Source organism: Bufo gargarizans, chromosome 3 (assembly GCF_014858855.1).
Source record: "Bufo gargarizans isolate SCDJY-AF-19 chromosome 3, ASM1485885v1, whole genome shotgun sequence".
Lineage (NCBI taxonomy): Eukaryota > Metazoa > Chordata > Amphibia > Anura > Bufonidae > Bufo > Bufo gargarizans.
The window spans coordinates 40,623,275-40,690,117 of NC_058082.1; the positions used below are offsets into that span (position 1 = coordinate 40,623,275).

Here is a 66,843-nt window from a genome sequence, read left to right on the forward strand (position 1 = left end):
TATAGCTGGTTTAATGTACGACATACAACCATGCCTTGAAAAATGCAGAACCCAAAAATATCGGCGTTCAAGCCAGCCTCACTGCTCTTGCCGCATCCTCCACCAATTGTGGGGATTCACTCTGGTAGACAGGGTGTGCGGACGCAGTACAGAGGCTTAAATCAAACGTCCGTGTTTATTCACACATAAAGAAAAAAAAAACTCACTTTGCAGTCTTGGTTTTGGTTCACACACAATGGAAAGTCCACATAGAAAAAATCACCTTGTTGGCAGTTCTGCCTCCAGCAGTCCATAGCAGGCCTTTAGGGGGCTCGTTTCCCTTACAGACGGGTCTCAGCCCTCCAGGACGGCACAAGTATCAGATCCCAGCACAATACATCTGTATTGTAACGCATTGCTTGTTAGTATATTACCCTCAGGTGCACCACTAATGAGGCCGGCTCAGGCAGCACCAGATAGGGGAATGAGGGGGGGGGCAGCGGAAGAGCCATGGGGAATGAGCGCTTTCATTGTGGCAAATGGGTTAGGTGAGGAAATTCCCATTGGGGGAAGGGGGGCGCCTTTTCAGTTTTCGCCTCAGGCAGCAGAAAGGGTAGGTGCACCCACTGGGGCTGGATCTCCTCGGCTTCCATAGAAGGCAGGTCCCGATGACTCAGCATTGTGTACATACATTACATTACTTATCCTGTACTGATCCTGAGTTACATCCTGTATTATACTCCAGAGCTGCACTCACTATTCTGCTGGTGCAGTCACTGTGTACATACATTACATTACTTATCCTGTACTGATCCTGAGTTACATCCTGTATTATACTCCAGAGCTGCACCTACTATTCTGCTGGTGCAGTCACTGTATACATACATTACTTATCCTGTACTGATCCTGAGTTACATCCTGTATTATACTCCAGAGCTGCACTCACTATTCTGCTGGTGCAGTCACTGTGTACATACATTACATTACTTATCCTATACTGATCCTGAGTTACATCCTGTATTATACTCCAGAGCTGCACTCACTATTCTGCTGGTGGAGTCACTGTGTACATACATTACTTATCCTGTACTGATCCTGAGTTACATCCTGTATTATACTCCAGAGCTGCACTCGCTATTCTGCTGGTGCAGTCACTGTGTACATACATTACATTACTTATCCTGTACTGATCCTGAGTTACATCCTGTATTATACTCCAGAGCTGCACTCACTATTCTGCTGGTGGAGTCACTGTGTACATACATTACATTACTTATCCTGTACTGATCCTGAGTTACATCCTGTATTATACTCCAGAGCTGCACTCACTATTCTGCTGGTGGAGTCACTGTGTACATACATTACATTACTTATCCTGTACTGATCCTGAGTTACATCCTGTATTATACTCCAGAGCTGCACTCACTATTCTGCTGGTGCAGTCACTGTGTACATACATTACATTACTTATCCTGTACTGATCCTGAGTTACATCCTGTATTATACTCCAGAGCTGCACTCACTATTCTGCTGGTGCAGTCACTGTGTACATACATTACATTACTTATCCTGTACTGATCCTGAGTTACATCCTGTATTATACTCCAGAGCTGCACCTACTATTCTGCTGGTGCAGTCACTGTATACATACATTACTTATCCTGTACTGATCCTGAGTTACATCCTGTATTATACTCCAGAGCTGCACTCACTATTCTGCTGGTGCAGTCACTGTGTACATACATTACATTACTTATCCTATACTGATCCTGAGTTACATCCTGTATTATACTCCAGAGCTGCACTCACTATTCTGCTGGTGGAGTCACTGTGTACATACATTACTTATCCTGTACTGATCCTGAGTTACATCCTGTATTATACTCCAGAGCTGCACTCGCTATTCTGCTGGTGCAGTCACTGTGTACATACATTACATTACTTATCCTGTACTGATCCTGAGTTACATCCTGTATTATACTCCAGAGCTGCACTCACTATTCTGCTGGTGGAGTCACTGTGTACATACATTACATTACTTATCCTGTACTGATCCTGAGTTACATCCTGTATTATACTACAGAGCTGCACTCACTATTCTGCTGGTGGAGTCACTGTGTACATACATTACATTACTTATCCTGTACTGATCCTGCGTTACATCCTGTATTATACTCCAGAGCTGCACTCACTATTCTGCTGGTGGAGTCACTGTGTACATACATTACATTACTTATCCTGTACTGATCCTGAGTTACATCCTGTATTATACTCCAGAGCTGCACTCACTATTCTGCTGGTGCAGTCACTGTGTACATACATTACATTACTTATCCTGTACTGATCCTGAGTTACATCCTGTATTATACTCCAGAGCTGCACTCACTATTCTGCAGGTGCAGTCACTGTGTACATACATTATATTACTTATCCTGTACTGTACTGATCCGGAGATACATCCCATACTTCTTTTATTATAAAATTCTAAAACATAACAATAACACAATGTAACAATATCAATAATAACAAACAATCATAAAATATCAAACACAACCAAACAGTAAATAAAACTAACTCTCTGCCTGAGGAGGTGGTGATGGTGAATTCACTAAAAGAGTCCAAGAGGGGCCTGGATGTATTTCTGGAGTGTAATAATATTACAGGCTATAGTTACTAGAGAGGGGTCGTTGAACCAGGGAGTTATTCTGATGCCTGATTGGAGTCAGAAAGGATTTTTTTTCCCCTAAAGTGAGGAAAATTGGCTTCTACCTCACAGGGTTTTTGCTTTACTCTGGATCAATTTGCAGGATAACAGGCTGAACTGGATGGACTGAGGGCTTTTTTCAGCATTATAAACTATGTTACTGGTCCAGCCACTCACTCCAATATTAATATTGTATATATACATACACACACCAAGTATACATATATACACCCACCCTACATACACAATATATACCCCATCATATTATATATATACACTCACCCTACACCAAATATATACAAATAATCACAGAAAACGAACTGGTCCAATTGCCGAATAAACCACCTATCCACCTATATAACCACAACAATAATAACAAAAACATTTTTTTAATTCTACACACACAATATAAACTAAACTATATACATTATATACACCCATGCCCCCACCAACACCCTCTCCCCACTAGCCTGAGAGCTGGTCCCAAGTCTACAAAATCCACACAATCCCAAAGTCCCATTAACACACTCCTCCCCCCTTGAGTCACACCCCACTTAACACCAAACCCCATTCATACAATATAAATGTAATAAAAGAAAACTTTGGTAAAACATTACATAACAAAATACACAAAACCCACACCCAACAAAGCCCAAGTTCGGTGCCTGCAAGCCCTACATCCTATATACTGACCAAAACAAAACAAAAATGTACTGTGTCAGAATCAGACCACCACCAGGGAAGGGGATGACAAGAGCCCCCGAAAGGAAAAGCACCTCCAGAGGAGAGAGGTCCTCCCTGCCCCCCCAGTCTGTCATATTCTAGAGAGCGCACTTTCACCAGTTCACCCAGAAGGTTCCTCACCACTAGAGTTGAGCGAACACCTGGATGTTCGGGTTCGAGAAGTTCGGCCGAACATCCCGGAAATGTTCGGGTTCGGGATCCGAACCCGATCCGAACTTCGTCCCGAACCCGAACCCCATTGAAGTCAATGGGGACCCGAACTTTTCGGCACTAAAAAGGCTGTAAAACAGCCCAGGAAAGAGCTAGAGGGCTGCAAAAGGCAGCAACATGTAGGTAAATCCCCTGCAAACAAATGTGGATAGGGAAATGAATTAAAATAAAAATTAAATAAATAAAAATTAACCAAAATCAATTGGAGAGAGGTTCCATAGCAGAGAATCTGGCTTCCCGTCACCCACCACTGGAACAGTCCATTCTCAGATATTTAGGCCCCGGCACCCAGGCAGAGGAGAGAGGTCCCGTAACAGAGAATCTGTCTTCATGTCAGCAGAGAATTAGTCTGCATGTCATAGCAGAGAATGAGGCTTCACGTCAGCCACCACTGCAACAGTCCATTGGCATATATTTAGGCCCAGCACACACACAGGCAGAGGAGAGAGGTCCCGTAACAGAGAATCTGGCTTCATGTCAGCAGAGAATCAGTCTGCATGTCATAGCAGAGAATCAGGCTTCACGTCAGCCACCACTGCAACAGTCCATTGTCATAAATTTAGGCCCAGCACCCAGGCAGAGGAGAGAGGTCCCGTAACAGAGAATCTGGCTTCATGTCAGCAGAGAATCAGTCTTCATATCATAGCAGAGAATCAGGCTTCACGTCACCCACCACTGTAAGAGTCAATTTTCATAAATTTAGGCCCAGAACCCAGGCAGAGGAGAAAGGTCCCGTAACAGACAATCTGGCTTCATGTCAGCAGAGAATCAGTCTTCATATCATAGCAGAGAATCAGGCTTCACGTCACCCACCACTGTAAGAGTCAATTTTCATAAATTTAGGCCCAGAACCCAGGCAGAGGAGAAAGGTCCCGTAACAGACAATCTGGCTTCATGTCAGCAGAGAATCAGTCTTCATATCATAGCAGAGAATCAGGCTTCACGTCACCCACCACTGTAAGAGTCAATTTTCATAAATTTAGGCCCAGAACCCAGGTAGAGGAGAAAGGTCCCGTAACAGACAATCTGGCTTCATGACAGCAGAGAATCAGTCTGCATGTCATAGCAGAGAATCAGGCTTCACGTCAGCCACCACTGCAACAGTCCATTGTCATAAATTTAGGCCCAGCACCCAGGCAGAGGAGAGAGGTCCCGTAACAGACAATCTGGCTTCATGTCAGCAGAGAATTAGTCTGCATGTCATAGCAGAGAATCAGGCTTCATGTCAGCCACCACTGCAACAGTCCATTGGCATATATTTAGGCCTAGCACACAGGCAGAGGAGAGGTTCATTCAACTTTGGGTAGCATCGCAATATAATGGTAAAATGAAAATAAAAATAGGATTGAATGAGGAAGTGCCCTGGAGTCCAATAATATATGGTTATGGGGAGGTAGTTAATGTCTAATCTGGACAAGGGACGGACAGGTCCTGTGGGATCCATGCCTGGTTCATTTTTATGAACGTCAGCTTGTCCACATTGGCTGTAGACAGGCGGCTGCGTTTGTCTGTAATGACGCCCCCTGCCGTGCTGAATACACGTTCAGACAAAACGCTGGCTGCCGGGCAGGCCAGCACCTCCAAGGCATAAAAGGCTAGCTCTGGCCACGTGGACAATTTAGAGACCCAGAAGTTGAATGGGGCCGAACCATCAGTCAGTACGTGGAGGGGTGTGCACACGTACTGTTCCACCATGTTAGTGAAATGTTGCCTCCTGCTAACACGTTGCGTATCAGGTGGTGGTGCAGTTAGCTGTGGCGTGTTGACAAAAGTTTTCCACATCTCTGCCATGCTAACCCTGCCCTCAGAGGAGCTGGCCGTGACACAGCTGCCTTGGCGACCTCTTGCTCCTCCTCTGCCTTGGCCTTGGGCTTCCACTTGTTCCCCTGTGACATTTGGGAATGCTCTCAGTAGCGCGTCTACCAACGTGCGCTTGTACTCGCGCATCTTCCTATCACGCTCCAGTGCAGGAAGTAAGGTGGGCACATTGTCTTTGTAGCGTGGATCCAGCAGGGTGGCAACCCAGTAGTCCGCACAGGTTAAAATGTGGGCAGCTCTGCTGTCGTTGCGCAGGCACTGCAGCATGTAGTCGTTCATGTGTGCCAGGCTGCCCAGGGGTAAGGACAAGCTGTCCTCTGTGGGAGGCGTATCGTCATTGTCCTGCCTTTCCCCCCAGCCACGCACCAGTGATGGACCCGAGCTGCGTTGGGTGCCACCCCGCTGTGACCATGCTTCATCCTCATCCTCCTCCACCTCCTCCTCATCCTCGTCCTCCTCGTCCTCCAGTAGTGGGCCCTGGCTGGCCACATTTGTACCTGGCCTCTGCTGTTGCAAAAAACCTCCCTCTGAGTCACTTCGAAGAGACTGGCCTGAAAGTGCTAAAAATGACCCCTCTTCCTCATCCTCCTCCTCCTCCTCCTGGGCCACCTCCTGTTCCATCATCGCCCTAAGTGTTTTCTCAAGGAGACATAGAAGTGGTATTGTAACGCTGATAACGGTGTCATCGCCACTGGCCATGTTGGTGGAGTACTCGAAACAGCGCAACAGGGCACACAGGTCTCGCATGGAGGCCCAGTCATTGGTGGTGAAGTGGTGCTGTTCTGTAGTGCGACTGACCCGTGCGTGCTGCAGCTGAAACTCCACTATGGCCTGCTGCTGCTCGCACAGTCTGTCCAGCATGTGCAAGGTGGAGTTCCACCTGGTGGGCACGTCGCATATGAGGCGGTGAGCGGGAAGGCCGAAGTTACGCTGTAGCGCAGACAGGCGAGCAGCGGCAGGATGTGAACGCCGGAAGCGCGAACAGACGGCCCGCACTTTATGCAGCAGCTCTGACATGTCGGGGTAGTTGTGAATGAACTTCTGCACCACCAAATTCAGCACATGCGCCAAGCAAGGGATGTGCGTCAAATTGGCTAGTCCCAGAGCTGCAACGAGATTTCGCCCATTATCACACACCACCAGGCCGGGCTTGAGGCTCACCGGCAGCAACCACTCGTCGGTCTGTTGTTCAATACCCCGCCACAACTCCTGTGCGGTGTGGGGCCTGTCCCCCAAACATATGAGTTTCAGAATGGCCTGCTGACGTTTACCCCGGGCTGTGCTGAAGTTGGTGGTGAAGGTGTGTGGCTGACTGGATGAGCAGGTGGAAGAAGAGGAGGAGGAAGCCGAGAAGGAGGAGGTGGCAACAGGAGGCAAAGAATGTTGCCCTGCGATCCTTGGCGGCGGCAGGACGTGCGCCAAACAGCTCTCCGCCTGGGGCCCAGCTGCCACTACATTTACCCAGTGTGCAGTTAGGGAGATATAGCGTCCCTGGCCGTGCTTACTGGTCCACGTATCTGTGGTTAGGTGGACCTTGCTACAGATGGCGTTGCGCAGTGCACACTTGATTTTATCGGATACTTGGTTGTGCAGGGAAGGCACGGCTCTCTTGGAGAAGTAGTGCCGGCTGGGAACAACATACTGTGGGACAGCAAGCGACATGAGCTGTTTGAAGCTGTCTGTGTCCACCAGCCTAAATGACAGCATTTCATAGGCCAGTAGTTTAGAAATGCTGGCATTCAGGGCCAGGGATCGAGGGTGGCTAGGTGGGAATTTACGCTTTCTATCAAATGTTTGTGAGATGGAGAGCTGAACGCTGGCGTGTGACATGGTTGAGACGCTTGGTGACGGAGGTGGTGGTGGTGGTGTTGGTGGTACATCCCCTGTTTGCTGGGCGGCAGGTGCCAACGTTCCTCCAGAGGCGGAGGAAGAGGCCGAGGCGGCAGCAGCAGAATAGGCCGAGGCGGCAGCAGCAGAAGAGGTAGCAGGGGGAGCCTGAGTGACTTCCTTGGTTTTAAGGTGTTTACTCCACTGCAGTTCATGCTTTGCATGCAGGTGCCTGGTCATGCAGGTTGTGCTCAGGTTCAGAACGTTAATGCCTCGCTTCAGGCTCTGATGGCACAGCGTGCAAACCACTCGGGTCTTGTCGTCAGCACATTGTTTGAAGAAGTGCCATGCCAGGGAACTCCTTGAAGCTGCCTTTGGGGTGCTCGGTCCCAGATGGCGGCGGTCAGTAGCAGGCGGAGTCTCTTGGCGGCGGGTGTTCTGCTTTTGCCCACTGCTCCCTCTTTTGCTACGCTGTTGGCTCGGTCTCACCACTGCCTCTTCCTCCGAACTGTGAAAGTCAGTGGCACGACCTTCATTCCATGTGGGGTCTAGGACCTCATCGTCCCCTGCATCGTCTTCCACCCAGTCTTGATCCCTGACCTCCTGTTCAGTCTGCACACTGCAGAAAGACGCAGCAGTTGGCACCTGTGTTTCGTCATCATCAGAGACATGCTGAGGTGGTATTCCCATGTCCTCATCATCAGGAAACATAAGTGGTTGTGCGTCAGTGCATTCTATGTCTTTCACCGCTGGGGAAGGGCTAGGTGGATGCCCTTGGGAAACCCTGCCAGCGGAGTCTTCAAACAGCATAAGAGACTGCTGCATAACTTGAGGCTGAGACAGTTTCCCTGGTATGCATGGGGGTGATGTGACAGACTGATGGGGTTGGTTTTCAGGCGCCATCTGTGCGCTTTCTGCAGAAGACTGGGTGGGAGATAATGTGAACGTGCTGGATCCACTGTCGGCCACCCAATTGACTAATGCCTGTACCTGCTCAGGCCTTACCATCCTTAGAACGGCATTGGGCCCCACCATATATCGCTGTAAATTCTGGCGGCTACTGGGACCTGAGGTAGTTGGTACACTAGGACGTGTGGATGTGGCAGAACGGCCACGTCCTCTCCCAGCACCAGAGGGTCCACTAACACCACCACGACCATGTCCACGTCCGCGTCCCTTACTAGATGTTTTTCTCATTGTTATGGTTCACCACAACAACAAATATATTATTTGGCCCAATGTATTGTATTCAAATTCAGCGGGATATAAATTTGAGGCCTAGTATTTAGGCGCTGGGTGACCGGTATGGATTTAGTGACAGAATTAGACTTGGAAATGCACAGAAGCGTGTGTGTGAAGTTATTCTGAATGACCCAATGTGCACCTTGAATATTATATACCCTTTTTGGGATAGATTTCAAATAGCTCTGATATAGCAGAAACCACTAAATTATGAAATTGCTAAATTGGGAATTGTACTTCAACCCAGAACAAAAAATGTGCTTTGACGGGACACTAAATACTTGCCCAGCTACAACAGTACAGCGGGTAACGAGAGATTTAGAGGGATTTAAATTTGAGGCCTAGTATTTAGGCGCTGGGTCACCGGTATGGATTTAGTGACAGAATTAGACTTGGAAATGCACAGAAGCGTGTGTGTGAAGTTATTCTGAATGACCCTATGTGCACCTTCAATATTATATACCCTTTTAGGGATAGATTTCAAATAGCTCTGATATAGCAGAAACCACTAAATTATGAAATTGCTAAATTGGGAATTGTACTTCAACCCAGAACAAAAAATGTGCTTTGACGGACACTAAATATCTTGCCCAGCAACAACAGTACAGCGGTGGGTAACGAGAGATTTAGAGGGATTTAAATTTGAGGCCTAGTATTTAGGCGCTGGGTCACCGGTATGGATTTAGTGACAGAATTAGACTTGGAAATGCACAGAAGCGTGTGTGTGAAGTTATTCTGAATGACCCTATGTGCACCTTCAATATTATATACCCTTTTAGGGATAGATTTCAAATAGCTCTGATATAGCAGAACCACTAAATTATGAAATTGCTAAATTGGGAATTGTACTTCAACCCAGAACAAAAAATGTGCTTTGACGGACACTAAATATCTTGCCCAGCAACAACAGTACAGCGGTGGGTAACGAGAGATTTAGAGGGATTTAAATTTGAGGCCTAGTATTTAGGCGCTGGGTCACCGGTATGGATTTAGTGACAGAATTAGACTTGGAAATGCACAGAAGCGTGTGTGTGAAGTTATTCTGAATGACCCTATGTGCACCTTCAATATTATATACCCTTTTAGGGATAGATTTCAAATAGCTCTGATATAGCAGAAACCACTAAATTATGAAATTGCTAAATTGGGAATTGTACTTCAACCCAGAACAAAAAATGTGCTTTGACGGACACTAAATATCTTGCCCAGCAACAACAGTACAGCGGTGGGTAACGAGAGATTTAGAGGGATTTAAATTTGAGGCCTAGTATTTAGGCGCTGGGTCACCGGTATGGATTTAGTGACAGAATTAGACTTGGAAATGCACAGAAGCGTGTGTGTGAAGTTATTCTGAATGACCCTATGTGCACCTTCAATATTATATACCCTTTTAGGGATAGATTTCAAATAGCTCTGATATAGCAGAAACCACTAAATTATGAAATTGCTAAATTGGGAATTGTACTTCAACCCAGAACAAAAAATGTGCTTTGACGGACACTAAATATCTTGCCCAGCAACAACAGTACAGCGGTGGGTAACGAGAGATTTAGAGGGATTTAAATTTGAGGCCTAGTATTTAGGCGCTGGGTCACCGGTATGGATTTAGTGACAGAATTAGACTTGGAAATGCACAGAAGCGGTGTGTGTGAAGTTATTCTGAATGACCCTATGTGCACCTTCAATATTATATACCCTTTTAGGGATAGATTTCAAATAGCTCTGATATAGCAGAAACCACTAAATTATGAAATTGCTAAATTGGGAATTGTACTTCAACCCAGAACAAAAAATGTGCTTTGACGGACACTAAATATCTTGCCCAGCAACAACAGTACAGCGGTGGGTAACGAGAGATTTAGAGGGATTTAAATTTGAGGCCTAGTATTTAGGCGCTGGGTCACCGGTATGGATTTAGTGACAGAATTAGACTTGGAAATGCACAGAAGCGGTGTGTGTGAAGTTATTCTGAATGACCCTATGTGCACCTTCAATATTATATACCCTTTTAGGGATAGATTTCAAATAGCTCTGATATAGCAGAAACCACTAAATTATGAAATTGCTAAATTGGGAATTGTACTTCAACCCAGAACAAAAAATGTGCTTTGACGGACACTAAATATCTTGCCCAGCAACAACAGTACAGCGGTGGGTAACGAGAGATTTAGAGGGATTTAAATTTGAGGCCTAGTATTTAGGCGCTGGGTCACCGGTATGGATTTAGTGACAGAATTAGACTTGGAAATGCACAGAAGCGGTGTGTGTGAAGTTATTCTGAATGACCCTATGTGCACCTTCAATATTATATACCCTTTTAGGGATAGATTTCAAATAGCTCTGATATAGCAGAAACCACTAAATTATGAAATTGCTAAATTGGGAATTGTACTTCAACCCAGAACAAAAAATGTGCTTTGACGGACACTAAATATCTTGCCCAGCAACAACAGTACAGCGGTGGTAACGAGAGATTTAGAGGGATTTAAATTTGAGGCCTAGTATTTAGGCGCTGGGTCACCGGTATGGATTTAGTGACAGAATTAGACTTGGAAATGCACAGTAAGCGGTGTGTGTGAAGTTATTCTGAATGACCCTATGTGCACCTTCAATATTATATACCCTTTTAGGGATAGATTTCAAATAGCTCTGATATAGCAGAAACCACTAAATTATGAAATTGCTAAATTGGGAATTGTACTTCAACCCAGAACAAAAAATGTGCTTTGACGGACACTAAATATCTTGCCCAGCAACAACAGTACAGCGGTGGGTAACGAGAGATTTAGAGGGATTTAAATTTGAGGCCTAGTATTTAGGCGCTGGGTGACAGGTATGGATTTAGTGACAGAATTAGACTTGGAAATACACAGTAGCGGGTGTGTGTGAAGTTATTCTGAATGACCCAATGTGCACCTTCAATATTATATACCCTTTTTGGGATAGATTTCAAATAGCTCTGATATAGCAGGAACCACTAAATTATGAAATTGCTAAATTGGGAATTGTATTTCAACCCAGAACAAGAAATGTGCTTGAACGGACACTAAATAACTCGCCCAGCTACAGCACTAGGGACAGATTTAGCTGGATATAAATTTGAGGCCTAGTATTTAGGCGCTGGGTGACCGGTATGGATTTAGTGACAGAATTAGACTGGGATATGGCCAAAAAATGAACAGACTATTGCTGGTTAAATGCACTTGGTGTGACAGCTTCACCCTGATGTAGGCTTTAGCCAAAAAACAACCACACCATTGAGGGTTAAATGCACTTGGTGACAGGCGCAGCTTGCCCCTGATTTTGTATATGGCCAAAAAATGAACAGACTATTGCTGGTTAAATGCACTTGGTGTGACAGCTTCACCCTGATGTAGGCTTTAGCCAAAAAACAACCACACCATTGAGGGTTAAATGCACTTGGTGACAGGCGCAGCTTGCCCCTGATTTTGTATATGGCCAAAAAATGAACAGACTATTGCTGGTTAAATGCACTTGGTGTGACAGCTTCACCCTGATGTAGGCTTTAGCCAAAAAACAACCACACCATTGAGGGTTAAATGCACTTGGTGACAGGCGCAGCTTGCCCCTGATTTTGTATATGGCCAAAAAATGAACAGACTATTGCTGGTTAAATGCACTTGGTGTGACAGCTTCACCCTGATGTAGGCTTTAGCCAAAAAACAACCACACCATTGAGGGTTAAATGCACTTGGTCGCAGCTTGTGCTGGCGCACCACAAGACACAAAATGGCCGCCGATCACCCCAGAAAAATGAGACTGACAAACGGTCTGTGCAGCCTAAAAACAGTGAGCAATTGAGGATCAGCAGCTCAATGATCCACAGCTGCAGATCGATCAGTTAATCAAGTCCTTTGGAGGAGTTAATCTGCCTAATCTCGCCCTACTGTCGCAGCCGCAACCTCTCCCTACGCTAATCAGAGCAGAGTGACGGGCGGCGCTATGTGACTCCAGCTTAAATAGAGGCTGGGTCACATGGTGCTCTGGCCAATCACAGCCATGCCAATAGTAGGCATGGCTGTGATGGCCTCTTGGGGCAAGTAGTATGACGCTTGTTGATTGGCTGCTTTGCAGCCTTTCAAAAAGCGCCAAGAAAGCGTCACAAAAGCGCGAAGAAAGCGACGAACACCGAACCCGAACCCGGACTTTTACGAAAATGTCCGGGTTCGGGTCCGTGTCACGGACACCCCAAAATTCGGTACGAACCCGAACTATACAGTTCGAGTTCGCTCATCCCTACTCACCACCTCATCCACCAGGAGGATTTTCAGTTGCGTAGATATTAGACATTGTGCGTTGCACGTGTAGTACCTCACCACTACACTAAGAATAAAGTGCAGTAGTCCCAGCCTCCTAGGTTTCTGAATGCGCCATAGGCCCACTCCGCATAGGCGAGACAAGCCAGCCCAGGCCAGCCAATGGAAGCTCCCACCCTGTTGTAGACCTCTGTATTAAAGGGAATTTGAAGCAAGAAGTTGTCCATGCTTTCCAGTACATCACCGCACTCTTCCCGGGGGCAACCCCTTTCCTCAGAGCTCCTATACTTACATACACATACAGTTTCCCATGGAAGCAGTGCCAAGCCAAGTCCCGAAACTTCAAGGGGATCCTGATGGAATTCAAAAGTTGCAACCCAACCTCCAGATCACGTCTTGGGCAATCCCTGAGGGCCAGAGGTTTCTGGAAATGTGTCAACAGAACTCTTCAGTCAAGGAATTTATTTGACAGAGTCCTGATCTCACATCCCAAGACCCCACCGGCGAATCACCTTCAAAACCGGGGTACCATAAGGTGGAAGATTCTGATGCGGTGTACAAAGATCCTTCACTTGCCCTCCTGTCTCCCATACCTTGAAGAAAGGCCAAAACCATTCCTAACAGGAGAATACCGACGAGGGAGCCCTCTCTTTCCAGAGGTTAGCAATGTTAACCTTAATGAATGTGTTCACAAGGAACACCACAGGGTTGACCTTACACAACCTCAATAGCCTCCTTGTGCGGTAAGTAACCTCCCTCCTGACTAGGTTAAGCCTGTGCCCCCATAACAGTTGGAAGAACAGACTGTAGACCCGAGTCCAGAGAGGTTTTGGCAAAATGCACACACTGCCCAGATATATCAGCAAAGGGAGCAGGTATGTTTTAATCAAGTTAACCCTTGCCTTGAGGGTCAAAGACCAACCCTTCCACTGGTCCACCTTCTGAGTGGCCTGCTTCAGACTGCTGTCTCAATTTTGTTTGGGGTAATCCCCTTGGCCGAATTCAATGCCAAGGACTTTTGCAGACTCCTGGGACTCTGGAAGGGTGTCCGGGAGATCAAAACCAGGATCCCCCCTCCCAGCCAAAGACTCTGACACTTATCCTGGTTGATCTTAGACCCAGAGGCCTCTGAGTAGCGATCCACCTCAGACATCACCTACTCTGCCTCCACTCTGGAGGCCACAAAAATGGTGACATCATCGACATATGCCACCACTCTCAGAGTGGAGTCCGGCTCCGCCCGGTCCATCCCGAACCCGCCATTCACTTTAATGGCAGGCGAACCTGAAAAACCTTCAGGTCATATTTGCAGCCACCAAATACTTACAAGAAATGCACAAATAGTCCCACAACATGGACAGTGACATACCAGAGGGGGGTCAATGGCAAAAATGGGGATATGGGGCCATTTTATGCGTCTTAAAGGGAAACTCTAAAAAATGTGCCATGCTGGAGCCTAGAAAATTTATATTTTAGGCCACAGGAATACAGGCCCCAAACATTAGGCATTCACCGGACAGAAAATATCAAATGATTATGTGGCTGGAGGTATATTAGACAGTCATTAGATATAAATTTTACTGCAGGCCAGTGGAGTACAGGCCCCAAAAATGATTCATTTAATGTACAGAAAAGAACAAGTGATTATGTGGCTGGAGGTATATTAGACGGTCATTCGATATCAATTTTACTGCAGGCCAGTACAAGTACATATCAAATACATATGTTTAAAAGAACTAAAAATAATCTTTTTTATTAAAACCATGGCAAAATCCCACCTCTTGAATAAACCCTAAATGATAATAGGTTGCATTCGATAACACGTGGTCGTCACAGGTGTTGAATTCCTCTGAGGCCCTAACAATTAGGCATTCACCGTACAGAAAACATCAAGTGATTATGTGGCCGGAGGTATATTAGGCGTTCACCGTATAACAATTTTACTGTTGGCCAGTTAGATTACAGGCCCCAAAAATTATGCAGGTAAGTATTTAGCTTTAGGGTTTTTTCTTTTGCCAACTTTGGGGGACATGAGGGGGCCGGGGTGCACAGAGGACGTGTGGGGGCAAACTTTTATTTTATATTATGATGTGGCAACTTTGGGGGACATGAGGGGGCCGGGGTGCACAGAGGACGTGTGGGGGCAAACTTTTATTTTATATTATGATGTGGCAACTTTGGGGGACATGAGGAGGGTGCACACAGGAGGACGTGGGGGGAATATGGTTGGATACTGTGTGGCACAGTGGGTGGGGGGCAATTTATTATGGGAGGGATGGCAATGTGGGGGACACTACTGTGTGGGGGCGAGCGTGGGGGATACTACTGTATGGGGGCAGTGTGGGGGACACTACTGTGTGGGGGCAGCGTGGGGGAAATTACTGTGTGGGGGGCAGCGTGGGGGACATTACTGTGTGGGGGGCAACGTGGGGGACACTACTGTGTGGGGGGCAACGTGGGGGAAATGACTGTGTGGGGGACACTACTGTGTGGGGGGCAGCATGGGGGACAGCATTGGGGACACTACTGTGTGGGGGGCAGTGTGGGTAACATTCCTAACAGAGGAGAAGAGGAAAGAGAAGGTCTACATGACAGGAGATGTCCCTGGATGTAAGAGGTATGTGGACAATTATTGAGGGGGGGGAAGGGGGTGCCAGAGAAATGACCCGCCCCGGGTGCCAAACAACCTGGGCACGCCACTGTAAAAGATCAAGTGATTATGTGGCCGGAGGTATATTAGACGGTCAATGGATATCAATTTTAATGCAGGCCAGTGGACTACAGGCCCCAAAAATTATTAATTCACCGTACAGAAAAGAACAATTGATAATGTGGCTGGAGGTACATTAGGCTGTCACCGTATAACAATTTTACTGTTGGCCAGTTAGATTACAGACCCCAAAAATTATGCATTCACTGTACATAAAAGATCAAGTGATTAGGTGGTCGGAGGTATATTAGACAGTAAATGGATATCAATTTTACTGGAGGCCAGTGGACTACAGGCCCAAAAAATTAATAATTCACCTGACATAAAACATCAAGTGATTATGTGGCTGGAGGTATATTAGACGGTCATTGGATATCAATTTTACTGCAGGCTAGTACAAATACATGTCAAATACATACTGTATGTTTAAAATAACAAAAAATATTTAATTGGATTAAAAACATGGCTAACGAAATCCCCCCTCTTGAAAAAAATATAATATGATAATAGTTGAAATTCGATAACATGTGGTTGTCACAGCTGTTGAATTCCTCCGAGGCCCCAAACATTAGGCATTCATCAGACAGAAAAGGCCTTTTATGCCGCTGTATTTACATAAGACAGGGACCATTATTTGTTCTGGGTGGTGTCGGATAAGTGTGGGCTGGCATGAGGAAATTCAATTAAACATGGTTGTCACAGGTGTTGAATTCCTCCAACATCCATGCCACATTCATTTTTAGAAATGTGAGGTAGTCGACACTGTCGTGAGCTAGGCGAGTGCGCTTATCGGTCACGATCCCCCTCTGCTGCGCTGAATGTCTTTTCGGACAGGACACTCGAGGGGCAAGCCAAGAGTTCCATGGCAAATTGTGTCAGCTCTGGCATTTTGTGTTTGTACTGGGGGTCTAAGTACGTTGCCACCGAGTACAGGTCCTTGCCCTTTATGCTTTTTATACGGGGATCCCTCTTCAAACACTGGAGCATGAAGGCCCCCATTTGCACTAAATTGTAAGCGGTGGAGCGGCCTGGCTCCTGCTCATCGCCCAGGAGAATGTCGTCCTCGGTCTCCTCCCCCCATCCACGGACAACACCAGGGATCACAGAAAAGTTTAAAGCCTGCTCTTCTTGCTCCTCCTCCCCTCAGCCACCATTCTCCTCTGACTCCTCTTCAGACTCCTGCTGATTTGTCTCAGATGGAAATTCATTTATCTTTGCGACTTCCTCATCTTCCTGCTCCTCCTCGATGGCTTGATCAATGACACGACACAATGCACAGTCCAGAAAGGCGTAAGGTACGATGTCACTGATGGCGCCCTGGCTGCGACTGACCAGTTTGGTGATCTCATCAAATGGCCGCAGAAGTCTGCATGCATCACGCATGAGCAGCAACTGACGCGGTAAAAAAAAAAAACAAGCTCCCAGAACCTGTCCTTCCGCAGAGTTTGTACAGGTAGTCGTTAACGGCACGTTTCTGCTGGAGCAGCCTATCAAGCATATACAAGGTGGAGTTCCATCGCGTCAGGCAGTCAAAAATTAGACGTCTAACGGGCAAGTGGTGTTGAAGCTGAACGTCAGCAAGGCGAGCCGTGGCCGTGTAAGATCTTCTAAAATGGCCAGATATTTTCCTGGCCTGCCGCGAGACATCATGGACCCCGGGGTATTTGGCAACAAATCGCTGCACGAGTAAGTTAAGGATGTATGCCATGCACGAAACGTGTGTCATTTTGCCCTGTTTCAGCGCGTTCAGCAGATTGGCACCGTTGTCCCACATCACTTTACCAACTGTCAAATTGAGCGGGGTATGCCACTGATCGGCCTGTGACCGCAGAGCTGAAAGGAGTGCAGGACCAGTGTCGCTCTTGGCTTCCAGGCACAACAGCCGCAGCACAGCATGGCAACGTGTCACCTGGCACGTCGAACAGGTTCTGGGGAGCTTGGGTTCAGCGGAAGAGACGGTAGCAGTGGAAAAGGAGGAGTCAGCGGAGGAGGAGACGGAGGATGGAGTAGGAGGAGGAGAAGAAGATGCCGGCCTGCATGCAATCCGTGGCGTTAACACCAAATCCACGCGGGTGCCACAGGTTACATGCTTGATGGCCATCAGAAGGTTAACCTAGTGGGCAATAAAAGTTATGTACCTTTCCTGCCCATGTTTGCTAGACCACGTGTCTGTGGTCAGATGTATATTGGCACCAACACTGTGTGCCAGAGATACATTCACTTGCCGCTGAACATGGCCATATAGCTCTGGGATGCCCTTCTGGGAGAAATATTTCCTTCCGGGGACCTTCCATTGCGGTGTGCAAATGGCCACAAATTTTCTAAAGGCCTCCAAGTCCACTAGTTTATATGGCAGTAGTTGGCGGGCTAGCAGTTCCGACAAGCCGGCGGTCAGCCGTTGGGCAAGAGGGTTATCCGGCGTCATCAACTTTTTACGCTCGAACATTTGGGCCACGGAAACCTGTCTTCTGCCAGATGAATGTGACAACAGCACGGTGGAAGTGGAAGCCGTGTACCGGGGTGGGCTCCCCAGAATACAGCGAAGTCATAGACAAGGAAAACGACACTGACACCAGTTTAATATGCAAGAACAGAAAACTTTACTTAAACAACAAGTAATAACATAAGCATCACCAAAGCAATACAAACATGGATAGAAACGCTATATCCCGGACCCACAGTCAATGTCCCTACCCACTGGACAGGCCTGCAAGTCGTGCTGTGCCGCTACAGAGGATACCCCTAGCCGGTGGCAAACGCAGCAGAGCCTGTAAGTCAATAACTGTGCTGCAGTCCAGTACAGTACAGCCTAGCAAAAACTATATAAATCCTAACTCACTAACTAATGCGAGGCCTAGTCTAGTCTCTGTACCTTCAGGCGCCACACAATATATTGCAATCAGTAATTGGGTGTCCTGACCTGTGTTCGTCCTGGGCCCGAGGATGCAGCCTACCAGAGATGGCCACCAACTTCTCAGAAACCGTGCGGCCTTGCTTGATAGTGAGGCCTTCTGTCCACACACTGAACTGGTCTTCCTGGGACAACCTCTCTTTCAAAAGAGCTGGATACAGAAAGGATATAACAGCTACTCTCCTTCTTGTGAGTGTCCATTAACTGCCGGATATCTGCAAGCCAGGATGGAATTGGATTCAGTCCCTCACAGCACAATCCTTCCACCATGCCAGATCAACACTTCCTGGTTCACTAACAGGCAGTAGCATGAGTCATCATCTGTTTTACATATTCAAATCTCAGAGTGTGCTGGCTGTAGCTGCAAAACAGTGGCCTCTAGTGCCCGGAATGCCAAATGACAGTTTAAGTACAGACATTATGCAGAAATAGCTGTTTCACAATCTCACATGCCACCCCACTAGAAGTTGTCGGCCTCGGCAACTCTCCCCATACAAACTCATCCTGAGCATAGCGCTGTGGAGGCACACCAGAATTGGGCCTCGCTGACTTTCTCAGAATGGGGGTTTCAAAAATACTGGGGACATCAGGCATATTTGACAAGAGAGGAGCAGTTGATTACTCAGCATTGCATCTGGGTGGCAAACCTGCCACGGCCAGAACCTCTGTGGACACTTGAGCATGGACGGCCCACCATTCCTGCTCTTCCTCATCTGAGGGACTTTCCTCCATACCCTGAGCATGAGGAGGCACCCCCTCTACGCACACCGGCTCATCAAAATTGCAACATCTCAACATATTACGGTGTAAGTTCCGTGAGGGTGCTCCTGTCCCTACTGGCTCTACCTCATAGACCGGAATAGCGGGGTCTACCCTTCTCTTCACCGCATATGGAACTGCCTCCCACCGTCCATCCAACTTCCCTGATGGCCATTTGGCTTTGACCATCACCCGATCACCAGAGACATACCCATCTTTCTGCACTGGTCTTGGGTTAGGGTGTACCACCTGTCCCAGGTGCTCCCCCACAACCTTGTGTACTGCTCCTGCACCCATGCAGTGGTACTTCTCGGTGGGGGCTCCATCGGATTAGGCATGTGGAGATCTTCAATCTCCCGTCCGGCTCATCCAAACATGAGCATATGCGGAGAGTATCCGGTGGTACTGTGTACTCTGTTATTATACGCCCACATCAACTCAGGTAGGTATGCGGGCCACTGGGCTTTTTGACTTTTTGACTGTCTTCCAGAGTCCGCAGCATCTGAAGCAAGGTGCGATTGAAGCGTTCGCACGCCCCGTTTCCTTGTGGGTGATATGGAGTGGTTCGGGAGCGTTCAATCCCATACAGTTGGTACAGTTCATTCATTAGAGCACCCTGAAAGCATGCTCCCTGGTCAGAATGTCGGTGGCCGACTCTGCGGTTTGGTCTTCTGGTGGGCACAGCCACCGCATACTTGGTAAAGTGATCTGTCATAACTAGACAGTACAAGTGTTCCGAGGTAGAATATCCGATCTGTACATAATCGATCATCTGAAGTAGTAGGGGCGCTGAGGTGCAGATGGTCTGCACAGGATCCCGCTGTTCAGTACTCTTACTCAACCCACAGGATCGACACTTAAGACATGCTGCGGCCACCATGTCGGCCAGATCTGGACAGTACACCAGCCGTTGGAGCCACTTGAACGTTTTGTCACTCCCGAAATGAGCTCCCTTTTCATTAGCTTTTCTGGCGGCCTCCGATCCCAACGACATGGGAATGACAATCTGTTGCTGGTACTGCAGCTCTGACTGTAAGTATATGATCTGGCACAAGAGGCCCTGAGTAATTGTCAGCTTGTCCCACTGCCTTACCAACTTCTGACCCTATGGGGTCAGGAGGGCTCGTTCTTCTGGCACAGGCCAGATCTTGCTCCGAACCCATTCTTTCACCTTCCACAAATCCCGGCAGCTATCCTGGACTCTTTCTTAATCAGAAACTTATTGGTACTTAGAGAGGCAGGCCAACCATCTTTGCTCGAGTGCGTCGAGCTTGGCATTCTCCAGGTGTGCCAACGGGTTGTTGTCCGTCATCACGGTCACTTCTGCACCAGTCATGTATTCTGCAAACCTTTCGGTCATGGCCCACACCATTGTCAGTAGTTCCAGTTTAAAGGAGCTATAGTTATTAGGGTTGCGTTCTGACTCTCTTAGGGACCGGCTCTTGCGTACTTGGCCAGGGCCATTTCTGAACGGCCTCCACCTTGCTGAGGGACGGTTTTACCCCCTCCTGGGTGACCACATGTCCTAAGTACTGTATCTGCTGTCGGAACAGCTGGCGTTTTTTTTGGGCTTGATCTTGAGCCCATGGTCTCGTAGCCATCCCAAGACTTGCCACAGCTTCTGGAGGTGATCTTCAAAGGAAGCCCCGAAGACTACTATGTCATCCAGGTATATCAACACTGATTCGAAGTTGAAGTCCCCCGAACAGTGTAGAGTCCCACAGGTAGAATGAAGGCCGTCTTGGCTTTGTCCTTCTTGGCTGCCGGCACCTGCCAGTACCCACTAGCCAAGTCAAGAGTTGAGAAGAACTTAGCTTGGCTTAGGGCTGATAATGACTCTTCAATCCCCGGAAGGGGGTAGGCATCCCGGACGGTCTGAGCATTCAGCTTCCGATAATCCACGCAGAACCGGAGACTCCCGTCTTTCTTCCGCACCAAGACTACCGGAGCAGCCCACGGACTTTGACTCTCTAGGATCACCCGGTTCTCCAACATGCTGGCCACCATATCTTTCACCTTCTGATGCATCTTAGGTGGGATATGCCAGTAGCGTTCCCTGATCGGCGCAGCATCGCCGGTTGGGATTTCTTGTTCGATGGCAGAAGCACACTCAAACTCCTCATCATGTCTTGAGAAGGCCTCCTGAAATTCCCAGAGGGTGTCTTCCAGCAGCTTTTGTTCCCCCGGGGTCACGGTTCTGCAGTCCACCCCCATATGGGCCATGATCACTCGACCGTTCCACTCCGCTGTCGGGGTTTCCCTTGAATGGACCTCCACAGCATAGGTCCAGGCTGATCTCCTATCCGGCTGCAGCGTAAAGCTCCTTCGTCGAGCGATACCCCCTTCGGACACATAAACTTTGGCCAGCAGGGTGTTTGCGGGGACGGTTAACTCGCAGTCCTCAACATTACAGCAGCGTATAGGCACACATCCGTCTTTCACAACGGCAAGGGCCCGGGCTACCAGTGGGCGAATCTGCGTTTCTTCTTGATAAGCGGCTCGATCAGGACCTCCAGTCTATTCAGTCGTCGTCCAGCCTCCACTGGCAGCATCAATATTCGCTCCTGTCGAGGTGGGATCTTAAACGGAGACCTCTGTAGCACCCTCACGTCTCCAATGGCCCATCCGGATAGGTTACTATTTTGTAGGCTACAGCTCCTCACCATTTGTTGTTAGACCTTCTGGGTAGGCCGGTGTGCGGTGGCCCGTTGCCAGTACTTCGGCCCCTCCTTGGCATAGAGTTTATGATCTAGGTCTCTCAGTATATTCATGCCCAGGGTCATGTCCATTGCTTTCCGGGACGAATGGTCCACCAGCACGACCCCTTTCTTGCTGATGTCTTGCCCAAACAGTCAGACCCGCATCCAGACTATCCCTCGAACATCCATCTCTCTATTATTGGCAGCCTGATGACGCTCCCATCTTCGGGCTCCATCATATGCCCGAAGTGCCTCTCGAAGAACTCCAAAGGCATTAGAGTGCACTCTGACCCTGTATCAACTAGGCAGCAAACCTTTCAGTTTTCCAGCTTGGCTTCTAATACGGGGCTGCTGGCATACAGATCACATTCTTCACGCAAAGGGCTTAACTTCTGGTGCACCGCCACAGGACGCCCAGCTACTGCAGCGGTCGGAAGTTTAACGTCGGCTCTGACGCTACCTGTTCTAGGCACTCTCTGGCCATATGGCCGTACTTTCGGCAAACCCAACAGAGGGGCCCTCTTCTGCCCGGCCCCCTCACCAGGGTTGTTCAGGGTGGAGTGACACGAGGTGCTGGGACAGTTTCCGGAGGCCGGGACGGTTCTACCTTCATCTGGGAAACTTCCAGCCGAAGCTCTTTCAATTCCGCCCGCAGGGCCTGGACCACATCCTTAAAGGACTCCGATTCTTCAGATCCCAGCCGGTCCATTGTAACATGCACGCTATTCACCACACTCGCTGCCGTAGGTATGGGCTCTTCCTCCCTCTCTACGGCGGCTAAATAAACGCTGTAGAATGTTATATTGGCCATTGTTCGGGTCATGTCTTGTAATTTATCTTGTAGGAATTTATTGGAGATCCCCACTATGAACTGATCTCGTAGGAGCCGGTCCACCTCCCGTAAGGCGCCCATAGCCTCAGGGTCTCGTCGTTGTATCTCATTCAGTGTCTCCTGTAGAGCATTGGAATATTGCATCAGGGTCTCGCCCTCTCGCTGGGGTCGGTTAAAGAAGTGACTCTGTAACTGTACCACTTTGGCCCGCCCCCCTTGGGCTCTCTCTAGCAGGGAGAATATCTTCTCTAGGGTATCTCTCTCAGAGTCAGGCCTTACCATCACTGTCCACCTGACGTCACCCTCTAGGGCTCCCAATGCAACCTCAGCCCGCAGTTCGGGGGTCAGGTTACACATTTTAACCGCACTTTGCACCCTTTCAGTCCAGTCCTGCAATGTCATGTTGTTACCGTCATACTTTGGCAGATGACGCAGCAGTGCCCCTACAGGGATGTATCCTACTGGGGTAGCCATATTGTTGGGGGCAAGCTGAACTTGAGCCTGTGCATCCTGGGCTCGGTCCTGATCCGGCACCACTGGTGCCGGGGGACGATCTCCAGCCGCGTTCCCGTCCATAACGGTCGCTGTATCCTGCCGACTATGCCAAGTTGTAAGCTGTGTATCGGGGTGGGCGCCCCAGAATCCGGCGAAGTTACAGACAAGGAAAGCCACACTGACACTAGTTTAATATGCAAGAACAGAAAACGTTACTTAAACAACAAGTAATAACATAAGCATCACCAAAGCAATACAAACATGCATAGAAATCTATATCCCGGACCCACAGTCAATGCCCCTGCCCACTGGACAGGCCTAGCCGATGGCAAACACAGCAGAGCCTGCAAGTCGTGCTGTGCTGCTACAGAGGATACCCCTGGCCGGTGGCAAATGCAGCAGAGCCTGCAAGTCAATAGTCTTGCAGGCTCTGCTGCGTTTGCCACCGGCCTGGGGTATCCTCTGCAGTCCAGTACAGTACAGCCTAGCAAAAACAATATAAATCCTAACTGACTAACTAATGCGAGGCCTAGGCTAGTCTCTGTAACTTCAGGCGTCACACAATATATTGCAATCAGGTGTACTGACCTGTGTCCGTTCTGGGCCCGAGGATGCAGCCTACCAGAGATGGCCACCAACTTCTCAGCAACCGTGCGGCCTTGCTTGATAGTGAGGCCTTCTGTCCACATACTGAACTGGTCTTCCTGGGACAACCTCTCTTTCAAAAGAGCTGGATACAGAAAGGATATAACAGCTACTCTCCTTCTTGTGAGTGTCTATTAACTGCCACACATCTGCAAGCCAGGATGGAATCGGATTCAGTCGCTCACAGCACAATCCTTCCACCATGCCAGATCAAACCTTCCTGGTTCACTCACAGGCAGCAGCATGAGTCATCATCTGTTTTACATATTCAAATCTCAGAGTGTGCTGGCTGTAGCTGCAAAATAGTAGCCTCTAGTGCCCGGAATGCCAAATGACATTATGCAGGAAAAGCTGTTTCACAATCTCACAGAAGGTGGAGTGGAGGACAAATGGGAGGAAAGAGGAGAAGGAAAAGAGGCAGGACGTGGAGCGCCGGGAGTGTGACTTTGTGGGTTCTGACAGTGTTTCTCCCACTGGACTCGGTGATGGGAGGCTAGGTGCCTTCTTAAGGCGGTCGTCCCTAGTTGAGTGTTAGGCTTACCGCGACTTATGCGTTGACAGCACAGGCTGCCGATGGCAACACTATTGTCAGCAGCTGACACGCTAAAAAAAACCACACTGCGTAGCCATGTGTCGGCGCCCTGGGAGCGCCAGAAGTGACCGTGCATGGTGGATGGCTCGCTCCAGATACATTTGCAGTCTTCTTTTTGCCTCCTTCTTCTCCCTATCTGCTGCTCCGTCTCTCCCTCTGAACTCCCCTCCTCTTCCTCTCTTGTGGGCACACTGACATTAGAGATCTCGGAGTAGGCAGCAACAGTGGGGACCACCCTACTTGGGCTCATCTGGTTACTGTTATCAGACCGCTGGGTGGCGACCGTTGATACCTCCTCTTCCTCATCCGATGCCAAGAATGGCTGTGCATCGGTAAGGTCTGGGCAAATAATTCCTCTAACTCGAGTGGAGGGGCTATGGTGGTGGTGGTGTCTTTGTGGGTCTACACAGCAGAGAGTGAGGAGGGTGCTGATACAGAGGATGAGGAGGGTGTAGAAGCAGAAGGCTGAGTGAGCCACTCAACCAACTCTGGTGCGTCCTTTGACGTAATCGCACGCACCTTTTCCAACTTCCCACTTAGGCTCCGGCGTGGTGCACCTGCCTGACCCCTACCACCCCTGCGGAATGGCCTGCCTCTTCCTCTGTCTGTCATTTTCAAAATGAGCCTGTGCCAAAGTCCCTAGAGAAGAGCAGTAGTTGTGGAAGCAGGTATAAAGAACCACTTAATGAGTATTTGCTGGAAGAAGGTATATCAAACCCCTTAACCACCTCCCAACCGCCTAACGCACGGATGCGTCCGGAAGGTGGCTGATTCATTCCTCCTGGACGCATCCGTGCGTCATCTCGCGATAGCCGAGATTTCCTGTGAACGCGCGCGCTCACAGGCGCGCACGCTCACAGGAACTTAAGGTAAGCGAGTGGATCTCCAGCCTGCCAGCGGCGATCGTTCGCTGGCAGGCTGGAGATGTGATTTTTTTAACCCCTAACAGGTACATTAGACGCTGTTTTGATAACAGCGTCTAATATACCTGCTACCTGGTCCTCTGGGTGGTCCCTTTTGTTTGGATCGACCACCAGAGGACACAGGCAGCTCTGTAATAAGTAGCACCAAACACCCCCCCCCTGTCACTTATTAACCCTTTATGAACCACTGATCACCCCTGATCACCCCATATAGACTCCCTGATCACCCCCCTGTCATTGATCACCCCCCTGTCATTGATCACCCCCTGTAAGGCTCCATTCAGAGGTCCGTATGATTTTTACGGATCCACGGATACATGGATCGGATCCGCAAAACGCATACGGACGTCTGAATGGAGCCTTACAGGGGGGTGATCAATGACAAGGGGGTGATCACGCATAAAGACTTCCTGATCACTTCCCTGTCATTTATCACCCCCCTGTCATTGATCACCCCCCTGTAAGGCTCCATTCAGATGTCCGTATGATTTTTACGGATCCACTGATACATGGATCGGATCCGCAAAACACATACGGACGTCTGAATGGAGCCTTACAGGGGGGTGATCAATGACAAGGGGGTGATCACGCATATAGCCTTCCTGATCACCCCCCTGTCAGGCTCCATTCAGACGTCCGTATGATTTTTACAGATCCACTGATACATGGATCGGATCCGCAAAACACATGCGGACGTCTGAATGGAGCCTTACAGGGGGGTGATCAATGACAGAGGGGTGATCACCCATATAGACTCCCTGATCACCTCCGTCATTGATCACCCCCCTGTAAGGCTCCATTCAGACGTCCGTATGATTTTTACGGATCCACTGATACATGGATCGGATCCGCAAAACACATGCGGACGTCTGAATGGAGCCTTACAGGGGGGTGATCAATGACAAGGGGGTGATCACGCATATAGACTTCCTGATCACTTCCCTGTCATTGATCATCCCCCTGTCATTGATCAGCCCCCTGTAAGGCTCCATTCAGACGTCCGCATGTGTTTTGCGGATCCGATCCATGTATCCATGGATCCGTAAAAAATCATACGGACGTCTGAATGGAGCCTTACAGGGGGGTGATCGCCCATATAGACTCCCTGATCACCCCCCTGTCATTGATCACCCCCCCCGTAAGGCTCCATTCAGACGTCCATATGCGTTTTGCGGATCCGATCCATGTATCCGTGGATCCGTAAAAAAATCATACGGACGTCCGAATGGAGCCTTACAGGGGGGTGATCAATGACAGGGGGGTGATCACCCCATATAGACTCCCTGATCACCCCACTGTCATTGATCACCCCCTGTCATTGATCACCCCCATGTCATTGATCACCCCCTGTAAGGCTCCATTCAGACATTTTTTGGGGGCACAAGTTAGCGGAAATTTTTTGTTTGTTTTTGTTTTTTCTTACTAAGTCTCATATTCCACTAACTTGTGTCAAAAAATAAAATCTCACATGAACTCACCATACCCCTCACGGAATCCAAATGCGTAAAATGTTTTAGACATTTATATTCCAGACTTCTTCTCACGCTTTAGGGCCCCTAAAATGCCAGGGCAGTATAAATACCCCACATGTGACCCCATTTCGGAAAGAAGACACCCCAAGGTATTCCGTGAGGGGCATATTGAGTCCATGAAAGATTGACATTTTTGTCCCAAGTTAGCGGAAAGGGAGACTTTGTGAGAAAATACAAAAAAAAATCAATTTCCGCTAACTTGTGCCAAAAAAAATAATAATTCTAGGAACTCGCCATGCCCCTCACGGAATACCTTGGGGTGTCTTCTTTCCAAAATGGGGTCACATGTGGGGTATTTATACTGCCCTGGCATGTTAGGGGCCCGAAAGTGTGAGAAGAAGTCTGGGATCCAAATGTCTAAAAATGCCCTCCTAAAAGGAATTTGGGCCGCTTTGCGCATCTAGGCTGCAAAAAAGTGTCACACATCTGGTATCGCCGTACTCAGGAGAAGTTGGGGAATGTGTTTTGGGGTGTCATTTTACATATACCCATGCTGGGTGAGATAAATATCTTGGTCAAATGTCAACTTTGTATAAAAAAATGGGAAAAGTTGTCTTTTGCCAAGATATTTCTCTCACCCAGCATGGTTATATGTAAAATTACACCCCAAAACACATTCCCCAACTTCTCCTCAGTACGGCGATACCACATGTGTGACACTTTATTGCAGCCTAGGTGGGCAAAGGGGCACACATTCCAAAGAGCACCTTTTGGATTTCGCAGGCCATTTTTTACACATTTTGATTGCAAAGTACTTCTCACACATATGGGCCCCTAAATTGCCAGGGCAGTATAACTACGCCACAAGTGACCCCATTTTGGAAAGAAGACACCCCAAGGTATTCCGTGAGGAGCATGGCGAGTTCCTCGAATTTTTTATTTTTTGTCGCAAGTTAGTGGAATATGAGACTTTTGCCTTTTGCCAAGAAAAAAAATAAAAATAAAAAAATCTTCATTTTCCGCTAACTTGTGACAAAAAATAAAAAGTTCTATGAACTCACTATGCCCATCAGCGAATACCTTAGGGTGTCTACTTTCCAAAATGGGGTCACTCTGTGTAGCTGAGGTATCGCAGCAGAACCGCACACAAATGCTGCACAATACAAATGCACTATAATATACTTTCTATGTTAGAAAGCAGGGCTTTTTTTCTGGCGGAACGCACCGGAACGGAGTTCCGCCACCTTTTGACAACGCAGGCTGCGATGTATCAGAGGGGAGGGACTGGGAGGAGGAGCTGGGGGCCGGTGCGTTCACTGTGCTCCGGCCCCCAGCTTCATTACAGTTATAAAATGTGTAAAATTAATAATGATTCTATTCATGCTGCCCCCTCTGTAGTACTGTATAACATTCAATATATCCATCCTACTCACAGGGCTACTGTTATGAATAAAGCAGGCAGCGCAGGCACGTGACGTCAGGCAGTGACGCTGCCGCTCGTCTGCCCGGCCGGCCTGCATTACGATAACAGTAGCCCTGTGAGTAGGATGTATATATTGAATGTTATACAGTACTACAGAGGGGGCAGCATGAATAGAATCATTATTAATTTTACACATTTTATAACTGTACTGGAGCGGCAATGGTGGGTCTGTGGATGGCACTGTTATGGGGTGGGGGGGTCTGTGGATGGCACTGTTATGGGGTGGGGGGTCTGTAGATGGCACTGTTATGGGGTGGGGGGGTCTGTGGATGGCACTGTTATAGGGTGGGTGGTCTGTGGATGGCACTGTTTTGGGGTGGGGGGGTCTGTGGATGGCACTTTTATGGGGTGGGGGGGTCTTTGGATGGCACTGTTATGGGGTGGGGCGGTCTGTGGATGGCACTGTTATGGGGTGGGGGGTCTGTGGATGGCACTGTTATGGGGTGGGGGGGTCTGTGGATGGCACTGTTATGGGGTGGGGGGGTCTGTGGATGGCACTGTTATGGGGTGGGGGGGTCTGTGGATGGCACTGTTATGGGGTGGGGTCTGTGGATGGCACTGTTATGGGGTGGGGGGTCTGTAGATGGCACTGTTATAGGATGGGGGGGTCTGTGGATGGCACTGTTATAGGATGGGGGATCTGTGGATGCCACCCACAGATCCCCATAACAGTGCCATCCACAGATCCCCATAACAGTGCCATCCACAGATCCCCCATTAACAGTGCCATCCCCATCTGAGGGGTTTCTTTGCTGGGCTGGACTTTGTTAGCCCCCCCAAATTTTACTTGCATCCCTGTTCTCTAAAGGGGCGGTTTTAGGGGCCGGTCCTAGGGGTGGGTAGGGGCGTGGCCAGGGGAGGGGGGTGAGTTCCACCACTTTTTCTCTGAGAAAAAAAAGCCCTGTTAGAAAGTATATTATACGTATATCACACCCCTCAGTAAGTCACACCTATTGATAGCACACCTATACCAGTCCTTAAAAGGACTTTTGTGGCCCTATTAGCTAGCGTTTTTGTCCCTAACAGTCTGTCCCTGCTCCACAAAGCAACCTCTCCCTACACTGGCAAAACACAGAATGCAAAATGGCGCCCAGATCAGGTATATTTTTAGGGTAGGGGGTATGTCCATGTGCTGAAATGCTCAATTGGCTGTTCTGTCCCACCTGATGGATGTGTCATGGGTCAAAGTTCGGCACAATGCAAGAGAATATGGCGAGCCGCGAACTAGCAAAGTTCGCCGTAAAACAACCACCGGGCGAACCGCAAGGACATCTCTACCTTGCATTACCAGAAGAGAAGAGTAGATAGAAACCTCTGAACATGGTTGGCCATAATGTGTATAACCCAGCTTTCTCAGGACCAGATATGGGCTACGGAGAGCGATTCACAAAAGCAGGTGAGGTATGGACTTGTATTTACTTGGAATTTTCATGGACGTAAGGGGCAATCGCTCTTTATCTTGCTGATTAGATAGCGAGAGGCCAAGGTCTCAGCAGCTGTAAACTTCGTGTGTGAATTTTTTTTTTTTTACTAATTCTCAAGTTTTTGCTTCACTTCCAGATCTTGATAAAGTATCAGGAACCCACCCACTTCTGTCTGGGTAGTAGTAAAAAGACACGTTAGAAAAGTCCTCAAACTCTGGTTTGATGGTCCATTCCAAGTGTTTTTGACCACAAGTACAGTGAAGCTCCAAGGAAAGCCTAATTGGAAGCAGATTCTGTTGCAAACTGATATCATCATCAGTGTTTTAGATTTGCTTGTACTAATTATCTGCTGTGTTATTACCTGTGTAAAAAAAAAAAAAAAAAATTGTTCAGCAAAGCAGTTGACGAGGCCACACCAGAGATGATGATGATGGGAGAATTGTATGAAGACCGATCCAGGAAAGATTTGAAGCACTGATGACCTCCAGTCGTCCCCCCCCGTCAGTGCAAACTAGGGAAAGATCATCTGACTTCCCCATGCTCAAATCCAGTGTCATGGGAGACTATTCATTAGGAATAGGTTGTCATGGAAACTGGTGAAGAGGAGCCAGAGGATTGGGACAGATGTTTAGGTTTAGGGAAAGAATAATATTTAGGGTCCATTCACACGTCCGCAATTTCGTTCCGCATTTTGCGGAACAAAATTGCGGACCCATTTATTTCTTTGGGGCAGCACGATGTGACAGAGGGATGTGACAAGTGACAGGTCTGTGCGGCGCATTGCTTAATGATCTGTCACTTACCAGTAGGAGGAGCTCCCAGCCAGTCACAGACAGCGCAGCAGGTAAGTATGATGCTTCTAATATTGCTAAGTAACCATGGCAACCAGAACTGCAGTAGCGTCCTGGTTGCCAATCGGAGCCCCAGCGATTAAACTGGGACTCTGATCGGAAATCTCCACTGCCACCAATGATCGGGGGGGGGGGGAGGCCGCACACTGTGCCACCAATGATAATAATACAATAGAGGGAGGGAGGGAGGGAGGGAGGGGGGGGGGGGCCGGGGGAGCGCACACTGTGCCATCAATGATATTAATACAATAGGTTGAGGGGGGCCGGGGGGGACGCACACTGGCCACCAACGATAATACAAAAGAGGGAGGGGGGCCGGTGGGGCCGCACACTGTGCCACCAATGATATTAATACAATAGAGGGAGGGAGGGGGGGCTGCACACTGGCCACCAATGATAATACAATAGAGGGAGGGAGGGGGGGCTGCACACTGGCCACCAATGATAATACAATAGAGGGAGGGAGGGGGGGCTGCACACTGGCCACCAATGATAATACAATAGAGGGAGGGGGGGCCGCACTGGCCACCAATGATATTAATACAATAGAGGGAGGGAGGGGTGCCGCACTGGCCACCAATGAAATTAAAACTGCGGAGGGAGGGGGGCTGCCCCCTGCTGCCTGGCAGCCCCTGATCTCTTACAGGGGGCTATGATACGCACTATGAACCCCTTCAGGTGCGGCACCTGAGGGGTTAATTGTGCGGATCACAGCCCCCTGTAAGAGATCGGGTGCTGCCAGGCAGCAGTCATGTACACAGTTCGTAGTATATTCTAACTGGAAGCGTCCCCATCACTATGGGAACGCCTCTGTGTTAGACTATACTGTCGGATCTGAGTTTTCACGAAGTGAAAACTCAGCTCTGAAAAAGCTTTTATGCAGACGGATCTTCAGATCCGTCTGTATGAAAGTAACCTACGGCCATGGATCACGGACACGGATGCCAATCTTGTGTGCATCCGTGTTCTTTCACAGACCCATTGACTTGAATGGGTCCGTGAACTGTTGTCCGTCAAAAAAAAAATAGGACAGGTCATATTTTTTTGATGGACAGGATGCATGGATCACGGAGGTGGATGACAAACGGTGCATTTTCCGAGTTTTCAACTGACCCATTGAAAGTCAATGGGTCCGCAGAAAATCACAGACAATGGTCGTGTGCATGAGGCCTTACTCATTGTAATAAAGAGTGACACTGTCTTTGACCTGCTTTTGTGTCAGCGTATGTCTCTGCCAGGCGTGGATATTAACCCCTTGGGCTACCTTGATTTGGAGCACCAGAGTGCATCTTAAATGCTTTAATTAAAAAGCAGCTTTAACAGCTGCGGAATGTCAGCACTATCAGTGCGTAAAATAAAACTAGATTTTTAAAGAACTGATCTGATGTAATTTTCTGTCTCACCTCTAGATGTCACCATTACCATTAAGTAGACCAGGGAGCTTTGGCACTCCAGCTGCTGTAAATCTACAACTCCCAGCATGCACACCTACTCGGCTGTTCTTTTAACTCCCATAGAAGTGAAAGGAGGATTCTGGGAGTTGTAGTTTCATAACAGCTGGAGTGGCAGAGCTCGATGATCCCTGAACTAGACAGTCCTCAAGGCGGTTTTCGGCAGGGCTGAGGTCCATTAGACCTTGCAGGGTTTGCTGCATTTTTGGTAATTTAAAAAAGAAAAACTCTGCAGCCAGAAGATACTATAAAAAAGATAGAGAAATGTATAACAACCCATCATCAGACAAAATGAAACCGGCGCAGGAGCGAGGAACTTACTATTTTGTGGTTCTATGGAGCGACTTCTACAGTCCCAGGCACCTCCTTGTGCGTTGTGCTTTATTCATATCAGTTTTTTGCAAATTCTAAAAGCATACGGTAAATGAAATATTCTGGACCCTTATACCTCCTTGTCCAATTATGTATCCAGCTTAACCCCTTAAGGACCAGGCCATTTTTTGCAGATCTGACCAGTGTTACTTTATGCGCGAATAACTTTAAACCGCTTTTACTTATCCAGGCCATTCTGAGATTGTTTTTTCGTCACATATTGTACTTCATGACACTGGTAAAATGGAGTAAAAAAATATAAGTTATTTATAAAAAAAATATACCAAATTTACCAAAATGGGGGAAAAATTTGCAAATTTCCAAGTTTCAATTTCTCTACTTCTATAATACATAGTAATACCTCCAAAAATAGTTATTACTTTACATTCCCCATATGTCTACTTCATGTTTGGATCATTTTGTGAATGCCATTTTATTTTTTGGGGACGTTACAAGGCTTAGAAGTTTAGAAGCAAATCTTGAAATTTTTCTGAAAATTTCTAAAATGTCTAAAACCCACTTTTTCAGGACCAGTTCAGGTCTGAAGTCACTTTGTGAGGCTTACATAATAGAAACCCCCCAAAAATGACCCCATTCTAGAAACTACACCCCTCAAGGTATAAAAAACTGATTTTACAAACGTCATTAACCCTTTAGGTGTTTCACAAGAATTAATGGAAAATAGAGATAACATTTCAAAAATGTACTTTTTTGGCAGATTTTCCATTTTAATAATTTTTTTCCAGTTACAAAGCAAGGGTTAACAGCCAAACGAAACTCAATATTTATGGCCCTGATTCTGTAGTTTACATAAACACCCCATATGTGGTCGTAAACTGCTGTACGGGCACACGGCAGGGTGCAGAGGGAAAGGAATGCCATACAGTTTTTGCTGGACTGTTTTTTTTTTTACACCATGTCCAATTTATGGCCCCCCTGATGCACCCCTAGAGTAGAAACTCCCAAAAAGTGACCCCATTTTAAAATCTACGGGATAGGGTGGCAGTTTTGTTGGTACTATTTTAGGGTACATATGATTTTTGGTTGCTCTATATTACACTTTTTGTGAGGCAAGGTAACACGAAATAGCTGTTTTGGCACAGTTTTTATTTTTTGTTATTTACAACATTCATCTGACAGGTTGTCACGGATGCGACAATACCAAATATGACTACTTTGTTGTTTGTTTCAGTTTTACATAATAAAGCATTAAAAATAAATAAATGATTCTTTAGTGTCTCCACAATCTGAAAGCCATAGTTTGACAGTTTGATTAGCACTATTTCGGGATGCATATGACTTTTTGATCTCTTGCCATTACACTTTTTGTGATGTAAGGTGACAAAAAAAATTGCTTTTTTTTACACCATTTTTTATTTTATTTACGGTATTCACCTGAATTAGGTGATGATATTTTATAGAGCAGGTTATTACAGACGCAGCAATACCATATATGTATACTTTTTTATTTATGTAAGTTTTACACAATGATTTCATTGAGAGACAGTCTTTTCAGTTTTTGGGCGATTATCTTAGATAGGATCTCATTTTTTGGCGGGATGAGATGACTGGTACAATTTTGGGATGCATATGACTTTTTGATCACGCGCTATTACACTTTTTGTGATGTAAGGTGACAAAAAAAATCTTTTGGCATTTACCTGAGGGGTTAGGTCATGTGGTATTTTTATAGACCAGGTTTTTACAGATGCAGCGATACCCAATATGTATGTATATATAATTTTTTTTTTTACATTTAACACAATAAAAGCATTTTTGAAACAAAAAAAAGAATCATGCTTTAGTGTCTCCATAGTCTGAGAGCCATAGTTAATATTTTTGGGGCGATTGTCCTATGTAGGGGCTCATTTTTGGGGGCATATGCCTTTGATTGCTTGGTGTTGCACTTTTAGTGACTTAAGTTGACAAAATGGCTTTTTTTTTTACCCAGTTTATTTTTTATGGTGTCTATCGGACGGGGTGGATCATGTGATATATTTATAGAGCCATTTGTTACAGACACGGCGATACCCAATATGTGGTGTTTTTCCTTTTTTTCCCCCCGATTTTTTTTATTCAAAAATCACGGGAAAGGGGTGTTTTTCTTTACTGGAAACTTTTATTCAAAACACTTTTTCCTTTTTTTAACTTTATTTCTGTCCCCTTCTGGGACTTCAACTTTTGGGGGTCTGATCCCCTCTGCAATGCATTACAATACATCTGTATTACAATGCATTGCCTGTTGGAGTGTGACACCGAGTCATACACTACTCCCATAGAACTGTGGAGGAATAATTTTCTCCCCAATTCGGAATTTTTTTTCCACCCCACTTAGCACTAAATGGTATGCAACATTAAATAGTGGCATTGGAAAGTACAAGCCCTCATATGAAGTATATACTGAAAAAAAAAAAGTTATGGCTCAAGGAAGCCAGGGAAGAAAGAGAAAAAAGGGAAGAAAAGAGAAAAAACTCAGTATCCTAAGGCTACTTTCACATTCGCGTTTTGTGCGGATCTGTCTTGTATCTGCACAAATAACGCAAACGCTTGTATCAGTTTGCATTATTCATTAGAAAATAAAGTCTAAGTCAAAACAGATCCATCTTGACTTACATTGAAAGTCAATGGGGGACGGATCCGTTTTCAATTGCACCATATTGTGTCAGTGAAAAACGGGTCTGTCCCCAGTGACTTCCATTGTAAATCTAGACGGATCCGTTTGGCTCCACATCGTCAGACGGTCACCAAAACTCTGCAAGCGGTGTTTTAGTGACCGCCTGAAAAACGCAGCCAAATTTATGCATTCTGAGCAGATCCTTATCCACTCAGAATGCATTGGGGCTGAAACGTATCTCACAAGCGGACCCAGAAACGCCAGTGTGAAAGTAGCCTAAGGTGACTTACAATTGCTGACTCCTACCAATAGAATGGTAAATGCAGCTTTAGAGGCGACTGGAGTGTGAAGATTAATACTTACTCAGGATAAAAACTGATGGAATTGATGCAGAAAGTATATTGGAAAATTGTACAACATATTTGCTGAAGCTGGAAGACACCTTTGGGCCCCATTTACACAACCATATCTTTGGTCTGCATCCAATCTGCTTTTTTTGCAGATCAGATGTGAATCCATTCATTTCAATGGGTCCACAAAAATGTGGACAGCAAACGTCACCATGTGCTGTACGCATCCGTATGTCCGTTCTGTAGCCCCAAGGAAGAAAAAAAATAAAAATCCTATTCTTGTCTGTTTTGTGGACAACGATGGTATTGTTACAATGGATCTACAAAATAAAATGCCCCATGGATACTAGTCATTTTTCAGGGGATCTGCATTTTGCACCCTGCAAAATACATACATCATCTGAATGTCAAAGGGTGCCCTATGCCCCCGCACCGCTACCATTTAGCATTCAGGAGTAGGGATGCACTGGGTATCCACGTATTGATGCTTTTATGCCCGTTTGGTTCAATACAGAGACTGGCAGTTTTCTTTACCAAGCTGTGCCATTGCACAGCTTAGTAGAAGTTCTCATTAGAGAACCTGGTGCCATCTTCTCATCAGTAGCTGCATTAGCTGGTGAGAGCACTAGGAGGACAGAGCTGTACTGTGTCCTTTCTGTGCAGCTACAGCTTATCTACAGGCATCACAGATGAGTCATCTGCTATGATCGGTGAGCTCGTGCGTGTGTGTCAAGGGTCTTCACGAAGGTGCAGAAGCTTAGACGGCTGCAGGAAAGGAGGGGGGGGCCGCCCCCCCCCCCCCCCCCCCCATGATCGAGCAGCAGGATTAACAAGGTTGTGACAAACTTTATATCTGTCTTTTATGCGTGGTATGGAATTGTTCATTGCTCCTACTGAAGTCAACCGGCAACCATATGTTTTTTGGAAAGCAATTTAAAGGGTCATGCATGTAGAATCCAAGAACATTCTAGAAGTGACATTATACACTTTTATTTACATTGACTTGTACAAAAATAAGATAAATGAAGAATATACTCCAGCAAACTGAAAACCCCACACAACATCACAGCCCAGAACAGATCAAGGCACATTACAGATGCATTGGACATTCATGGGTCACATTGTATTTGCTCCAGGAAGAAGGTTGCATGAGGTGCATCTAATGATAGAGAACCAACAATTTCATCTTTCATTGGAAAAAAAATAATCTACAGTCGTACAGTATAAAAAGCAAAAAATAATTGCACTTCCCAAATGCGTCCTCCCAACATGTACCTATACAGAGATCACAGACATTCTTATAGCTGAATGGTGGGCAGGAAAGCTCTTCGCTTGGGTCCACACTGGCACCAACATGGTCTACACTTTTAGTGCATTGGAACGGCACAAGGGATTAAGGATGTCAACAACAATGGCTATAGCAAGACTACAACTCCTAGCATGCCCTGACAGCCTGCAGCTGGGAGCAGTCAATGGTTGGAGACTTGTGCCACACCAATGGGCTAAAATAGTGTAGATGCAGATTTGGGCTAGTGTGAACCCAGCACCATCTATACAAAAAAAAAAGTTTGGGTTTTTTGCCCCCCAAAAAATATAAATCGCTACTAACTTGCATTGCTTGTGCTATGAGAAAAGGGAGTCAAACTCCTTGTGCTGAGAGACAAGGTTCAGGATGTGCCAACTCAGATCTATGGTTATATAGAAGTACCAGTGCCATCTACAGAAAGGCTGTTAGATAGCATAGCTTGGAGTAGAATTTTCTAAAAATAGAGAGGGACATATGGGGGGGGGGGGGTATGTCAAAGTTATCACATTGTGCTGTTCTACCTAAAGCAGCACACAGACATTGAGCAGACACTTATTTTGGTCAGTCTTCTGATAGGACCTCTGTAGTAAGCCATGTGTCATGATTAGGCAACTGACACACTGACCAATTGCCACCATGTCTTTTTAACCTAGTGATGTGAAGGTGTGATAGCATTATAGAAACAGATGGGACTTCAAGGTTGTAGGTCTCCAAGCCAGTGCAGCTAATAACAGACAACCACAGTTTTGGCCGGCCTATTGACCTGGAAATTGCTATGGGTGGTCAGAGCCTTTGTGATAAAGGAGCTGACCTTATAGCCCAAAACACCTATTACATGGGGGATGAAAGGGAAGGATGAACCATGAAAAGAGGCCACTTTGTAACCATATTTTGGAAGGTCCTAATGAGACCCCTAAATGGTTTTATAGTCCAGAGAGACCAGGGTCTACTTCTCTTGAAGCTGGTATGGTCTAGGTCAAAGCCACGACTGCCTTGGTCTCTTGACCTGGTTTGTTTCTAGCGACACCACCATGCCTCTGATGATGTCACAATCTGAGGTTTTTTTTTTTTTTTTTTTTAAAGAGAGGCTTATATGAGCAACTCATGCTCTTTGAGGATGGCCCCAGGAAAGGATGCATTACTAGGCACCAAAATCTGCATTGGGCAAAGAAAGGGGACTTAAGGGGTATTCCCATCTTATAAAGTGATGACTTTATGATGAGGGGAGGGTTCAGACCACCCCACCAATTATAAACCGATACACATCCTAGAGATGTACAACATGACCACTTTAAGAAAGTGAGAAAACCCCTTTAAAAAGAGTCAGATACTTGAGTTGGGCACATACTGAACAATACTGACAGTATTGGCTACAGTGTAATGGATACATCACCTATTACTAGGAAATACCCTTCACCCACACAGTATACAGATTGGTCACATGCAGCAAGCTGCCTTGGTCAACCAGCTTCCTGGTTCTACCATGATGGACCTTCTCCAACAGAAACCACATCACTTGGGCTAGAACAGTCAAGTGTAATGGGCATCTTCCTTCCAAATGGTGAGGCAGCAGATATCTCTGGACTGGACCCAATATCCAAGTCATCTTCATTACTAGTGCAGAACAGTAGACAATGAGGTCCTTACATCTAAAGTGTTCATCTCACCAGCTGTTTAAGAACCATCCATCATCTGTAAGTGCTAACGGCTGATGCAGTCATTACCAAGAATGATAACCGAGTTATCAGGGAACAAAACAAAAAGGACAAAACATTAAAGCTTGGTCACTAATGAAGCTAATGGAGATGACTCTTCAACAGCTTGTTGGGTTCCAGATAAGTCTTTCTAGAGAACGTGGTTTGGTCAGCAGCTTCAATTGATTTCCAATATATCAGACTCCAACAATCCAAATTTGGTCTTGTACTTGTCAAAAAGCTTCTGAAGGGAGGTCAGATACATGCCGTGGTAGAGGTCCACGTCCTTCTGGGTTGGATGCTCCATTTTAGGGACTGTGATGGGTTCTCCAACTGGGAGTAGAAACATTTATACATCATTACTTTATCATGTGATAAGACATTACTTTGGAGAATTATAAAATGACTGCTTGGCCATCCCTGACAGACAGTCCATCATGATCTAATCTTGAGTGCCAATTGTTGCCCAATAGACTAGCAGTTGACATCCCCCCCTTAAAAAATTATTCCATCACAAATGTCAGCAGCTCAGTCTAGGTGGAAGCCTGCAAGTGGGGTGGAGAACAGAGCTTGTTGGTGGTCAGAAGATTTTGAACCAACTAATCAAAATATAGTTTGGGAACCATCCCAAATGTTGTCCCAGGCAACAGCAAGTCAATATGCAGCTTGGCCTAGCCTTACTCAAATCTGCCTTGGACACTGTAGAATTGCTGACCTTTGCTACACTAAAATCCCTGCGTTTCCATCCTTTCCCACCCCAAGCAATGGAATGGTCCTAAACCGAAGTCAGATCTGAAGAGGCCTGGGGGATGACATATTACATGCAATGTGTAGATACAGGGCATCACTCACCCACAGTGGTGATGGGATTCGGATAGGGCACCAAGCCCCAGCTGTCCGTGGAGAAGAACCCACAACCATGGAAGACACATGGAGCAAATCCAACATATTTCTGGAATTTTCTCTGTAGCCATCGGCCCCAAGAACCTTCTTCAAATACAACTTGCTTGTAAGCCTCATTCTCTCCAAAGGAATAGATTGGGACGAGGTCAGCTCTATATGAAAATGTAATACAAAATAAAATCAATTGAAAAAGTGTTTAGCCCAAGTAGAAATTAATTATAAATCTTGTTCTAAAGGCATCTATAGCAGTTAAGTCATTAAAGACTTAACGACCTTGATAATATAGTATATGCCGGGGGGTGACTGCCAGGAGCCACAAGCCATTACATTTACACCAATAGGCGTGCACACAACAGTATTACTGCAATTGACTTTTCAAACATTTAAAAAGTGTATTTAAACCACCTTTACTACCTATAATGTAGACGGCTTTAGTGAGACTTCTGGAAATCTGTTTTTCACAATGTGTTTCAAATCTGGTTGTATTCAGTATGCCTCATGCACAGATGACCCTCTCGCCCCCATTCTGAGATCATGTGTGGGGGTGATTTGACATAGCGGAGATGAGCATGGGGTGTCTGATTTTAGTTGTCTTATGTGGGCACTGGGGGCTTATTTTGTGGGTCTCATCTAAGCTGGCACCCCACCCAATACAAAAAAGTTATCTATAAAATTGTACCCCTTCACAGTAGTTATGCCCATGGTGCCCCCTCCATAGTAATAAAGTCCTCTGTGCCTCCTCTGTATTAAAAACATAACAGTAACTACTCACCTTGTCCCGTTCCTGAAGCTCAGATTGCTCTGCAATGTGGGTGGAGCTTATGCAGATTACTGCAGTACAGGCTCCGCCCACAGGCCGGCAGCACGATCCATGCCTGCAGGCTGAATGGTGGAGCGGGGAGAACTCTTCCCTCCTTCAGGCTGGCGGCACTGTGCTGGAGCAGGTCAGGAGCGCGGGGAGCTGAGGGGTGGGCGACAGGACCCAGCAATGAGCGCTTCCATCTGTATTGACGGAAGCGCTCATTGCTTCTGTGTTCGGGCACCTCCTGAGAGCGGCGCCCAGGGCGCAAAGTAGAGGAATAGCTGGCCGGCTCGCGAGCCATGGGTTGGCCACCACTGGTTTATGCCAGCAAGTGTCAGACAGGAGCCAGTTCCAGAGCCAAGTGAAGCAGAGCACACCGCGCAAGTAAAACCACCGTCCATTCACTTCTATGAGAATTCCAAAAAGAGTGCTGGCTCCGCCATTTCTGGCAATCATAGCGGTGAATGAAGTTGGCGGCTGTGCATGTGGTGTGTGCTCTTCACTTTGGGGGCCCCCCCCAACACACTGGTGGAGTCGCTGCAGAATCCAGGGATAAGTTTTTTTGGGGGGATAAGGCCATTCTACTTCAGACACAATTCCATCAGCTCTTCTTAAAAGCCACCCAGGATAACCACAATTGCAAAGCCTGACCTCGATTTCTGAGGCTTCTTGCTTGTAATCCTCACGTCTGGAACCATTTCTCTTAGCAACAGTTAGTTCCGATTATCGACACCTTTAATGGAATGGCAGAATAGTGTTGCACGCAGTACTTTTCCTGTTTGTGGTGTGAACTATTGCACAATCATTCCAATTAATTTGTAAATCAATATCTAAAAACCACAATATGATCCCTCTGCTGAAATAATTGTGCAATCGTTCACACACAGGAAGAGTACAGAGTGAACTATATGGACAGCGTATTCTACCAACACTATTAAAGGCATCCCAATAGGGGAACTGACTCAGGACATGGTTCCAGATGTGAGGACTACAAGTGAGAAGCCTCAGAAATCAAGTCCAGGCTTTGCAAAAAAAAAAAAAAAAAAAAAAAAAAAAAAAAAAGCTTTCCAACTGGCTCCTGAATCCGAGATGGTCGCACATGCTCACTTTCATCCTTCAACTGCCTCCAGAGCCGTGATAGGGAGAGAACTGCAGAAGTAGAATGGCCTCATCCCCCAAAACTGTTAACCCTGGATACTGCTTTGAGTCCAGCGTTTTCTACCCCATAGATCAGGGATGCTCAACCTGTGGCCCTCCAGCTGTTGTAAAACTACAACTCCCACCATGCCCTGTTGTAGGATGGTAGCTGTACAAGAATGCTGGGAGTTGTAGTTTTGCAACAGCTGGAGGGGCGAGATGGGCATCCCTGCCATAGAACACCAAGTGATCAGTAATATCCAGAAATGGGTTTCTATTCTAAATCACGATCCAGGTTCACGGAGGTTATCAGAGGGGGTATTCCGTGTGTCACACGGGGGGCCAAGACCCTGCACAGATTTGGTCTCCTAGTCCTTCACCAAGGCTAAAGGACGCAATACAGATTGTGGTTACAAGATAGCCGCGTACTCAGGTGTGGACACCACCGATGCAGCCGTTTGTGGGGTCATTAATGTTTCCATAGACTTGGTTTTCAAATTGAGGGGCACAAAGTCCTCAATAAAACGAATTCTCAGAATGTCGTGGATCTAATTACCTGCCAAACATGTAACATCCAGTATGTGGGGTGCACGGCCGGTACATTGAAAATATGTAGGCCAATGGTGTGAACAAGGATAACAAAAGCAATAAAAACCTCAAAACCTCTGCCGTGTCCTACCACATCCTGCATGTCCATGATAGGGACACCTCACATTTGGAGGTACGGTACAGGGGGATAGCGAAAGTTACGATGTCAGAGGGGGAGCTATCCATCGTAAGCTTCTCAATGGATTTTCAGACGCAATACCTGCACACCTAACGGTCTTTTATATAAAAAGACAAAGAAAACCGATTTTTACACCATTATGGATAAATTGAAGTTAAATGCATTTCCTTAGTCTTTATGAGAAATCTTTTTTGCATTAATTTTATTCCCAATGACAAACCACAGCCGTTCAGGAGTTAATTTAAATACGGCTACTGTCCTGACGGCTGGAGGGAGGTATAAAGGGTAGCATGTTGGCATAGTATCAATAGGCTATGATTAAGGGGCTCAGGCATCCAAAATACACGAGTGATGTGTCTGAATTCTACTTGAAGGGTACCTCCACACTTGTGTCAGCGGATTTCGGCAGGCAGTTACTACTATAATACTACTCCTATGTACAAGAATATAACTACTATAATACTGCTCCTATGTACAAGAATATAACTCCTATAATACTGCTCCTATGTACAAGAATATAACTACTATAATACTGCCTCCTATGTACAAGAATATAACTACTATAATACCGCCTCCTATGTACAAGAATATATCTACTATAATACTGCCTCCTATGTACAAGAATATAACTACTATAATACTGCCCCCTATGGACAAGAATATAACTACTATAATACTGCTCCTATGTACAAGAATATAACTACTATAGGGCCAAAAGATCCTCTAAGCCCTTAGTGTTGGTTAGCACCGATGCGGAAAAGGCCTTCGACAGGGTCAGCTGGCACTATATGTCACGGACCCTGTCGAAGTTTGGTCTTCCAGACCAATTCATTGCAGCCATTTATACCTTGTATTCATCCCCCTCTGCCAGGGTCAAAGTTAACGGTGCATTATCACCACCATTTCGCATCACTAACGGGACGAGGCAGGGTTGCCCCCTCTCCTGCACTATTCGTCTTAGTAATGGAGACCCTTTTGTGTAAAATAAGAAGAGACCCGAAGATTAAAGGTCTTCAGATCGGTGCTTCTACACATGTTGCTGCAGCATTTGCGGATGATCTATTGGTCATGATCTCTAATCCTAAGGAGGCTTTACCCAAATTACTGACTATATTCGAGAGCTTTGGATTTGTATCCAATTTTAAAATTAACTATGGAAAATCCATGGCACTTAATATCTCCTGTCCACCAGCGGTGATCAAGGTTATTAAGCGGGCCACTCCATTCACTTGGGCCTCCAGAGACATTGCGTATTTGGGGACTCACATATCGGCCAATGTACAGGATCTGGCTTCCCTTAACTATATACCGCTTCTGAAAACAGTGCGTACGCATTTACAAAATTTGAATCTTCCATTTGTATCCTGGGTAGGGAGAAAGAACTACCTTAAGACCTTTATTCTTCCCAAATTTCTGTATTTGCTGCAGGTGCTCCCTATTTGGTTGCCAAACTCATTTTACAGAAATATGGAGAGTATTCACACGCTTCTTGTGGAACGGGAAATCTCCGCGTATAGCTTATTCGGTTCTCACAAGGGACAGAAGGTTTGGTGGTTTTGGGATGCCAGATGTGAAATTATATTATACTGCAGTACAGCTCTGTAGATGTGTGGCTATCATGACTCGTCATTCTGGTTCTCTTTGCTCCCGCCTTGAAAATGTACTGTTCACGAACCAAGAACTACTTACTTTGTGGGGCATTAGGCCTCTTTCGGCCAATCACTACTACTCCTCTCCGATTTGGAAGGGTATGCTGGTTGAATGGTCCAAAATGGTTCGGTCTCGCATTTTTAATTTTCCTAACCCTAGTATGCCACTTAACTTGCTACAAAACCACATTCACCCCTCTGTGCTAAACCCCTCCGGGATTTGGTCTAAGCTCGCTGACATTCCTCTGCGGGATGTCCTTCTCCCGGACGGCAGTTTGAACTGGGACTCAGTGGTGGACCTCCCTGAGGTTAAAGCGGCACCTTTTTTCCACTTAGCAGATTTTAAACGAGACACTAATAAGTGTTCTGGGCCCTTTGCAGGTAATAGTTCCCCCTCTTGGCTTGAAAAGAGGGTTTTGGCTACTAAACCTCCCCTTAGACCGTTATCCCAGATGTATAAAGAAATACTTTCTTCATTGCCCCCAGAGCTACATTATGTGGTCTCCTGGGAACGGGAGCTATCCATGTCTCTTACGGAGCCGGAGAAGGCGTCCATCCTGTCCCACTCACACGGCTTCAGTAGGTGCGTGAGGATTCAGGAGAATTCCTTTAAGCTTCTCAGTAGATGGTACAAAACACCCGAGTTTTTGCATAAATTAAACCCCGAGATTCCTGAATCATGTTGGAGATGTGGCACAGGTATTGGGTCTTTGTCGCATATTTGGTGGTTTTGTCACAAGATTCAACCGTTTTGGAAATCAATTGAGACATTGGTTAACCAAATATGCAACACTAGGATATCAATTGATGCTAAACTAGTGCTATTATGGTGCCCTAACAGTTCTCTCACTCCCTCTAAGCATGACCTCCCTACGATGCTGCTTACAGCAGCGAAGCTACTTATTCCCTTTTTGTGGAAGAATGACTCCCCACCGACTCTCCTTATGTGGACTGACAAGGTGGATCAGATTTACCGTGTCGAGGAGCTTGCGCATTGGGAGACTAATTCACGTGCCCGCTTCTTAAAATTGTGGTCCCCATGGAAAGCCCATAGGAATTTTACATAATAGAGCAGAAGTTCTCACTTCCCTGTTTCCCCCCCCCCCCTCCTCCCTTCCCTCCCTCCTGATTGTTCCTTTCCCTTCTTCCCTTTTATCTTTTATTTAATGTTTCTTATTGACTAAGGCAAGATTGCTAGTATTGTCTATACATGATGTATATGCTGGATGAGCGTATGGAGATTTGTCATCACCACTGTAATGTCATGTATGGGTCTCGGCCCTGATCTTTTGCTTTCTTTCAATAAAAAGAAATATGGTTAAGAATATAACTACTATAATACTGCTCCTATGTACAAGAATATAACTACTATAATACTGCCTCCTATGTACAAGAATATAACTACTACTATAATACTGCCTCCTATGTACAAGAATATAACTACTATAATACTGCCTCCTATGTACAAGAATATAACTACTACTATAATACTGCCTCCTATGTACAAGAATATAACTACTACTATAATACTGCCTCCTATGTACAAGAATATAACTACTATAATACTGCTCCTATGTACAAGAATATAACTACTATAATACTACTTCTATGTACAAGAATATAACTACTATAATACTGCCTCCTATGTACAGGAATATAACTACTATAATACTGCTCCTATGTACAAGATTACTACTATAATACTGCTCCTATATACAAGAATATAACTACTATAATACTGCTCCTATGTACAAGGATATAACTACTATAATACTGCTCCTATGTACAAGAATATAACTGCTATAATACTGCTCCTATGTACAAGAATATAACTACTATAATACTGCTCCTATGTACAAGAATATAACTACTATAATACTGCCTCCTATGTACAAGAATATAACTACTATAATACTGCCTCCTATGTACAATAATATAACTACTATAATACTGCTCCTATGTGCTAGATTAGAACTACTATAATACTGCTCCTATGTACAAGAATATAACTACTATAATACTGCCTCCTATGTACAAGAATATAACTACTATAATACTGCTTCTATATACAAGAATATAACTACTATAATACTGCTCCTATGTACAAGAATATAACTACTATAATACTGCTCCTATGTACAAGAATATAACTACTATAATACTGCTCCTATGTGCTAGATTAGAACTACTATAATACTGCTCCTATGTATAAGAATATAACTACTATAATACTGCCTCCTATGTACAAGAATATATCTACTATAATACTGCTCCTATGTACAAGAATATATCTACTATAATACTGCCTCCTATGTACAGGAATATAACTACTATAATACTGCCTCCTATGTACAGGAATATAACTACTATAATACTGCTCCTATGTACAAGAACATAACTACTATAATACTGCCCCTATGTACAAGAACATAAACTACTATAATACTGCTCCTATGTACAAGAATATATCTACTATAATACTGCCTCCTATGTACAGGAATATAACTACTATAATACTGCTCCTATGTACAAGAATATAACTACTATAATACTGCCCCTATGTACAAGAACATAACTACTATAATACTGCTCCTATGTACAAGAATATATCTACTATAATACTGCCTCCTATGTACAGGAATATAACTACTATAATACTGCTCCTATGTACAAGAATATAACTACTATAATACTGCCCCTATGTACAAGAACATAACTACTATAATACTGCTCCTATGTACAGGAATATAACTACTATAATACTGCTCCTATGTACAGCAATATGACCGCTATATTCTCTTACCCATGCTGTAATGCAATCTTCACAAATCCTTTCCTCTGTTTTAGGGTCACAGAGTTTTTCCCTGGTTGGCAGTTCAGGGACTCCGCTGCGCCTCCGACCACTATCACTATGGCGTTTCCAGTTCCATTTTTGGAGAGGATGTAGTCTATGGTGTCACGGCTCACAGGGCAGATTCCTGTAAAAACAAAGCAATATTCATCCATTAGGTACAAGCGGTATATTAAGGGATACACAGGGGCACAGGCTGTACCATTGCAAGTGAGCAACTGTATGCTTAGTGGATTACCACTGTCCGCAGGCTACATGCTGCAGTCTGGTTAATGCCCATCCACAGGGTGCACCACCAATGAGGCGATTCCCTCAGGCAGCACCAGGTAGAGGGGGCAGCAGAAGGGCAATGGGCGCTTCCATCTCTCCATATTTAACTGCATCTTTCTACTCAAGACAGCAATACAGTCGACTGCCGCAACAGGGCATGGGAGGGTAGTCTCCCCGGCCCACAGTTTCTTCTAATTGGTCTTAGGCTACAGGAACTAAGACCATCACAGGCTGGTGTCACGATCATTGCGCTGCCTGAGCCGAGCTGCATAGAGCTCAGGGCACAGACTAGAAAGGAGCATTTTTTTTGTACTGGCACACACATTCTAAGAGGGTCACAATGGGGACATTTGTTCTACAGGTTTTTTGTACTGGAACATGTTATAAGGGAGCATTTTTTGTATTGACACTAATGGATCTCCTGGCACCCCGACTGGGTACCTCTGTTAATAGATGCTCCTAGTGCTTGCCGAGGGCTCCAAGCACTCCACTTGACACTGCAAGCATTGCCGACCCCATGAACGGCTGCAGCTTGGTTGGAATCTTCTACCCACCCTGAACCTACAACAAGGCTTCCAGTGTGTGAACCACTCTTAAAGAGCTCAGGGATTATAGCCAGGGGAGTATACAGCGTATAGCGTTCCCCAGTGTAGATGCAGCCTTTCCCCCAGACACATGAGACGAGGCTCTATGTTCAGGGTAAAATAGGAACTCTAATGGGGCTACATGTCAGCCTTTTATGCAGGTCTTCCAGGAAGGGACTATCCCCTAGGGACCTTGTGGAAGACAGAGACAGGCTTTATATTAGCCAATCACATGCATTTACAGTATGGAAACACTCCCAGCAATTGTACACAACCCCCCTGTGATACAATTAACAAACACAATGGGCTCTGCCTGTGATACAATTAACAAACACAATGGGCTCTGCCTGTGATACAATTAACAAACACAATGGGCTCTGCCTGTGATACAATTAACAAACACAATGGGCTAACTTAATCACTCAGGCAGAAAACACACATTTTTCCCCAAAACACAAAAAAAAAAAAAAAAGCCCCACATTCCCATAAACTATACATCCCTGGATAGCCCTGATCTGGGCGAACATATCCAAAAATCACCCAGATCCCAGCAGGGGTCCCAAGATTCCATGGAAGTCAAATTTGACCGACCGCAAGCATGGCTTTCCTGCCCAAAACAGTTCCACAGATTTGGGCTACATGCACACGAACGTTTGTTTCTGTTTTGCAGACCCATTCATTTCAATGGGACCGCAAAAATGTGGATAGCACACCGTGTGCTATCTGCATCAGCATGTCCGTTCCGTAGCGCCCCCCCCCCCCAAAAAAAAATAAACTAAGTATGGCATACAGATGTAATTTTTTTGAGGATTCACAATTTGTGGACCGCAAAACACATACAGTCGTGTACATGTAGCCTTAGGCTGTGCGGCCGGTCTACCTTCTCCTTCAAAGTTTTAGTATGTGGGCCATCCTGAGGCAAAAGGCTGGCAAACAGGCCCCTCCAAAACCCAGTGGCGAGGTTATTTTCGCCACAGGCACACATTACAAGGGGGAATTACTACTGGGGGCAAAATTAGGGACATTTTTATTATTGGGTGCACTGTGACCACATAGTGGACTATGGCAGAGAATTACTATTGGCAGGACTTTAGGAGGACTGTTACATTGGGGCACCCTGGCACAGCATCAGCTTAACAGAATTATTTTTGGAGGACACCGTTTACGGCACTACATTTGCGGGGCACTGTGTGCCAATTATTGAAGGGGGCACTATTTGTGTGGTAGTATTTTCGGGGGGGGGGGGGTGTTATCTGTTTTTGTAGTATAACATTGGGAAGCACAGTGAGCTCAGTATCAGAGGTGGCAGGATGGGGTGTTCAGAAAGTGGGGAGGAGGATGGAAAAGTAGTTCAATAAGATGTCTGTGCCAAACTCTGCAGAGACGAGATCTTGTTCTATTTTTTTTTTTTTATGGTGCGGACGGATCACGGACCCATTCAAGTTGAATGGGTCTGCACCCGTCATGGCTGCCTCAGGCGAGGTGAACCCCTGCCTATCCATTTTTACAGAGAATAATATTCTTTGTCCAGCAGGGGGCAGCCGCCATCAGTTCTGCAGCGTTAGTGAATCACTATAAAGCATTAGCCTTAGTCTACTGTCACACTCGCTTTTTTTGGCTTTGTTTGTCAGATCCGTTCAGGGCTCTCACACGCGGTCCAAAACGGATCAGTTTTGCCCTAATGCCTTCTGAATGGAAAAGAATCCGCTCAGAATGCATCAGTTTGCCTCCGATCCGTCTCCATGCCGCTCTGGAGACCTGACAAAACTGAGCCAAACAAAGCCACAATGCGAGTCAATGGGGACGGATCCGTTTTCTCTGACACAATAGAAAATGGATCCGTCCCCCATTGACTCATTGAAGTTCATTACAGAGCCGTCTTGGCTATATAACACAATACAACTGGATCCGTTCATGACGGATGCGTGTGGTTATATTATTGTAATGGAAGCATTTTTTGCAGATCATGACGGATCTGCAAAAACGCTAGTGTGAAAGTAGCCTTAGATTAACAGAATTGCTGGAATTTGTGGATTACTATGGTGTAATTTACAGGCCCAGTACTCACACCTCCCCCCCCCCCCCCCTTATTCAGATTGACTTAGTTTCCCAACTCTGAATGGCCGGCCTGGGTGTTGTGGTCAGTCTGGGTTCTGTTCTAAGGATTGTGACCAATCGTTTCATGACCTTGGATCCGTCAGTCATCAACCAGAAGAAAACAACAAAGTCTGGCATGACTCCACAGAAACATTGGAACGGAGCCACAGCTAGGAGACGACCGCTCAGCTATTTCAGTCCGACATGTTAAACACTATTTCCATGATCAGACCAGTGGCCGGGCCAGAGGACACAGGAAGCTCCAAGGTCATGCACTGAGGAACTCTATTCAACAACGTGCCAATAAGAAAATCCCTCCAACAGCTCCAAATATCCTGGTTTAAAGTGAGAAGCCTAGTCCTGACAAACAAAGGGAACAGCGCCCCCTCTTGTCCCTGGTTTTGCAGCACAAGTGAATTGTGATGAGCTGCAATACCACACACGGCCAGTGACCAAATTGGCGCAGTTCCTGCAAAACAAGGTTCTAATTCCCAGGAACCATCTGTTGAAGAGCAGTAACATTTAAAAGGGGTTGTCCAGTTTAAAACATCCCCCCCCCCCCCCCCCCCCAAGAAAGCTAGATGGCAGCCCTGGCTACAGCTGCAATGGCAGCCATATTGGTTTCACCCAGCTTTCCCAGAAACCAGCAAATAAAGCTTGACTGAAAAGGATTAGAGAAACATGGATGCTCTTCCAGAAACAGCGCCACAGCTCTCCATAGGCAGTATCTGGTACTGCAGTTTAGCTCCACTGTACTGAATGGAGCAGAGCGATGTGGCGCCATTCCTGGTAGAAAGCAGCCATGTTTTTGTAATCCAAAACTAGCCCTGTAGGGATTAAAGGGGTTGCCCTACAACCAACGTTAAACACCTGTCCACAAGCTAAGGCAATAAATCTGATCAGTGGGGGTCCAACTACTGGGACTATCCTCAACCAGAAGCCCAAGTCCCATTCCACAGGTAAACTGAACTACTCCACTCATCTATGGGACTGGCCATTAAGTCTCAGGACCCTCTTCTGATCAGTAGAAGTTTGGGGTTCTAGAGGGAAAGATCTTTAAAGTGGTCGTCTTCTTTGGACAATGCTTTGTGTTAGAAGGAATTCCCTAAAATAGGGTGTCCTTCTGCTGTGAAGCTAAACGATCAGCTTTAGGCCTCATGCACACGACAGTATTTTTTCACTGTCCGCAAAACGGGGTTCCGTTGGTCCGTGATCCATGAATGTTTTTTCATCCGTGGGTCTTCCTTGATTTTTGGAGGATCCACGGACATGAAAAAAAAAGTAGTTTGGCTCCGCACAGCCGTGCGGAGCCAAACGGATCCGTCCTGAATTACAATGCAAGTCAATGGGGACGGATCCGTTTGACGTTGACACAATATGGTGCCATTTCAAACGGATCCGTCCCCATTGACTTTCAATGTAAAGTCAGGAGTCCCTTTTAAACCATCGGATCGGAGTTTTCTCCAATCCGATGGTATATTTAACCTAAAGCGTCCCCATCACCATGGGAACGCCTCTATGTTAGAATATACTGTCGGATATGAGTTACATCATGAAAACTCATATCCGACAGTATATTCTAACACAGAGGCGTTCCCATGGTGATGGGGACGCTTCTAGTTAGAATATACTACAAACTGTGTACATGACTGCCCCCTGCTGCCTGGCAGCACCCGATCTTACAGGGGGCTGCGATCAGCACAATTAACCCCTCAGGTGCTGCTCCTGAAGGGGTTAATTGTGTGTATCATAGCCCCCTGTAAGAGATCAGGGCTGCCAGGCAGCAGGGGGCAGACCCCCCCTCCCCAGTTTGAATATCATTGGTGGCCAGTGCAGCCCCCCCTCTCCCTCTATTGTAATAGCATTGGTGGCACAGTGTGCTGCCCCCCCACCCTCCCTCTATTGCATTAACATTGGTGGCAGTGTGCGCCCCCTGGTAAGTGACAGCAATGCGCCGCACAGACCTGTCACTTACCAGTAGGAGGAGACAGACATCGCAGCAGCCAGCAGGTAAGTATGATGCTTCTACTATTGCCAAGTAACCATGGCAACCAGGACTGCAGTAGCGTCCTGGTTGCCACAGGTACCTATCGGAGCCCCAGCGATTAAACTGGGACTCCGATCGGAACGCCTCTGCCACCAATGATCGGGGAAGGGGGAGAGGGGAGGCCGCACACTGCCACCAATGTATTAAAACAATAGAGGGAGGAGCGCACACTGCCATTAATGTTAATGCAATAGAGTGAGGGAGGGGGTCCGGGGGGCCGCACACTGCCACTAATTAAATTTAAACTGGGGAGGGAGGGGGTCTGCCCCCTGCTGCCTGGCAGCCTCGGATCTCTTACAGGGGGCTATGATACGCACAATTAACCCCTTCAGGTGCAGCACCTGAGGGGTTAATTGTACAGATCACAGCCCCCTGTAAGATCGGGTGCTGCCAGGCAGCAGGGGGCAGTCATGTACACAGTTCGTTGTATATTCTAACTAGAAGCGTCCCCATCACCATGGGAACGCCTGTGTTAGAATATACTGTCAGATCTGAGTTTTCCCAAAGTGAAAACTCAGCTCTGAAAAAGCTTTTATGCAGACGGATCTTCGGATCCGTCTGTATGAAAGTAACCTACGGCCACGGATCACGGACACTGATGCCAATCTTGTGTGCATCCGTGTTCTTTCACTGACCCATTGACTTGAATGGGTCCGTGAACCGTTGTCAGTCAAAAAAAATAGGACAGGTCATATTTTTTTGACGGACAGGATACACGGATCAGGGTCTCTGCTGCAAAACTGCATTTTCCGATTTTTCCACGGACCCATTGAAAGTCAATGGGTCCGCGAAAAAAACGGAAAACGGCACAACGGCCACAGATGCACACAATGGTCGTGTGCATGAGGCCTTAATCTGTAGAGCATCTTGTAAGAAGTGATCAATTCTCTACAGCACACCCACAGGAGAAATGAGGCATTACACCATGTGCACTGAAACCAATGGGATAGTCAGTGTGTGTCAAGTCCTCCAGGGAGAAAAGCGTGAAGATAGTTGGTTTGGGTGGGTTCAACAATTTGAGAGCTTCAGCTTTCATCTCATTCCTCAATAGAGGATTTAACCCAGACAGGCATCTAATGAATGGACCAATGTAGTGTTTGGGTGCCATGACGTAGAGGACCATGGAGGGGCACCAGATGGCCCACATCCACCATTGATTCTAGTGGTGGACAAATCACAGATTACAATTCCCAATGACACACAAAGATGTTGCCCTTCACCCAAGGAGCAAGAACTTACCTCCAGACATTAGGTAGTCCCTTAGAACCGGCATTCTGAAGTTCCCAGCCAACGTGGCCAGGTATGGCTTAATACCGGGGAACTTCTTGGAGACACCGGTGGCTTCAGTACCAAAGTTACAGAAGGCACCCAGACCCATGATACCGTGTGGGTGGTAGCCGAAGATGTAGTTGCGACTAGGAAGCAGGTTGTGGGTTTTGACCAGCTGGAAGACACATGCAAGAAGCTCAGCTATCAGATCTACAAGTCTGCAGGTTCTTGGCAGCAGGTAGCACCTCAGGCTCGATGCCTACTGACAAGGGCACATGAAGGCAGCCTCAAGACTGCATCTGTCGAGTCCTATAAACACTGACAAAGGTCAATGCTGGAACAGTCTCAGATAAGACGACTACTCCACAGTCAAAGTCCATATAAACAAAGTCTCAGAGTCACCCTATTCACACGTCCATAATAATGGGTCCGTATCTGTTCAGCAAATTGCGGAACGGATGCAGACCCATTCATTCTCTATGGGGCAGGAACAGATGCGGACAGCACACAGTGTGCTATCCACATTTCCAGAGCGTGCCGCTGATCTTCTGGTCCATGGCTCCGGAAAAAATAAAAAAAGTTAGAACATGTCCTATTCTTGTCTGCAATTATGGACAATAGGCATTTCTATGGGGGTGCATTGCAGATCCACAATGCACTACGGATGTGTGAATGGACCCCAGGAGTCCTGGCAGAGGAGTCTCAGCCTTAGACCATGATCCCACCTGAACTTAGCCTTCAACTTTCAAGATATCAAGTACTGATACCACCAGTTAAACCAAACCATCTCAGCACTGCTACATCTGCAAAGCTACTAGCTTTAGGACAGAATAGGTTTGGCGTACACTTCCGGCTCAATTACACCGGCTGAAAAACAAGAGTGACCACATACAAAGTCCATGGAGAGATTAAGTCATGGACGGGGGGGGGGGGGGGGGGGGGGGCGGAGGAACCACAAAGGCGTCATGACTCTGCACAGACACTCACTCGTATCGGGAAGTAGTCCCTGAAGTAGCGCCACACAGCCCAGTTCCTCACCCATGTGGATCGTCTGCCACCTGAAAGGGTTAAAGCAAGTTAATACAAGATGGTCACTGCGGCGGAGTAAACTGGTGTAAAGTACAACTGGCTCAGTTGCCCACAGGAACCAATCAGATTCTACCTTTTATTTTTCAGAGCTCCTGTGGAAAATGTAAGGTGGCAGCTGATTGGCTACTATGGGCAGTTTTAGGTGTGGTCCTCTGCTAAACCGAGAGGGAGGGAGCACGGGGTATATGGTGCAGAACACAAGGAGGATAGCAAGCCAACATTTTCAAGATCACCACTTGCAGTTAGTGAATGGGAGCTTTTATAGCTTCCATTGAGAAGTAAGCGAAGTCCAACTGCAACAGGTGCAGAACTGGATACAATGTAGCAGTGATTTCATAATGAACCTGTTACAGCTGGACACTTGTCAGCTCCTCAGTGAAGGCTATGAAAGCTTTCACTCACAGCAAGCAGAGATTTTGAAGGGAAGAAAGTGATGAATTTAAAGAATTAGAAAGCTACAGAAATTCATAAGTAGGATGTGTTATAAGAGCGAGTGCAGCTCTGGAGTATAATACAGGATGTAACTCAGGATCAGTACAGGATAAGTAATGTATGTACACAGTGACTGCACCAGCAGAATAGCGAGTGCAGCTCTGGAGTATAATACAGGATGTAACTCAGGATCAGTACAGGATAAGTAATGTATGTACACAGTGACTGCACCAGCAGAATAGCGAGTGCAGCTCTGGAGTATAATACAGGATGTATATGTTGTACCTACCAGTGAGGCAAAGTTGAAGCCTAGTGTGTGACCCTTAGTGGAAGGAAGCCTGGAAATTGACTGCTTCCCCATTTGTGAGATACTGCCAGTGACTACCACTAGGGGGAGCTCACTGCATGCAGGTTGCTACAGCTCCCATTGAGTTCAATGCTTGCAGCATGAATCTATATGCATTGAACTCCCCCTAGTGGTGGCTGCCAGAAGTCAATTCTCTAACTTATCTCCCATATATACATACAGTGAATATCTTTATGCCCCATTTTGCTGCTGTTGGGAACGAGACAAATCTCACCTTTACTGGGTGTATTCCAGTCAAACACGAGCCAGGCCAGATATAACGCAGCGATGAGCCAGCAGTCCGTGCAGAAGAGGTAGAGGAGGATCACGGTGCAGGCCACCCCTGTTATACAGAAATAACGTTATAAAGCTGCTCAGACTATTCGGCATCTGCCATAATGCGAGTCAGCGGTGCAGCATCTTACCCATTGCTAGGAAGGAGATGACCCATTGTAACACGGAGATGATCTGAAGATGTCTTTCCACTCGAGACTTGGAAAGCCAAGGGATGGAGGGCAGATCCTGCACGGTGGAGAGGAGGCTGGATCCAGTCCCTGTAGAGACACGAGACCCTCATTACTCTGTACAAGTACCCCAAACCCCCAGCTACCCCTAAACACTGTTCAGTCACCCCTCCATGATTTAGAGGAGGACAGGCCCCTTAGGTTCTCAAGGGTTTTCCAGCTTCTTCTAATGCCCTGCAGTCCTCTCTATGCAGAAACTGAACTCCACAACTAACCAGGAATCTGAATGCAGCTTTGGATGTGACTGGAGAAAATCTAGCTTCTAGAGTAGATATGCAAATCATTTCAGAAGTTACAAGGTGCCCTAAACTGAAGACCATTAAGAATCAGGTTTTGTTACAGGTGACCATGAATGGAGACAAAAGGATAGGGGGACCAGGCTCCCCTGCATTACCTATGCATAGTATGTAATGCCCGTGTCCCTGCAGAGGCTGGCAGTGCCAGGAGGAGTTAACTGGGGACATGGCTCATTTAACAAGAGCTCTAGACTTGACACATTGGACTCTGCCTCCACAAACCTTCCTGATCTGCTTATCCGCTGCATATTTCAGCAGGACCATTTCACTGCCAAGGCCAAGAGCGATCCCTCCACTTCAGCCATAATCTAAGTAACCAAATCTGTGCATTTCTCACGATTTAGATGTGAATGGAGTAGAAGTGGTCAGATCAGTAATAGGCATAAGGACAGTGGAGGTCGTGGGCCAGGTCAAGTGTCACGGCTGCCATATCCGTAGGGAATGACTCGCATTGTTTTCCTGCCTTAGAATTTACCCTCTGATTTCATTACAGAAACAATTGATGCTAAACTTACTAGAAATGTAACCGTCAGCAGTCAAGTGTGCTCAGGTACCAGGATGGACTGGATTTAATGACCAAGTGCATGCTGGGAGGATTACCAGCCCAAACTATGGAAATCCGTACTACATGTCATTAGGTCAAAAATTCTCTTCTGGTTAACTTTATAAGTGTATCTATATAGCATTAAGAAAACCTTATTTCCGTTACATAGCACCAAATCCCCTCCATAGACAAATACAGTAAAATTCTGCTTCCCTATAGCCACCACTAGAGGGAGCTTATTGCATGCAGATTGTACAGATTATGAAAGAGTCTGGATTCTCAGAAGAATATACCATTAAAAATTCTAGCGGAATGGATTGTCCACAATAATTCCAATAGTGAAGAGGTTCCTGTAACATCACAGGACCATGAAGAGCCAGATTAGAACGGCATGTCTGTCCCAGAAATCAGTATACCTAAAGGTCTGGTGGGTCCACGAGGGACTATTCCTTGGCCAGGCCATTTAGATACAGGGCCAAGCAGCCAAACACAGGAAAGAAAACCTAGCTACCTGCTGATGGGAAGAATGGGTACAGCGGAGCTAGATCCAATAGCAAGTATATTATGGCATTTACCCAGCCAGGAAAGGGGATTCCTGCTAGATCTGAGAGAGTAGTTGATGCATGGAATAGCCTTCCTGCAGAAGTGGCAGCTGCAAATACAGTGGAGGAGTTTAAGCATGCATGGGATAGGCATAAGGCTATCCTTCATATAAGATAGGGCCAAGGGCTATCCATAGTATTTAGTATATTGGGCAGACTAGATGGGCCAAATTGTTCTTATCTGCCGACACATTCTATGTTTCTATGATGGGAGTCCAGTCATTGGGACCCCAACCTACCCCAAGAGTAGAATTCCTAAGTCCATTGTTTGAATGGAGTAATGGTCGGGCATGCTCCCTGCCGCTCCATTTATTCTCTGTTGGATCAGTTCATCCCATAGAGAATGAATAGAGCGGCAGTGCACATGCCATGTGCGCGAGGGAACGGGACCCCTATTCTTAAGGCTGGTAAGGGTCCCACTGATCTAATAGGGATACTCTTTACTGCTGATAGGGGATAGTTTTCTAACTGGAAAGCTTTCTATGCATTACACTTCCAGAACAGCTGCCTAAACATCATAAAATAGATATATGTAGTTTAGGGCTCATCCACACGGCCGTTGCCCAGCCATGGCCGTATTGTGGCCTACAGGCAGCTGGTTTAATGAGTCTGCAATCCGGAAGTTCGGTACGGAACCACTACGGAGCGCTTCCGTCCGTGTCTCCGCACAGAAAAATAAAATATAGAACATGCTCTATTTTGCAGTGCGGACCACGGACACATTCAAGTTCAATGGGTCTGGATCCGTCTGTGGAATCCGCACAGATGTTGCCTGCGCATTGCGGTCCCCAATGTACGGAACAGCCGACCAACGACTGTGTGCATGAGCCCTTAATAAGGTTAACTGCAAAATACTAAAATCCTAAAGTCTTATTTTGTATTTTTAGGGAATTTGTTACTTAAATCCCCAGAAATAAACAAAGTTATCAAATGTAAAAATAAACACACACAACAACGACACACAATGCCGCTCCGTCCCGGCCAACAAGGAGATCGGATCCATGAAACCTATAATAATGGGCACCAGGTAACCGAGCAGCCGCTGATTATTTCATGAGGATGTAACCATGTGTCAGGTGCTGGAGACAACAAGACCATGTGCAGGTGGAGCAGACCTCACAGGAGCAAAGAGGGACTACATGGAGACAACCACATTCAGTAGTGTACAATACAACATTCCAGGTTTCATTTCCTCACTAGTGGAAAGAACCCTGCTTGCTGTCCTAGCTTACATCCAGAGGCAAAAAAATAAATAAAAATGCACACAATACACAGCTGACTTTTTGTTACAATGTATCAGTACTGGTAAAACATCCTCTACATATGTAACAGCATTCAGCTATGAGGGTTATTGGGTCAGGACGGGTTTTCAGCCTCAGGAGATGCTCCCAGTCACTGACAGCAAGCAGAAATCTTGAACATGTTGAGGAACTGAAAGGCAAAGTCCGTTAGAGAGTTGTGGAGCTTTAGACGCTAATGAACGGAGCCCTATAGAAGTGTTGGGGACCATGAGATTATACTGTATTATGATCCGGACCTGGATACATTGTTACAGGTGTCTTACATTGTAGCACAAAGTGTCTCCAACCCCTTCCACCGGCACCTGCCATAGATGCATCCTACACCCACCATCTCCAACCTGTGACGAAACTACAACTCCCAGCATCATGCCTAAAATTTGTACTTCCACCAGGTCTAGAGAGCCACAGGCTGAAGACTAATGTAAGAACAAGGTATACCCCAATGTGTGCAGTCTGTTCATCCCTTTATAAGCAGATGTAGCAGAGCAGAGTTAGCAAGTGGCCTCAACCAAAACTATGTACTACTACCCAGAACCGCAGGTGTCAGCAACGCATTTCCCACATAAAACCAGCTCTGCTACATGTGCATTATATAGACTAGTAGCTAAGAAATCAACCAATAACCATTTACTATTACTGCCAGAACATGTTGGGTGTAGTAGTTTCAGCCCAACTGAGCAGTCAGAGGTTGCAGGCTATAGAAATATAGCAGAGTTAGTTATAAAGCTATTGATAGGCCAATGAAGTATTTTACACAGGACGGCAGATTTCTGTACCCCCTCTATGAAGGCAAAATAAACGCAAGACAAAACCAGCTCTGCTACATCCAAGCATACTAGAAGCTCAATATAAGGGCCTACACAATAGAGCTGCACCCCCAAGACAACAGAAACCCCCATTACTTCATAGCACAGGTCACCAGTCATGTACTTTAAATACATTGCCCATACCCATTAGATTGTAAGCTCTGCAGACCAGCCACTAGCCTCAGGCCTATTCTCCAGCACTATAACCACTAACATCCACGCTGACGATTAGATCATAGGAAGCTATTCTCACCCCCACTGGTAGATGGCCTTCATCGGCAGCACCTGCCCCAATGACTAATTAGCAGCTCAGTACCAATTGCAAATTAACCCCATAGAATCCAATGCAGCCTGACAACAGAGGGAGCAGCCAGCATGGCAGTGCCAGGTGCCCGCAGCCCGTGCTCACCCCGCAGCAGCCCGGAGTAGGCAGCGATGAGCGTCTTCATGATGCAGCCCGCAGTACGGCACACCCCCGCACACTGCAAGGTACTGGCGGCAGAGAGCACAGCATTATATAGAGAGAGATGGAGGAGGGCGCAACCAAGTGGCGGCTCCGGGGGGAGGAGTAACAGCTGGTATTACCTATGGCTCCAGAGGTGTTATCATACACATGTACACAGAGGGAGATCAGTGTGGGCACCGGGCACAGTGATGGGGACCATGCCCTGCTCTGTGCAGTACTTTAGGAGATTGCCCCCATACACACTGGTAAAGTGCGCTTAGCCATATAGTATATAGAACAATCTGGAAACTACAGACCCCCCACCCCCACCCCATGACAATGTCATCCACAGAACCCCCATAACAGTGTCATCCACAGATCCCCCATAACAATGTCATCCACAGATCCCCCATAACAGTGTCATCCACAGATCCCCCATAACAGTGTCATCCACAGATCCCCCATAACAGTGTCATCCACAGATCCCCCATAACAGTGTCATCCACAGATCCCCCATAACAGTATCATCCACAGATCCCCCATAACAGCGTGTCATCCACAGATCCCCCATAACAGTGTAATACACAGATCCCGATAACAATGTGTCATCCACAGATCCCCCATAACAGTGTCATCCACAGATCCCCCATAACAGTGTCATCCACAGATACCCCATAACAGTGTCATCCACAGACCCCCCATAACAGTGTCATCCACAGATTCCCCATAACAGTGTCATCCACAGATCCCCCATAACAGTGTCATCCACAGATCCCCCATAACAGTGTCATTCACAGATCCCCCATAACAGTGTCATCCACAGATCCCCCATAACAGTGTGTCCTCCACAGATCCCCCATAACAGCGTGTCCTCCACAGATCCCCCATAACAGCGTGTCATCCACAGATCCCCCATAACAGTGTGTCCTCCACAGATCTTCCATAACAGTGTCATCCACAGATCCCCCATAACAGTGTGTCATCCACAGATCCCCAAAACAGTGCATCATCCACAGATCCCCCATAACAGTGTCCTCCACAGATTCCCAATAACAGTGTAATCTACAGATCCCCATAACAGTGTGTTATCCACAGATCCCCCATAACGTTGTGATCCACAGATCCCCCATAACAGTGTCATCCACAGATCCCTATAAAAGTGTCATCCACAGATCCCCTATAACAGTGTGTCCTCCACAGATCCACCATAACAGTGTGTCCTCCACAGATCCTCCATAACAGTGTCATCCACAGATCCCCATAACAGTGTTAACCACAGATCCCCCATAACAGTGTCATCTACAAATCCCCATAACAGTGTGTCATCCACAGATCCCCCATAACAGTGTCATCATCAGATCCCCCCATAACAACGTCATCCACAGATCCCTATAACAGTGCCATCCACAGATCCCTATAACAGTGCCATCCACAGATCCCCTATAACAGTGTGCCTTCCACAGATCCTCCATAACAGTGTGTCATCCACAGATCCCCATAACAGTGTGTCATCCACAGATCCCCCATAACAGTGTCATCCACGGATCCCTCTAACAGTGTGTCCTCCACAGATCCACGATAACAGTGTGTCCTCCACAGATCCCCCATAACAGTTTCATCCACAGATCCCCCAAAACAGTGTTAACCACAGATCCCGCATAACAGTGTCATCTACAGATCCCCATAACAGTGTCATCCACAGATCCCCCATAACAGTGTCATCCACAGATCCCCCATAACAGTGTCATCCACAGATCCCCCATAACAGTGTCATCCACAGATCCCCATAACAGTGTTAACCACAGATCCCGCATAACAGTGTCATCTACAGATTCCCATAACAGTGTCATCCACAGATCCCCCATAACAGTGTCATCCACAGATCCCCCATAACAATGTCATCCACAGATCCTTATAACAGTGTCATCCACAGATCCCCCATAACAATGTCATCCACAGATCATATAACAGTGTCATCCACAGATCCACCATAACAGTGTGTCCTCCACAGATCCCCCATAACAGTGTAATCCACAGATCCCCCATAACAGTGTGTCCTCCACAGATTCCCCATAACAGTGTGTCGTCCACAGATCCCCCATAACAGTGTCATCCACAGATCCCTATAACAGTGTGTCTTCCACAGATCCCCCATAACAGTTTCATCCACAGATCTCTCATAACAGTGTTAACCACAGATCCCGCATAACAGTGTCATCTACAGATCCCCATAACAGTGTCATCCACAGATCCCCCATAACAGTGTCATCCACAGATCCCCATAACAGTGTTAACCACAGATCCCGCATAACAGTGTCATCTACAGATCCCCATAACAGTGTCATCCACAGATCCCCCATAACAGTGTCATCCACAGATCCCCCATAACAATGTCCTCCACAGATACTTATAACAGTGTGTCCTCCACAGATCCCCCATAACAGTGTAATCCACAGATCCCCCATAACAGTGTCATCCACAAATCCACCATAACAGTGTGTCCTCCACAGATTCCCCATAACAGTGTGTCGTCCACAGATCCCCCATAACAATGTCATCCACAGATCCACCATAACAGTGTGTCCTCCACAGATCCCCCATAACAGTGTGTCATCCACAGATCCCGCATAACAGTGTGTCATCCACAGATCCCCATAATAGTGTCATCTACAAATCCCCCATAACAGTGTGTCATCCTCATTACATGGGGGTACGTGATCCAGGTAAATTTTCCCATTACACAATGATGTAGCAGAGCTGACGTTGGCGCAGCTCATGCTGATATCACACAGTGTCACCTGTGCTTATATATAGGACTGCATTATTATCAAAAGACAAATTGTTTTGGAAATGGCTCCGAGGGATATTACTATGACTAGTGTCAACTTTGGCTCTGCTACATCATTTCCAGACTTGTAGACCTCCATCCTAGGGTGAAGCCACAGACTGTGGGTAGGACGGTCACCAAGGTCAGACACTGTGACAGGCGTCCAAGTACGACGGCCAGGTGTCCTGGGTGGACTGTCTGCCACGGGACTGGACCCAAGGTGGAAGGGACCTCTGTCTGGCATAACTTTTGCATAAAATGTGCAATAAATACAAAGCGAGTAAAGGATACACGAAAATGAGGAAATCAGGACACAAGTGACGGCTGCAATCCCCTCCATTGTCTCCCACGAGAAGGAGTCAGATCTAAATATAGAGCTTGTGACATATTGAAACCATGTCTTTAAGGCAAAGGTTGTGCCGCTACTGCCCACCCTGGCTGGCATTGATCATGGACAGATGCTGTCACGCTACATCACCCAGGACGGACCATGTGCCCATACTATATGCCACCTACTGCCAACACCTGTCCAGCGATCCAATGTGACCCAGGCCCCCTCCCCACTAACACTGCTACATAATCTTGGCCCCCGGGAACAGGTGTTGTCAGACATCAATCTGCTCCTCTGTAACAACTACCTGATTCTCCAGGGTCTTGTACACATTGTGCAGGGTCCGGGGCAATCCTGCACAATATGATAGACCCCCGCAGGGACCATCCTCCTATCCCCTAAATGACCAGTATCTAGGGTCATCCACAGATCCCCCATAACAGTGTGTCATCCACAGATACCCCATAACAGTGTGTCATCCACAGATCCCCCATAACAGTGTCATCCAAAAATCCCCTATAACAGTGTCATCCACAAATCCCCTATAACAATGTGTCATCCACAGATCCCCCATAACAGTTTGTCATCCACAGATCCCCCATAACAGTGTGTCATCCACAGATCCCCATAACAGTGTCATCCACAGATCCCCCATAACAGTGTCATCCACAGATCCCCATAACAGTGTCATCCACAGATCCCCCATAACAGTGTGTCATCCACAGATCCCCCATAACAGTGTCATCCACAGATCCCCCATAACAGTGTCATCTACAGATCCCCCATAACAGTGTCATCCATAGATCCCCCATAACAGTGTCATCCACAGATCCCCTATAACAGTGTCATCTACAGATCCCCCATAACAGTGTCATCCATAGATCCCCCATAACAGTGTCATCCATAGATCCCCCATAACAGTGTCATCCACAGATCCCCCATAACAGTGTCATCCACAGATCCCCCATAACCACTTCAACCCCGCTTGTTGAAACCCCCTTCATGACCAGGCCACTTTTTACACTTCTGCACTACACTCCTTTCACCGTTTATCGCTCGGTCATGCAACTTACCACCCAAATGAATTTTACCTCCTTTTCTTCTCACTAATAGAGCTTTCATTTGGTGGTATTTCATTGCTGCTGACATTTTTACTTTTTTTGTTATTAATCGAAATGTAACGATTTTTTTGCAAAAAAATGAAATTTTTCACTTTCAGTTGTAAAATTTTGCAAAAAAAACCGACATCCATATATACATTTTTCACAAAATTTATTGTTCTACATGTCTTTGATTAAAAAAAAATGTTTGGGTCAAAAAAAATGGTTTGGGTAAAAGTTATAGCGTTTACAAACTATGGTACAAAAATGTGAATTTCCGCTTTTGGAAGCAGCTCTGACTTTCTGAGCACCTGTCATGTTTCCTGAGGTTCTACAATGCCCAGACAGTACAAACACCCCACAAATGACCCCATTTCGGAAAGTAGACACCCTAAGGTATTCTCTGATGGGCATAGTGAGTTCATAGAACTTTTTATTTTTTGTCACAAGTTAGCGGAAAATGATGATTTTTTTATTTATTTTTTCTTACAAAGTCTCATATTCCACTAACTTGTGACAAAAAAATAAAAACTTCCATGAACTCACTATGCCCATCACAAAATACCTTGGGGTGTCTTCTTTCCAAAATGGGGTCACTTGTGGGGTAGTTATACTGCCCTGGCAATTTAGGGGCCCAGATGCGTGAGAAGAAGTTTGCAATCAAAATCTGTAAAAAATGACCGGTGAAATCCTAAAGGTGCACTTTGGAATATGTGCCCCTTTGCCCACCTAGGCTAGAAAAAAGTGTCACACATCTGGTATCGCTGTACTCAGGAGAAGTTGGGGAATGTGTTTTGGGGTGTCATTTTACATATACCCATGCTGGGTGAGAGAAATATCTTGGCAAAAGACAACTTTTCCCATTTTTTTTATACAAAGTTTGCATTTGACCAAGATATTTATCTCACCCAGCATGGGTATATGTAAAATGACACCCCAAAACACATTCCCCAACTTCTCCTGAGTACGGCGATACCAGATGTGTCACACTTTACTGCAGCCTAGGTGGGCAAAGGGGCCCAAATTCCAAAGTGCACCTTTAGGATTTCACCGGCCATTTTTTACAGATTTTGATTTCAAACTACTTCTCACGCATCTGGGCCCCTAGAATGCCAGGGCAGTATAACTACCCCACAAGTGACCCCATTTTGGAAAGAAGACACCCCAAGGTATTCCGTGAGGGGCATGGCGAGTTCCTAGAATTTTTAATTTTTTGTCACAAGTTAGTGGAATATGAGACTTTGTTAGAAAAAAAAGAAAAAAAAGAAAATCATCATTTTCCGCTAACTTGTGACAAAAAAAAAAATAAATTCTAGGAACTCGCCATGCCCCTCACAGAATACCTTGGGGTGTCTTCTTTCCAAAATGGGGTCACTTGTGATGTAGTTATACTGCCCTGGCATTCTAGGGGCCCTAATGTGTGCAAAGTAGTTTGAAATCAAAATGTGTAAAAAATGACCTGTGAAATCCGAAAGGTGCTCTTTGGAATGTGTGCCCCTTTGCCCACCTAGGCTGCAGAAAAGTGTCACACATCTGGTATCGCCGTACTCAGGAGAAGTTGGGAAATGTATTTTGGGGTGTCATTTTACATATACCCATGCTGGGTGAGAGAAATATCTTGGCAAAAGACAACTTTTCCCATTTTTTTATACAAAGTTGGCATTTGACCAAGATATTTATCTCACCCAGCATGGGTATATGTAAAATGACACCCCAAAACACATTCCCCAACTTCTCCTGAGTACGGCGATACCACATGTGTGACACTTTTTTGCAGCCTAGATGCGCATAGCGGCCCAAATTCCTTTTAGGAGGGCATTTTTAGACATTTGGATCCCAGACTTCTTCTCACGCTTTTGGGCCCCTAAAATGCCAGGGCAGTATAAATACCCCACATGTGACCCCATTTTGGAAAGAAGACACCCCAAGGTATTCCGTGAGAGGCATGGCGAGTTCCTAGAATTTATTTTTTTTTGGCACAAGTTAGCGGAAATTGATTGATTTTTTTTATATTTTCTCACAAAGTCTCCCTTTCCGCTAACTTGGGACAAAAATTTCAATCTTTCATGGACTCAATATGCCCCTCACGGAATACCTTGGGGTGTCTTCTTTCCGAAATGGGGTCACATGTGGGGTATTTATACTGCCCTGGCATTTTAGGGGCCCTAAAGCGTGAGAAGAAGTCTGGAATATAAATGCCTAAAATTTTTTACGCATTTGGATTCCGTGAGGGGTATGGTGAGTTCATGTGAGATTTTATTTTTTGACACAAGTTAGTGGAATATGAGACTTAGTAAGAAAAAACCCCCAAAAAAAACAATTTCCACTAACTTGGGCCCAAAAAAATGTCTGAATGGAGCCTTACAGGGGGGTGATCAATGACAGGGGAGTGATCAGGGAGTGTATATGGGTGATCACCCCCCTGTCATTGATCACCCCCCTGTAAGGCTCCATTCAGACGTCCGTATGCGTTTTGCGGATCCGATCCATGTATCCGTGGATCCGTAAAAATCATACGGACGTCTGAATGGATCATTACAGGGGGGTAATCAATGACAGGGGGGGTGATCATTGACAGGGGGGTGATCAGGAAGTCTATATGGGTGATCACCCCCTTGTCATTGATCACCCCCCTGTAAGGCTCTATTCAGACGTCCGTATGTGTTTTGCGGATCCGATCCATGTATCCATGGATCCGTAAAAATCATACGGACGTCTGAATGGAGCCTTACAGGGGGGTGATCAATGACAGGGAAGTGATCAGGAGGTCTATATGCGTGATCACCCCCTTGTCATTGATCACCCCCCTGTAAGGCTCCATTCAGACGTCCGTACGTGTTTTGCGGATCCGATCCATGTATCCATGGATCCGTAAAAATCATACGGACGTCTGAATGGAGCCTTACAGGGGAGTGATCAATGACAGGGGAGTGATCAATGACGGGGGGGGGGGGTGATCAGGGTGTGTATATGAAGTGATCAGGGTTCATAAGGGGTTAATAAGTGACGGGGGGGGGTGTAGTGTAGTGTAGGTGGTGTTTGGTGCTACTTTACTGAGCTGCCTGTGTCCTCTGGTGGTCGATCCAAACAAAAGGGATCACCAGAGGACCAGGTAGCAGGTATATTAGACGCTGTTATCAAAACAGCGTCTAATATACCTGTTAGGGGTTAAAAAAATCGCCGCTGGCAGGCTGGAGATCTACTCTCTTACCTTCCGTTCCTGTGAACGCGAGCGCCTGTGTGCGCGCATTCACAGGAAATCTCGCGTCTCGCGAGATGACGCGTATATGCGTCGCTGAGCGCACAGCTGCCACCTCCGGACCGCATATCTGCGTTAGGCGGTCCGGAGGTGGATAACAGTGTCATCCACAGATCCCATAACAGTGGTGTCATCCACAGATCCCCATAACAGTGTCATCCACAGATCCCCCATAACAGTGTCATCTACAGATCCCCCATAACAGTGTCATCCACAGATCC

The 66,843-nt window shown here is 46.4% G+C and overlaps 1 protein-coding gene across 1 annotated transcript; it reads right to left on the bottom strand.

The window, feature by feature from the left end:
* Positions 1 to 36,358: 36,358 nt before the first annotated feature.
* LOC122932546 (diacylglycerol O-acyltransferase 2) lies at positions 36,359 to 59,153 on the bottom strand. The gene is made up of 8 exons (XM_044287025.1): positions 59,070 to 59,153; positions 55,013 to 55,141; positions 54,823 to 54,930; positions 53,708 to 53,778; positions 52,691 to 52,895; positions 46,406 to 46,580; positions 39,237 to 39,439; positions 36,359 to 38,717 (listed from the first exon to the last, which is right to left on the bottom strand). Exons 1-8 carry the CDS (start codon positions 59,107 to 59,109, stop codon positions 38,563 to 38,565), a joined length of 1,086 nt encoding a protein of 361 aa, XP_044142960.1. The 5' UTR covers positions 59,110 to 59,153; the 3' UTR covers positions 36,359 to 38,562.
* Between the last annotated feature and the right edge of the window lie 7,690 nt (positions 59,154 to 66,843).

Coding starts and splice junctions, on each gene's coding strand:
- LOC122932546 (XM_044287025.1), bottom strand. CDS start 59,109: ATGAAGACGCTCATCGCTGCCTACTCCGGGCTGCTGCGGG. Junction 55,142..59,069: donor CTACTCCGGGCTGCTGCGGG/GTGAGCACGGGC, acceptor GTGTCTCTACAG/GGACTGGATCCAGCCTCCTC. Junction 54,931..55,012: donor CATCTCCTTCCTAGCAATGG/GTAAGATGCTGC, acceptor TCTGTATAACAG/GGGTGGCCTGCACCGTGATC.